Here is a 72,089-nt window from a genome sequence, read left to right as displayed (position 1 = left end):
CGCGGGCTACTACGATATTCAAATGGCCTTTTATAATATATGTATTCACTTTCGCGAACTTTTAACTACTGGTCTCGATAATGTAACAACATAGATAACAGTTCCATGTAAATCTGACAACTTTGCACGAGATTTTCACAACTTTGTATGCACTTGGTTAATCACTTTGCGCTTGGGTAGTGGTACAATGTGCTAACATAAATAGCTTTTTCAGACATTTACATATTTTTGTTTTAAATTTAAATGCGGGGTTCTATATGAAATGACTTAGGGGGAATATACACGCAAGTCCACCAAATTTTCAATCGTTTTTCCCATTTTTAGAGTGTGTTTGTTCATTTTACGGCCGGCTCATATGACAGTCTGTTAACATGGGAGGTTTCAAATGGATTTTATTCATTTTTCATACTTCATAACTGCAGGGTTAGATACAACAACAACTTAGATCAAATAAACACGTTAATCTACCAACTTTGCAATCAGTTTGGACAAATTTGCACGCTGTTTCAACAGCTTGGACCAAAGAGGTGCAAACTGCAAATACTCAAAAAACTCACCTGCTGGTTTTCACAGGTAGTCTGCCATGCAAGTACTAACCACGACCGATTGAACTTTACTTTTGTGAACGGTAGATCACCTGACCACTCATCTATCAGAGTATTTTGAAATTTATTGTAATTGACGGCCATTCAATGTTTGGAAATGTTTTAAAATTCTACATCCTTCGCGGGCTACTACGATATTCAAATGGCCTTTTATAATATATGTATTCACTTTCGCGAACTTTTAACTACTGGTCTCGATAGTGTAACAACATAGATAACAGTTCCATGTAAATCTGACAACTTTGCACGAGTTTTTCACAACTTTGTATGCACTTGGTTAATCACTATGCGCTTGGGTAGTGGTACAATGTGCTAACATAAATAGCTTTTTCAGACATTTACATATTTTTGTTTTAAATTTAAATGCGGGGTTCTATATGAAATGACTTAGGGGGAATATACACACAAATCCACCAAATTTTCAATCGCTTTTCACATTTTTAGAGTGTGTTTGTTCATTTTACGGCCGGCTCATATGACAGTCTGTTAACATGCGAGGTTTCAAATGGATTTTATTCATTTTTCATACTTCATAACTGCAGGGTTAGATATAACAACAACTTAGATCAAATAAACACGTTAATCTACCAACTTTGCAATCAGTTTGGACAACTTTGCACGCTGTTTCAACAGCTTGGACCAAAGAGGTGCAAACTGAAAATACTCAAAAAACTCACCTGCTGGTTTTCTCAGGTAGTCTGCCATGCAAGTACTAACCACGGCCGATTGAACTTTACTTTTGTGAACGGTAGATCACCTGACCACTCATCTATCACAGTATTTTGAAATTTATTGTAATTGACGGCCATTCAATGTTTGGAAATGTTTTCAAATTCTACATCCTTCGCGGGCTACTACGATACTCAAATGGCCTTTTATAATATATGTATTCACTTTCGCGTACTTTTAACTACTGGTCTCGATAATGTAACAACATAGATAACAGTTCCATGTAAATCTGACAACTTTGCACGAGATTTTCACAACTTTGTATGCACTTGGTTAATCACTATGCGCTTGGGTAGTGGTACAATGTGCTAACATAAATAGCTTTTTCAGACATTTACATATTTTTGTTTTAAATTTAAATGCGGCGTTCTATATGAAATGACTTAGGGGGAATATACACGCAAATCCACCAAATTTTCAATCGTTTTTCACATTTTTAGAGTGTGTTTGTTCATTTTACGGCCGGCTCATATGACAGTATGTTAACATGCGAGGTTTCAAATGGATTTTATTCATTTTTCATACTTCATAACTGCAGGGTTAGATATAACAACAACTTAGATCAAATAAACACGTTAATCTACCAACTTTGCAATCAGTTTGGACAACTTTGCACGCTGTTTCAACAGCTTGGACCAAAGAGGTGCAAACTGAAAATACTCAAAAAACTCACCTGCTGGTTTTCTCAGGTAGTCTGCCATGCAAGTACTAACCACGGCCGATTGAACTTTACTTTTGTGAACGGTAGATCACCTGACCACTCATCTATCAGAGTATTTTGAAATTTATTGTAATTGACGGCCATTCAATGTTTGGAAATGTTTTCAAATTCTACATCCTTCGCGGGCTACTACGATACTCAAATGGCCTTTTATAATATATGTATTCACTTTCGCGTACTTTTAACTACTGGTCTCGATAATGTAACAACATAGATAACAGTTCCATGTAAATCTGACAACTTTGCACGAGATTTTCACAACTTTGTATGCACTTGGTTAATCACTATGCGCTTGGGTAGTGGTACAATGTGCTAACATAAATAGCTTTTTCAGACATTTACATATTTTTGTTTTAAATTTAAATGCGGCGTTCTATATGAAATGACTTAGGGGGAATATACACGCAAATCCACCAAATTTTCAATCGCTTTTCACATTTTTAGAGTGTGTTTGTTCATTTTACGGCCGGCTCATATGACAGTATGTTAACATGCGAGGTTTCAAATGGATTTTATTCATTTTTCATACTTCATAACTGCAGGGTTAGATATAACAACAACTTAGATCAAATAAACACGTTAATCTACCAACTTTGCAATCAGTTTGGACAACTTTGCACGCTGTTTCAACAGCTTGGACCAAAGAGGTGCAAACTGCAAATACTCAAAAAACTCACCTGCTGGTTTTCTCAGGTAGTCTGCCATGCAAGTACTAACCACGACCGATTGAACTTTACTTTTGTGAACGGTAGATCACCTGACCACTCATCTATCAGAGTATTTTGAAATTTATTGTAATAGGCGGCCATTCAATGTTTGGAAATGTTTTGAAATTCTACATCCTTCGAGGGCCACTGCGATATTCAAACGGCCTTTTATAATATATTTATTCACTTTCACGAACTTTTAACTACTGGTCTCGATAATGTAACAACATAGGTAACATTTCCATGTAAATCTGACAACTTTGCATGAAATTTTCACAATTTTGTATGCACTTTGTTAATCACTTTGCGCTTTGGTAGTGGTACAATGTACTAACATAAATAGCTTTTTTAGTCTTTTACATATTTTTGTTCTAAATTCAACTACGGGGATCTATATGTAATGACACAGGGGGAATATACACGCAAATCAACCAAATTTTCAATCGCTTTTCACATTTTAGAGTGCGTTTGTTCATTTTACGGCCGGCTCATATGACAGTCTGTTAACATGGGAGGTTTCAAATGGATTTTACTCATTGTTCATACTTCATAACTGCAGGATTAGATACAACAACAACTTAGATAAAATAAACACACTAATCTACCAACTTTGCAATCAGTTTGGACATCTTTGCACGCTGTTTCAACAGCTTGGACCAAAGAGGTGCAAACTGCATGAACCCAAAAAACTCACCCGCTGTTTTTTCAGGTAGTCTCCCATGCAAGTACTAACCACGACTGATTGAACTTTACTTTTGTGAACGGTAGATCACCTGACCACTCATCTATCAGAGTATTTTGAAATTTATTGCAATTGACGGCCATTCAATGTTTGGAAATGTTTTAAAATTCTACATCCTTCGCGGGCTACTACGATATTCAAATGGCCTTTTATAATATATGTATTCACTTTCGCGAACTTTTAACTACTGGTCTCGATAATGTAACAACATAGATAACAGTTCCATGTAAATCTGACAACTTTGCACGAGATTTTCACAACTGTGTATGCACTTGGTTAATCACTTTGCGCTTGGGTAGTGGTACAATGTGCTAACATAAATAGCTTTTTCAGACATTTACATATTTTTGTTTTAAATTTAAATGCGGGGTTCTATATGAAATGACTTAGGGGGAATATACACGCAAGTCCACCAAATTTTCAATCGTTTTTCCCATTTTTAGAGTGTGTTTGTTCATTTTACGGCCGGCTCATATGACAGTCTGTTAACATGGGAGGTTTCAAATGGATTTTATTCATTTTTCATACTTCATAACTGCAGGGTTAGATACAACAACAACTTAGATCAAATAAACACGTTAATCTACCAACTTTGCAATCAGTTTGGACAACTTTGCACGCTGTTTCAACAGCTTGGACCAAAGAGGTGCAAACTGCAAATACTCAAAAAACTCACCTGCTGGTTTTCACAGGTAGTCTGCCATGCAAGTACTGACCACGACCGATTGAACTTTACTTTTGTGAACGGTAGATCACCTGACCACTCATCTATCAGAGTATTTTGAAATTTATTGTAATTGACGGCCATTCAATGTTTGGAAATGTTTTAAAATTCTACATCCTTCGCGGGCTACTACGATATTCAAATGGCCTTTTATAATATATGTATTCACTTTCGCGAACTTTTAACTACTGGTCTCGATAATGTAACAACATAGATAACAGTTCCATGTAAATCTGACAACTTTGCACGAGTTTTTCACAACTTTGTATGCACTTGGTTAATCACTATGCGCTTGGGTAGTGGTACAATGTGCTAACATAAATAGCTTTTTCAGACATTTACATATTTTTGTTTTAAATTTAAATGCGGGGTTCTATATGAAATGACTTAGGGGGAATATACAAACAAATCCACCAAATTTTCAATCGCTTTTCACATTTTTAGAGTGTGTTTGTTCATTTTACGGCCGGCTCATATGACAGTCTGTTAACATGCGAGGTTTCAAATGGATTTTATTCATTTTTCATACTTCATAACTGCAGGGTTAGATATAACAACAACTTAGATCAAATAAACACGTTAATCTACCAACTTTGCAATCAGTTTGGACAACTTTGCACGCTGTTTCAACAGCTTGGACCAAAGAGGTGCAAACTGAAAATACTCAAAAAACTCACCTGCTGGTTTTCTCAGGTAGTCTGCCATGCAAGTACTAACCACGGCCGATTGAACTTTACTTTTGTGAACGGTAGATCACCTGACCACTCATCTATCAGAGTATTTTGAAATTTATTGTAATTGGCGGCCATTCAATGTTTGGAAATGTTTTAAAATTCTACATCCTTCGAGGGCCACTGCGATATTCAAACGGCCTTTTATAATATATTTATTCACTTTCACGAACTTTTAACTACTGGTCTCGATAATGTAACAACATAGGTAACATTTCCATGTAAATCTGACAACTTTGCATGAAATTTTCACAATTTTGTATGCACTTTGTTAATCACTTTGCGCTTTGGTAGTGGTACAATGTACTAACATAAATAGCTTTTTTAGTCTTTTACATATTTTTGTTCTAAATTCAACTACGGGGATCTATATGTAATGACACAGGGGGAATATACACGCAAATCAACCAAATTTTCAATCGCTTTTCACATTTTAGAGTGCGTTTGTTCATTTTACGGCCGGCTCATATGACAGTCTGTTAACATGGGAGGTTTCAAATGGATTTTACTCATTGTTCATACTTCATAACTGCAGGATTAGATACAACAACAACTTAGATAAAATAAACACACTAATCTACCAACTTTGCAATCAGTTTGGACATCTTTGCACGCTGTTTCAACAGCTTGGACCAAAGAGGTGCAAACTGCATGAACCCAAAAAACTCACCCGCTGTTTTTTCAGGTAGTCTCCCATGCAAGTACTAACCACGACTGATTGAACTTTACTTTTGTGAACGGTAGATCACCTGACCACTCATCTATCAGAGTATTTTGAAATTTATTGCAATTGACGGCCATTCAATGTATGGAAATGTTTTAAAATTCTACATCCTTCGCGGGCTACTACGATATTCAAATGGCCTTTTATAATATATGTATTCACTTTCGCGAACTTTTAACTACTGGTCTCGATAATGTAACAACATAGATAACAGTTCCATGTAAATCTGACAACTTTGCACGAGATTTTCACAACTGTGTATGCACTTGGTTAATCACTTTGCGCTTGGGTAGTGGTACAATGTGCTAACATAAATAGCTTTTTCAGACATTTACATATTTTTGTTTTAAATTTAAATGCGGGGTTCTATATGAAATGACTTAGGGGGAATATACACGCAAGTCCACCAAATTTTCAATCGTTTTTCCCATTTTTAGAGTGTGTTTGTTCATTTTACGGCCGGCTCATATGACAGTCTGTTAACATGGGAGGTTTCAAATGGATTTTATTCATTTTTCATACTTCATAACTGCAGGGTTAGATACAACAACAACTTAGATCAAATAAACACGTTAATCTACCAACTTTGCAATCAGTTTGGACAACTTTGCACGCTGTTTCAACAGCTTGGACCAAAGAGGTGCAAACTGCAAATACTCAAAAAACTCACCTGCTGGTTTTCACAGGTAGTCTGCCATGCAAGTACTAACCACGACCGATTGAACTTTACTTTTGTGAACGGTAGATCACCTGACCACTCATCTATCAGAGTATTTTGAAATTTATTGTAATTGACGGCCATTCAATGTTTGGAAATGTTTTAAAATTCTACATCCTTCGCGGGCTACTACGATATTCAAATGGCCTTTTATAATATATGTATTCACTTTCGCGAACTTTTAACTACTGGTCTCGATAATGTAACAACATAGATAACAGTTCCATGTAAATCTGACAACTTTGCACGAGTTTTTCACAACTTTGTATGCACTTGGTTAATCACTATGCGCTTGGGTAGTGGTACAATGTGCTAACATAAATAGCTTTTTCAGACATTTACATATTTTTGTTTTAAATTTAAATGCGGGGTTCTATATGAAATGACTTAGGGGGAGTATACACGCAAATCCACCAAATTTTCAATCGCTTTTCACATTTTTAGAGTGTGTTTGTTCATTTTACGGCCGGCTCATATGACAGTCTGTTAACATGCGAGGTTTCAAATGGATTTTATTCATTTTTCATACTTCATAACTGCAGGGTTAGATATAACAACAACTTAGATCAAATAAACACGTTAATCTACCAACTTTGCAATCAGTTTGAACAACTTTGCACGCTGTTTCAACAGCTTGGACCAAAGAGGTGCAAACTGCAAATACTCAAAAAACTCACCTGCTGGTTTTCTCAGGTAGTCTGCCTTGCAAGTACTAACCACGGCCGATTGAACTTTACTTTTGTGAATGGTAGATCACCTGACCACTCATCTATCAGAGTATTTTGAAATTTATTGTAATTGGCGACCATTCAATGTTTGGAAATGTTTTAAAATTCTACATCTTTCGAGGGCCACTGCGATATTCAAACGGCCTTTTATAATATATTTATTCACTTTCACGAACTTTTAACTACTGGTCTCGATAATGTAACAACATAGGTAACATTTCCATGTTAATCTGACAACTTTGCATGAGATTTTCACAACTTTGTATGCACTTTGTTAATCACTTTGCGCTTGGGTAGTGGTACAATGTACTAACATAAATAGCTTTTTTAGTCTTTTACATATTTTTGTTCTAAATTCAACTACGGGGATCTATATGTAATGACACAGGGGGAATATACACGCAAATCCACCAAATTTTCAATCGCTTTTCACATTTTAGAGTGTGTTTGTTCATTTTACGGCCGGCTCATATGACAGTCTGTTAACATGGGAGGTTTCAAATGGATTTTATTCATTTTTCATACTTCATAACTGCAGGGTTAGATACAACAACAACTTAGATAAAATAAACACACTAATCTACCAACTTTGCAATCAGTTTGGACAACTTTGCACGCTGTTTCAACAGCTTGGACCAAAGAGGTGCTAACTGCATGAACCCAAAAAACTCACCCGCTGTTTTTTCAGGTAGTCTCCCATGCAAGTACTAACCACGACTGATTGAACTTTACTTTTGTGAACGGTAGATCATCTGACCACTCATCTATCAGAGTATTTTAAAATTTATTGTAATTGGCGGCCATTCAATGTTTGGAAATGTTTTAAAATTCTACATCCTTCGCGGGCGACTACGAAATTCAAACGGCCTTTTATAATATATTTATTCACTTTCGCGAACTTTTAACTACTGGTCCCGGTAATGTAACAACATAGGTAACATTTCCATGAAAATCTGACAACTTTGCACGAGATTGTCAAAACTTTATACGCAATTTGTTAATCACTTTGCGCTTGGGTAGTGGTACAATGTACTAACATAAATAGCTTTTTCAGACATTTACATATTTTTGTTTTAAATTTAAATGCGGGGTTCTATATTAAATGACTTAGGGGGAATATACACGCAAATCCACCAACTTTTCAATCGCTTTTCACATTTTTAGAGTGTGTTTGTTCATTTTACGGCCGGCTCATATGACAGACTGTTAACATGCGAGGTTTCAAATGGATTTTATTCATTTTTCGTGCTTCATAACTGCAGGGTTAGATAAAACAACAACTTAGATCAAATAAACACGTTAATCTACCAACTTTGCAATCAGTTTGGACAACGTTGCACGCTGTTTCAACAGCTTGGACCAAAGAGGTGCAAACTGCATGAACCCAAAAAACTCACCCGCTGTTTTATCAGGTAGTCTCCCATGCAAGTACTAACCACGACCGATTGAACTTTACTTTTGGAAAAAGGTAGATCACCTGACCACTCATCTATCAGAGCATTTTGAAATTTATTGTAATTGACGGCCATTCAATGTTTGGAATTGTTTTAAAATTCTACATCCTTCGCGGGCTACTACGATATTCAAACGGCCTTTTATAATATATTTATTCACTTTCGCGAACTTTTAACTACTGGTCTCGATAATGTAACAACATAGGTAACAGTTCCATGTAAATCTGACAACTTTGCACGAGATTTTCACAACTTTGTATGCACTTGGTTAATCACTATGCGCTTGGGTAGTGGTACAATGTGCTAACATAATTAGCTTTTTCAGACATTTACATATTTTTGTTTTAAATATAAATGCGGGGTTCTATATGAATTGACATAGGGGGAATACACACGCAAATCCACCAAATTTTCAATCGCTTTTCACATTTTAGAGTGGGTTTGTTCATTTTACGGCCGGCTCATATGACAGTCTGTTAACATTGGGAGGTTTCAAATGGATTTTATTCATTTTTCATACTTCATAACTGCAGGGTTAGATACAACAACAACTTAGATCAAATAAACACGCTAATCTACCAACTTTGCAATCAGTTTGGACAACTTTGCACGCTGTTTTAACAGCTTAGACCTAATAGCTGCAGACTGCAAAAGCCCAAAAAACTCACCAGCTGGTTTTCTCAGGTAGTCTTCCATGCAAGTACAAACCACGACCGATTGAACTTTACTTTCGTGAACGGTAGATCAACTGACCACTCATCTATCAGAGTATTTTGAAATTTATTGTAATTGTCGACCATTCAATGTTTGGAAATGTTTTAAAATTCTACATCTTTCGCGGGCTACTACGATATTCAAACGGCCTATTATAATATATTTATTCACTTTCGTGAACTTTTAACTACTGGTCCCGGTAATGTAACAGCATAGGTAACATTTCCATGAAAATCGGACAACTTTGCACGAGATTGTCAAAACTTTGTATGCACTTGGTTAATCACTATGCGCTTGGGTAGTGGTACAATGTGCTAACATAAATAGCTTTTTCAGACATTTACATATTTTTGTTTTAAATTTAAATGCGGGGTTCTATATGAATTGACATAGGGGGAATACACACGCAAATCCTCCAAATTTTCAATCGCTTTTCACATTTTAGAGTGTGTTTGTTCATTTTACGGCCGGCTCATATGACAGTCTGTTAACATGGGAGGTTTCAAATGGATTTTATTCATTGTTCTTACTTCATAACTGCAGTGTTAGATATAACAACAACTTAGATCAAATAAATACGCTATTCTACCAACTTTGCAATCAGTTTGTACAACTTTGCACGCTGTTTTAACAGCTTAGACCAAATAGCTGCAGACTGCAAAAGCCCAAAAAACTCACCAGCTGGTTTTCTCAGGTAGTCTTCCATGCAAGTACAAACCACGACCGATTGAACTTTACATTCGTGAACGGTAGATCAACTGACCACTCATCTATCAGAGTATTTTGAAATTTATTGTAATTGTCGGCCATTCAATGTTTGGAAATGTTTTAAAATTCTACATCTTTCGCGGGCTACTACGATATTCAAACGGCCTATTATAATATATTTATTCACTTTCGTGAACTTTTAACTACTGGTCCTGGTAATGTAACAGCATAGGTAACATTTCCATGAAAATCGGACAACTTTGCACGAGATTGTCAAAACTTTGTATGCACATGGTTAATCACTATGCGCTTGGGTAGTGGTACAATGTGCTAACATAAATAGCTTTTTCAGACATTTACATATTTTTGTTTTAAATTTAAATGCGGGGTTCTATATGAATTGACATAGGGGGAATACACACGCAAATCCACCAAATTTTCAATCGCTTTTCACATTTTAGAGTGTGTTTGTTCATTTTACGGCCGGCTCATATGAGAGTCTGTTAACATGGGAGGTTTCAAATGGATTTTATTCATTGTTCATACTTCATAACTGCAGGGTTAGATATAACAACAACTTAGATCAAATAAATACGCTATTCTACCAACTTTGCAATCAGTTTGTACAACTTTGCACGCTGTTTTAACAGCTTAGACCAAATAGCTGCAGACTGCAAAAGCCCAAAAAACTCACCAGCTGGTTTTCTCAGGTAGTCTTCCATGCAAGTACAAACCACGACCGATTGAACTTTACTTTCGTGAACGGTAGATCAACTGACCACTCATCTATCAGAGTATTTTGAAATTTATTGTAATTGTCGGCCATTCAATGTTTGGAAATGTTTTAAAATTCTACATCTTTCGCGGGCTACTACGATATTCAAACGGCCTATTATAATATATTTATTCACTTTCGTGTACTTTTAACTACTGGTCCCGGTAATGTAACAGCATAGGTAACATTTCCATGAAAATCGGACAACTTTGCACGAGATTGTCAAAACTTTGTACGCAATTTGTTAATTACTTTGCGCTTGGGTAGTGGTACAATGTACTAACATAAATAGCTTTTTCAGACATTTACATATTTTTGTTTTAAATGTAAATGCGGGGTTTTATATGAAATGACTTAGGGGGAATATACACGCAAATCCACCAAATTTTCAATCGCTTTTCACATTTTTATGGTGTGTTTGTTCATTTTCGGCCGGCTCATATGACAGTCTGTTAACATGGGAGGCATCAAATGAATTTTATTCATTTTTCATACTTTATAACTTCCTGGTTAGATATAACAACAACTTAGATCAAATAAACACGCTAATCTACCATCTTTGCAATCAGTTTGGATAACTTTGCACGCTGTTTCAACAGCTTGGACCAAAGAGGTGTAGACTGCAAAAGCCCAAAAAACTCACCAGCTGGGTTTCTCAGGTAGCCTTCCATGCAAGTACTAACCACGACCGATTGAACTTTACCTTTGTGAACGGTAGATTACCTGATCACTCATCTATCAGAATTTTTTGAAAATTGTTGTAATTGGCGGCCATTCAATATTTGGAAATGTTTCGAAATTCTACATCCTTCGAAGGGCCACTACGATATTCAAAAGGTCTTTTACAATATACTTATTCACTTTCGCGAACTTTTAACTACTGGTCTCAATAATGTAACAACATAGGTAACATTTCCATGTAAATCTGACAACTTTGCACGAGATTTTCACAACTTTGTATGCACTTTGTTAATCACTTTGCGCTTGGGTAGTGGTACAATGTACTAACATAAACAGCTTTTTTAGACTTTTACATATTTTGTTCTAAATTTAAAAGAGGGTTTCTACATGAAATGCCTTAGGGGGAATATATACACGCAAATCCACCAAATTTTCAATTGCTTTTCACATTTTTATGGTGTGTTTGTTCATTTTCGGCCGGCTCATATGACAGTCTGTTAACATGGGAGGCATCAAATGGATTTTATTCATTTTTCATACTTTATAACTTCCTGGTTAGATATAACAACAACTTAGATCAAATAAACACGCTAATCTACCATCTTTGCAATCAGTTTGGATAACTTTGCACGCTGTTTCAACAGCTTGGACCAAAGAGGTGTAGACTGCAAAAACCCAAAAATCTCACGCGCTGGTTTTCTCAGGTAGTCTCCCATGCAAGTACTAACCACAGCCGATTGAACTTTACCTTTGTGAACGGTAGATTACCTGATCACTCATCTATCAGAGTATTTTGAAAATTGTTGTAATTGGCGGCCATTCAATGTTTGGAAATGTTTCAAAATTCTACATCCTTCGAAGGGCCGCTACGATATTCAAAAGGTCTTTTACAAAATACTTATTCACTTTCGCGAACATTTAACTACTGGTCTCAATAATGTAACAACATAGGTAACATTTCCATGTAAATCTGACAACTTTGCACGAGATTTTCACAACTTTGTATGCACTTTGTTAATCACTTTGCGCTTGTATAGTGGTACAATGTACTAACATAAATAGCTTTTTTAGACTTTTACATGTTTTTGTTCTAAATTTAACTGCAGGTTCTATATGAAATGACCTAGGGGGAATATATACACGCAAATCCACCAAATTTTCAATCGCTTTTCACATTTTTAGAGTGTGTTTGTTCATTTTACGGCCGGCTCATATGACAGTATGTTAACATGGGAGGCTTCAAATGGATTTTATTCATTGTTCATACTTTATAAATGCAGGGTTAGATATAACAACAACTAATATCAAATAAGCACGCTAATCTACCAACTTTTCAATCGGTTTGGGCAACTTTGCACGTTGTTTCAACAACTCGGACCAAAGAGGTGCAAACTGCAAAAACCCAAAAATCTCATCAGCTGGTTTTCTCAGGTAGTCTCCCATGCAAGTACTAACCACGACCGATTGAACTTTACTTTTGTGAACGGTAGATCACCTGACCACTCATCTATCAGAGTATTTAGAAATTTATTGTAATTGACGGCCATTCAATGTTTGAAAATGTTTTAAAATTCTACATCCTTCGCGGGCTACTACGATATTCAAACGGCCTTTTATAATATATTTATTCACTTTCGTGAACTTTTAACTACTGGTCTCGATAATGTAACAACATAGGTAACTTTTCCATGTAAATCTGACAACTTTGCACGAGATTTTCACAACTTTGTACGCAATTTGTTAATCACTTTGCGCTTGGGTAGTGGTACAATGTACTCACATAAATAGCTTTTTCAGACATTTACATATTTTTGTTTTAAATTTAAATGCGGGGTTCTATATGAAATGAGTTAGGGGGAATATACACGCAAATCCACCAAATTTTCAATCGCTTTTCACATTTTTAGTGTGTGTTTGTTCATTTTACGGCCGGCTCATATGACAGTCTGTTAACATGCGAGGTTTCAAATGGATTTTATTCATTTTTCATACTTCATAACTGCAGGGTTAGATATAACAACAACGTAGATCAAATAAACACGTTAATCTACCAACTTTGCAATCGGTTTGGACAACTTTGGACGCTGTTTCAACAAGTTTGACCAAAGAGGTGCAAACTGCAAAAACCCAAAAAACTCACCAGCTGGTTTTCTCAGGTAGTCTTCCATGCAAGTACTAACCACGACCGATTGAACTTTACTTTTGTGAACGGTAGATCACCTGACCACTCATCTATCAGAGTATTTTGAAATTTATTGTAATTGTCGGCCATTCAATGTTTGGAAATGTTTTAAAATTCTACATCCTTCGCGGGCTACTACGATATCATATGAAAATTGGTGCTTACGAGTCTTAGTAGGGGATTTGGATTATAACACGATCTAAATCCAACGTTAAGCCTATAAACGTTCCATTGTTTTTTAGTGCCAAACCCCTTTGTTAAGTACAACAACAAATATTTCGTTGGTGTTTGTGAGCTCTTGTGTGATTGGTCAATGCATGGACAGCTCTTCCACTTCCGTGTTTTACTCCCTATCAATTTGGGCCCTGTTTAACCATAGACAGTATGGTAGTATAGTAACACCAATGTCAAACGCCGTATGCCCAACGTAAGCAGGGCTGGAATATTGTGATGAGCAAGTAAACAATGACGTCATATTTACTTCCATGCGATGTCACTAATTAATTGAATAAAATTAAAAGTTAGTTTCATACGGCAGTAATGTTTCCGTACATGTTATATTCAGTCTGTACCCCATTTTCGACAAAATATTTGAATATTTTTGTTTTCATGGTGCATGAATCTTATTATGTTATTGTTTACCGACTATGCTCGTTTTTTATTTTTCTCTGCAACGCATTTTTTTTCAAACAGACTTTGAATCCGTATGTTCTCTCGTCTGTCACCATCTTTACAATAGCTCACACTCTTTCAACCGGAATTCATGTCTAAGGTTGTACCCCGTTTTCGACAAAATACTCGAATATTTTAATTTTCATGATGCATGAATCTTCTTATTATGTTATTTTCCACCGACTGTGCTCGTTTTTTGTTGTTCTGTCTTGCACTTATTTTGAAATTAACTTTCAATCCGTCCGTTTTCATGTCTGTCGTCATTTTGACTACTTATTCACACTCTTTCAAACGGAATGCATGTGTAAGTTTGTACCCCGTATTCGACAAAATACACGAATATTATTGTTTTCATGATGCACGAATCGTCAAATTTTGTTATTTTCACTGACTAAACTTGTTTTTTGTTGTCTGAAAATAGCATGTGTGTGCGTTTGCGTGAGTGAAAGATGCAGGCGAAATTTCTCGTAATTTCTATATATTTCGAACGCGCGTGGTCGGCGCCTTTGATTGCGTTTATTTTGTTCTTTCATTCGCGAAATCTATCACTGGCACCGTTTATTTTGTCATGTCTCACAACTGAATGTCCAAGCTGACTTTGTTTTGGCTGTATATAGTTTTGTGGACAAGGGAGGTCATCTTGGTTGCCTAATTAACTAATTAAAATACCTGTCAGGCATCTCTACCTTAACGAGAAATCGAAATAAATATTTAGTTTATGTTAACGGTTAGTTTAAATCAGCTTAACATTTTCCAGCCTACCCTGCTACAATAGAATCGCTGGAGTCGCTTGTCCTTCATACTATATTGTCTATGGTTTAACTCCGGGGTTACGTCTAAACGCCACCCTCTTGACTGGAGATCTGTGTTAGAAAATATACCTTTGTTGTTGCGGTGTACACAAGAAGATGAACTACTTATGTTTTTAACATCACTTCACCTATTAACAATTCACCCCTAGACGTGATAATTTCATTTCAATAGTAAAAATCCGTTCTCAAAAATCCAAATAATCACAACCTCACCGAAATTCATTTTCTATTCTTACCCACAAGCCACACCCAGACCATTCATCAAAACGAGTGGTCTGGGGTGTACTAGTACTCTGACCCATGCCGAGGACTTCCTGTTTGTAATGCTATATGATAAATCAGATTAACTATCACGTGAAACCAAAGACAATTGTCTTTGGTGAAACCAAATGAAAATCATTCTAAAATAACGTACTTATACCCAATTGATTCTGGGAAAAAATGACATTTGCAATAATAATCGACGAGCAGGTCCGGGTAGTAACGTTCGGTTGACGAAATAGACGATACAACAGTATTGACTGGACCTACATGAATGCTACTCTATTTCACATAACCAAATGTTGTTGTTTTTTGCTGTTGTACATTATCTTCGGTAATAACTCCGAAAGTGAAGTCTTATATCTTCAGCAGAACGTAGCCGTTAAAACTTGCAAAACGAGTCTGTTTCGATCCATCATCGCTTAAGCAGCATACAATTTATTTATTTTTTGACTCATTTAAAAAATACGAACGGTGTCAATATTTAAAACTGCATTTTGTCTGTCTCTAGCGTGCCTCAGAATGATATAGATCTTGGCCGATTGTATTTTTACAAAGTACCTGAATGTACGGCACTAATTTCACCCAACCTCCTGCTCGCTTCTGCTTTTCGATTATCATTTTTAATCGCTTTTGCAACCGCCTGTTGAATAATTTTCGCTTATTTTTTCGACCGCGCGAACCCAGAAATATCGCCCGTCTGCATGCTCGCATTTTAAATTCATGGCTGTGGCATCAATATGTTCCTGGTGTATCTGCTCTCTGCCCTGGATTCAAACGGAACACAGTCCCGCTGTACGTTCGCGAACAAAACAAAGTATGATGGTTTGGAAGTGTCGTTCGAAATTAAATAATGGTTAATACTCATTGAATCTTCAAACTTTAGCACTAAAGCAACCATTTCGACAACTCGTGTGCCAGTGTTCAGTGTTTGAACAAGCGGTCAGTGTTTTTAATAAGCGAGTGAGAAAAAAAAGGTATAAAAACATGGTCGTGTTTCCGGTCGGAAATTAAGTGATATGTTATAAAATGTTATAAAAGCGAAATATTGGGCGAAATGAGTATTGATGCCCATTTATAATTGACATGCGTCACCAAATGGAAACATGGTTAGAGTTGGTAGTACCATGGAAGGTACTAATCCATGGTAGTACCAGTACTAGTATACGCGGGGAGGGAGTCCAAAGAGGGAACAGACAGCATCCCTTTTACGGGAAAGCGTGAAATCTCGACGGATTTGTTTCGTTCTCACATGTAATACTAGGTTTTGCGGGCTTCTGAATTCAAAAATGATGACTAAATCAGCGAAAAAGCAAGCGTTTAGAAACATACCTATGCAGAAGTTGGTTTGCCAGTACTTAATCCATTTTAACACCTAGGCTACTCTATTGACATTGGTTGTTTATTTCATGGATTTGGCACTTGAGGTAGCTGATAAGCCGTGTCGAAAACGTGCACAAAACGACCATTCTGTGCACGTTTTCGACACGGATTAAAAACTAGTTGTAAGCACAAATTTTCATATGATTCAAACTGCCTTTTATAATATATTTATTCACTTTCGCGAACTTTTAACTACTGGTCTCGATAATGTAACAACATAGGTAACATTTCCATGTAAATCTGACAACTTTGCATTAGATTTTCATAACTTTGTATGCACTTTGTTAATCACTTTGCACTTGGATAATGGTACAATGTACTAACATAAATAGCTTTTTTAGACTTTTACATATTTTTGATCTAAATTCAACTACGGGGTTCTATATGAAATGACATAGGGGGAATATACACGCAAATCCACCAAATTTTCAATCGCTTTTCACATTTTAGAGTGTGTTTGTTCATTTTACGGCCGGCTCATATAACAGTTTGTTAACATGGGAGGTTTCAAATGGATTTTATTCATTTTTCATACTTCATAACTGCAGGGTTAGATACAACAACAACTTAGATCAAATAAACACGTTAATCTACCAACTTTGCAATCAGTTTGGACAACTTTGCACGCTGTTTCAACAGCTTGGACCAAAGAGGTGCAAACTGCAAAAACTCAAAAAACTCACCTGCTGGTTTTCTCAGGTAGTCTGCCATGCAAGTACTAACCACGACCGATTGAACTTTACTTTTGTGAACGGTAGATCACCTGACCACTCATCTATCAGAGTATTTTGAAATTTATTGTAATTGGCGGCCATTCAATGTTTGGAAATGTTTTAAAATTCTACATCCTTCGAGGGCCACTACGATATTCAAACGGCCTTTTATATTATATTTATTCACTTTCACGAACTTTTAACTACTGGTCTCGATAATGTAACAACATAGGTAACATTTCCATGTAAATCTGACAACTTTGCATGAGATTTTCACAACTTTGTATGCACTTTGTTAATCACTATGCGCTTGGGTAGTGGTACAATGTGCTAACATAAATAGCTTTTTCAGACATTTACATATTTTTGTTTTAAATTTAAATGCGGGGTTCTATATGAAATGACTTTGGGGGAATACACACGCAAATCCACCAAATTTTCAATCGCTCTTCACATTTTAGAGTGTGTTTGTTCATTTTACGGCCGGCTCATATGACAGTCTGTTAACATGGGAGGTTTCAAATGGATTTTATTCATTTTTCATACTTCATAACTGCAGGGTTAGATACAACAACAACTTAGATCAAATAAACACGCTATTCTACCAACTTTGCAATCAGTTTGTACAACTTTGCACGCTGTTTTAACAGCTTAGACCAAATAGCTGCAGACCGAAAAAGCCCAAAAAACTCACCAGCTGGTTTTCTCAGGTAGTCTTCCATGCAAGTACTAACCACGACCGATTGAACTTTACTTTTGTGAACGGTAGATCACCTGACCACTCATCAATCAGAGTATTTTGAAATTTATTGCAATTGACGGTCATTCAATGTTTGGAAATGTTTTAAAATTCTACATCCTTCGCTGGATACTGCGATATTCAAACGGCCTTTTATAATATATTTATTCACTTTTGCGAACTTTTAACTACTGGTCTCGATAATGTAACAACATAGGTAACATTTCCATGTAAATCTGACAACTTTGCTCGAGATTTTCCCAACTTTGTATGCACTTTGTAAATCACTATGCGCTTGGGTAGTGGTACAATATACTAACATAAATAGTTTTTTTTAGACTTTTACATGTTTTTGTTTTAAATTTAAATGCGGGGTTCTATATGAAATGACTTTGGGGGAATATACACGCAAATCCACCAAATTTTCAGTAGCTTTTCACATTTTTAGGGTGTGTTTGTTCATTTTACGGCCGGCTCATATGACAGTCTGTTAACATGGGAGGCTTCAAATGGATTTTGTTCATTTTTCATACTTTATAAATGCAGGGTTAGATATAACAACAACTAATATCAAATAAGCACGCTAATCTACCAATTTTGCAATCGGTTTGGGCAACTTTGCACGCTGTTTCAGCAACTTGGACCAAAGAGGTGCAAACTGCAAAAACCCAAAAATCTCACCAGCTGGTTTTCTCAGGTAGTCTGCCATGCAAGTACTAACCACGACCGATTGAACTTTACTTTTGTGAACGGTAGATCACCTGACCACTCATCTATCAGAGTATTTTGAAATTTATTGTTATTGGCGGCCATTCAATGTTTGGAAATGTTCCAAAGTTCTACATTCTTAGAGGGCCACCACGATATTCAAACGGCCTTTTATAATATATTTATTCACTTTCGCGAACTTTTAACTACTGGTCTCGATAATGTAACAACATAGGTAACATTTCCATGTAAATCTGACAACTTTGCAGGAGATTTTCACAACTTTTTATGCACTTTGTTAATCACTTTGCGCTTGGGTAGTTGTGCAATGTACCAACATAAATAGCTTTTTTAGACTTTTACATATTTTTCATACACATATGTTCTGCTTGTTCGTGTTGTAAGTGATAATGCTAAATTTAATTAAGGCGTAAAATTGGCATTCATTATGCAAAACGAAACCATTGAAAATATATTACGTATATGGACACAAGGACGCCTAACACGACACGGGACAATTGATATCATTATGCGATGATTCACTTAGCACTCATGAGCCGCCTTGATAAAATCTTCGTTCAGATGTAGAACTGTTATCGCCAATTATGATGAATGTGGTATTCGAATGTACGACATTTTTCTTGGGCAAAAAGCATTCCGGGCATCATAGATTACTCGTCTCATGTTGGAAAGTGCAACTTGGAAATGCGTTCCTTTTTACTTTCTATGTAAAACACATCTTTAAAAACCACACTTTTCATGAATATTCTAAAACAAAAATACAGCCCTAACTTGACTAATCTCCCACCTTTTTAGGAATACGCAATATATTCGCAAGCGTGGCGTGAATCTGGAGGACGTTCTTTTAAAACGAATACTGCACGAAAAATTAGCGAACGGGTAATTTGGTGTAATAAACACATACAATATAAGGGTGATGTTTTACTTTTAAAGTCTTGGGTACAATACCGAATCATGCGCATTAACGACATCATTTATAAAGAAGGCGGCATCAGTGTCAACACGATTTTTCATTGCAAGGATTGAAAGATAAATCATTGCAGAGTTGTTTAGGCTCCTTAACGCCATACTAAAGCCTTGGTGGGATCTGCTAAAACAATCTCAACTAATAGCATCGACCTTTCATATCATTTATCTGGACGTCTTTTCTGTGTATTTTGTGTTGACAGTCGGATATCGAGCTACGGGATCATCACATGCAAAACTCTTAATTGACTGGAAACCCACGACCTCGAATAAAAACAAGTCAAATTATTTGCATCAAGAATACTACAACGTGCCTATAATGTAGGTATATGGTTTCCCAGAAAAATAGCATTTTCTGCAAAAGATCCATGCCAATAAACAGTAAAACTGAACAGTTTAATGTTTTCTTCTAGTGTAAACAACATTATTTGACGATATTACGACAGCCGTTATTATCCCGCAATTCTTAGCGCCAGTAGAATGAAATATCGTTTGTCACGTGACACATAGGTAAAAGCAAAATTAATCACAGGAATTCGCGTCAATCGCAATGTATTATGGGTTAGAAAAAGGCTGATTCTAGTGTTTTTTTCCGAGGCGAACAGCTACCTCAACTCTATGTTTTTAAACACATTTCAGATACATCGGCTTCATAGCCCACTGCGGGCTAGCCAGATACCAACGAACAAAATCGGCACTCAGGGATGGCTATGATTCCACGGATATAGATTACCCAGTTGCACGGCATATTTGCCAATGCACAATTTTGTGGAGGAATTTTTAACTCAAACCATAGACCTTAGAAAACAGGGACATGCTACTGAAGGTATACCTTTCATGTAACCTTAGTTATAATCCTCTACCCAATCAACACCTTAGTGAAACTGACAATAAAGCTATGTCAACACCACTGTTAAATCCTCTCCTGTTCCATAAGACAAACATGGCTGCCAGGGAGTAACTACACAAAATGAGCAAACTTTGTGGTTAGAATATAATCAGAAAAATTACATTTGATTGAAACTGAATAGCCAAGTCCATTCTATTGATACGAGTGAAACTAAAAATTGCAAAGTTAACAGTTTTTATTCCACTATGAAAACAGAAAAGGGAAATAACAATGGTCAGTTTTCTCTACAAGAAAACAACATTGGCTAAACGTAAACAATGACCTGTCAAAATTTGTGTCATTATAACAAGTGAATAGTTCATCATATTTGTAACAGATATAGCATAGTACACCCGTTATACACTGACAAATGTAAACATTGGCACAGCATAACTTATCAAACATATAACAAGCGTATGGAAGTTATTTGCACTCGAGATGCGGTGTATTATGCTCTACTTTAACTCGCTTCTCTCTCTCTCTCGAATGATACACCGCATCACTCGTGACAATTACTTCTATACGCAACGAAAGCCACAGGGAGGGTGTGGGGTTCCGTCCTGAATAATCAATAAATGCAACAGAACTCCTAACAATTAGTTAAACTGGTCAAAACTTTGGTATTACAGAACACTGGGGTGTCTACATAACATAAGTTAGCCGACTTTATGTACAAACTTCTACACAATATTTTACTAAATGCTGACAATTTACAGAATTTTTCTAATCTTAATTATGACATATGCTGAGTAAGAAACGACAGTGTTAATATTTTTATTGACTGCTAATTAGCTTCTCTGTGGCGCAAAATTGAAGCATGTCTATCGCATACTATGCTATAACATGTCAGTATTAACATAACAACTATAATCTGTGGCCTCTAAATGCGAATAGTCCATGAACTTGCTAACCATTATCGCAGTTTCTTCAATCTATAAGTCCTGATTATTATACAAAGATTCACAAAAACAAGCCACTTTCTTAGTTGAATTTGTCTGCAGAATGTAACTAAGTTTTAGACACAGTATTTGCATTTCGCAAGTGAATAAGGTATACAAGAACATACATAGACATGCCCACTATATAGATTGTTAAGTCAGAGCAAATATATTAGCAGATTGACATATGAGCAAACCGTGAAATCCGTTAAAATAAAAAAAAAATACCCTGGAAACTCATAACTGCATTTTGCTTGTATCGTGTAGTAAGCAACGGCCATGTTCGGCTTTTGGGGAAGACAAAATATTGTGTCATGACAGCGGCCATAAGCGTCTTCTGAAATTAATAAAGACATTGCATAATAATAATAATAATTTGTGTTATTAATTACATACAGCGATGTACTTTATGTTTTAATAATAAAGTGTGCATATATATAAAACAAAACATAGTAATTTTTATATAACTGAAGACGAGACAGTGGATTGCTACTGCAAATAGAAAGCCGAGATCGCTTCGATTCACTGGTTGAAAAGCAATCCAAATAAATGTTAAATAAAATAATACTAATGCACATTATGCTCTTGATCGTCTGGTGACACACAACACAATTTGCATTGCATGTGCCCGTACACATTACATCCATCCGCAGTGCAATATTATCATATCATGATGTATTACTCATATGAAAAATCCGGTACATCGTCAAAGATATATATATGTACATGCCGTATGAAGTCAATAAATAAAAATGAAAATTTGTATGGCGAACAATTCAGGAAGGCATTTTCGTCTTTTGACGAAATTATGAATAATTATTTTGTACGTTGCAGTAGGATCACATGCGAGAATGATTTGGAGGTGCAGTACACTTTAAACTACGAAAGAAGGACACAGAGGCAAAATACTGTGTGGTAAATGCAGACTTAGAGGGCACTGTACGTAGAACATTAAAAAAGGTGTCTTGAAGTAAGTCAGCCATGCTGCAGAAAGGGCATTTGACAGAAGCAGAGATAAATATAACCCGAATAGAAATTCAGTGGAAAAATATGTACCTTGAGATACACAATTGTAAATCGCACAATGATTTCTTTACGCGCCCTGCATTGCAGTTACCTAATTTATTTGAGGAATAAAAAACAACACAAAACCAAAGTGGACTGGAGAGTTGAGGCATTGCTTAGATCACAATATTATATATGTGTTAATTCCATCTCTCCTCTTTCTAGCTTTTTCAGTAGACAAAAGTCGCGGAAAGAATGGTCACGTCGTGGGTTGCAAACGAATAAATATTGAACGAACATCTGATCAAGTGTATACATCACATTGGTATCATTTATTCTACAATGATGTTGGGAGATTTTCAGCATGGTAAAGTACATGCGCAGAATTGTAGGCAGATGCAATATGAGGTTGATGTTTCAGAGTAGACGACTGACATATGACGGTTGCCAAACATGCGAACGAAGTTAAACTCAACTACTTGTATTAAGACTGAAGATACTTTTTGATGTATTATAATGGTATTAACACGGAATAAAAAAGACTGACTTACTGAATGGCCGACCGATCGACCGACTGATCGACTGACTGACAGCTACTGTATTTAATTCCACTATGGCAATATCACCAAGGACTGAATAATCGATCAATAATATATGCATTCTTGTATTACTATTGTCTAACTATTTAATCACACTACTTCACTCATTCATTGTATTCATTTATTAATGTTTTACCAACACACAATTAAGATCTTAACATAGTATGCGTGTTCTAACTGACAATACCTTGGAACAGTGGGAAAGAAAACACCCACTGCAATCCATTTCATGGTATTTTCTAGAGAACAGAAACTTCTTTAAACTAATTCAAACTTCACAAATCTGGGGAATTGAAAAAAAAACGTTATACTCGAAACTAGATTAAATTGTCTAGTGCAGTTGTTTTGTATTGAAACATTGTCTACAAATAAATCCCACAAGTTCAGTGTCTAGCGGTAACTTGTCAATTCCTGTTGCTCACCTTACAGTTTCACAACATAATTTTAAATTTGCTGCAGTAAAACACTGGAATTCACTTCCAGACTCCCCCAAAAACATCAACAACAGAAACAAATTTAAATATGAAATGAAACATTGTTTGCTTTGTTAAATTCCTCGATTACCTCCCATTTCTCTGCATTTTTTTCTTTTCCTCTGCAAATAAATTCATTGTACCAGTAGTTCGTTTATAATATTATTACACATAATATTTTAGTCATTTTTATATCTAAATTATATAGATTACTTTTAATGTAAATAGTAATTTTCCTTTCCTTTACTGGTAAATTGTAAATTTCGACTTGACAGTATGGGCCATGGACTGGACTAGTCCAGAAGGACTATTTCCATGGTCCACACCGGAATTACTTCTATTGTATTTTGTTCATAAGTTCTGTTCTGTTATAATGGTGAAATAAATAAAATAAAAAAGTGGCATAACATTCAAGATTTTCTATAATGCCAAAGGTAACAACTTAGATCTGAGCATGCGTTTACATTTAATAGCATAATTATTGCAAATATACTAACTGGCAAGTCCTTGCACGACTTCATTCAGCTCGATAGATTTCTTAGTTCGTGGGGAGCGAGCAACCGTATTCAAGAATTGATCTCACAAGAGTTTTACAATGTAATATTTTACAAGGAAGAATAGTGGTGGTCGTGGTGGTGTAAATACCGTATGTATTTTATATAAGCGGCTTAGCGGTCAATAAACTCCACATACCTCACAGAAAAGACTAGTAACATTATTCCGTAAATTGTCACCATTCGGAATGATTTTTGCCCCACGATAATGTCGTACATTCGAATACCATATTCATCATAATTGCCGATAACAGTTTTACGTCTGAACAAAGATTTTATCAAGGCGGCTCAAGAGTGCTAAGTGAAACATCGCATACATTTAGGAGATATGGGATTTGTGCTGCCGCAATTAATTTAATTATAGCAATGCTGACGTATAGTGTTAGACGTCTTTGTGCCCATATACGTAACACATTTTTAATGGCTTATTTTTTTAGTGAATACCATTTCTATGCCATCGTAAATATTAATTGAAAAAAAAGATATCGATATCCGTTATTGAAATATATCGTTAGAAATGATTAATGTGGTATCATCGGCTACCTGGGATATTCGCAGTTTATTCGACCAATTACCAGTTTATTCAGATTTGATGATGAAATTTCAACTAGTAATAAGAATAATAATGCGATATTGGAAAACATTGTCGAATGCCGCGCTGCAAATAGAAAGGTTGACATAAATAGCCATGATTGATAACACGAGCACCACAGTCTGTGTATAATAAGTAGGTCTAGTTAAGTAAATGTATTGCCGATATTGAATTTGTTCATTACTTTGAATGAGAATGGCATTATCAATTACAACAAGCCTAACGTTTTGACCAATAAACCGATCATTATCTTGTTTAAGACTGCCTGTAAACGTAATAAAAGCACAAAAGCGATGATTTAAAGTCTTGATTTAGAAGAGTAATGAGTTTCCAGTTTTCAAGAATATTTCTCCCATTCTTTTTATGAATTTAGCGAAGCAATGCTAGTATCCGAGGAAGATACCCCCTGTTCTCGATATAGTGTAAACATAACGCGTACATCATTAGGTCCGACGATTGGACAGAGAGCCTTATACAATTCAGCTGGGTGTCCATCACAGACTATCAATTTATAATTTGTTTTGAGTTGTTCGATTTTGTGATTTACCTGCTCATATTCACTAATCGTTTTCCCGTGGCTTTTAGTGTTAATTCTAGACGAGGTAGTAGTTCGCTTTTACGTTGTGCATGTAAGTCAGAGAAAGCTCTGGACAAATTTCGTATGTGGATTTTGGATACTTCCCAAATTATATCTGCGAGTATTTTGTTATGGTTCTATCAATAAATGTTGGTAATTCCATCTTCGTAATTTTGAATCTACAAAAAGGTAACATCTATTTAACAAGTAAACTATTTATAGAAAAATGAACTGAAGCCTGTTTCCATTCATTGTGCGCCATACATCGACCTATGACGAACAGAATGACTTGAAAACCCGAATAGAGTTATTTAGATGGCTGCCAAACGTATCTCACTTTCTGTCGTTTTGAGTTGAAGTTCCCAACAATCGCTGAGTATGTTTTAATATTAATATACGAGTTGATGTAAACAATGTGATATATTTAATTATTCTATTCCAGCAATTTGATTTTAAACATGCTATTTATTCGTATCATCTGATGATTTATACCTACTGCTGAATAGAATAAACCAAAATGCTATGACAATGTTTACGACCACAGTTCATGAGTGGCTCGTTTGAACTGGAAATGGAATGGTCCCATTTAATGTGTAGTGTTATCTGTCATCAGGTTGTCTCGCTGCCACTGAAAACAAAATGTAAATAGAATGAGTGTAAATACAAGTAGAGGGAAAATGATGTCTCGAATGCATTGGCATCCCAACCAATTAGATCATGTTTAGATCGCATTGGTTTGTTAATTTGACATTTTTTATATTGGTAGATGAGTAAAAGAAAGTTAGAGATAAGAAAATGTTATAGACGCATTCTTATAAAACTTCAAGTAGGGAATGCCATGGACTTTTATGGGAAAGCAGTTGCGAGATTTTTTTTATTTAGAGCACAATCATTTTCGAAAATTCATACATGGACAAACTTCAATATTGGTAGAGACGTTGATCCGAAAATAATTTCTTAAATTTACTTTAAAAGTAATTGATTGTTTCACAGTTATTTTTTTCAGAAGAGGAAACTAGTACCAATCCATTATATGTCTTGGATTACATATTACTGACAAATAAAATATTTATTCATCAAAATGTTATAGTTTCTCATTACATTTTCAGACAGTGCCAACCAGTAAGGGGCTTGCTGAGATCTGAATCTTTTCGCCATTGAAATACAAACTTTTGAATGTATAATAATAACAATAATAATAATAATAATAATAATAATAATAAACATCAATAACTTTAATTCAAGGGATTGATTAAGTGGCTTGCTACTCAGAATAATCTATTACTTTAACTAATTTGCAATATCTGTATAACAAAGTAAAACGGAGAGCAATGTACTGTCGCATAGTTGTGATGGTGTTTCACCTAGATGTTCGTTGATATTTGTTTTCGATTTTAACAGTTGATCATATGTCTATAATAAGTTATATTTACATCGAATCAATATTATAATCATCAATTCTTGTTATTCTCACACTTTATATTCACGCAGGAAACAGCTACTTACCAGGACCAACTTCATCAAGTTTCTGTTCCACGTAAAGCATGAGAGAAAAGAAATTTAGATTACTCGGAGTACCGATATTCGACTGAATGCATCATAGCCTACCCAAACTATGACTTCTGGACTTGTGAGGAATATGTACAAAATAGTAGTGCAATTATAAGATAAAATCTCAAGAATGAATTACCTCTAATTCTGATTCTAACTCGTTTTCACCTAAGACGAAAAGAATACAAATAGTTATTAAAATATTTTTTTTACAAAACACCCGAATTTAGTTCAATTCAATAATAATTCAATAGATAACATGGAATTCGACTAACCTTGATTCAAAATGGTAACTTTCGTATCCTGAAAAACACCAAATTTCAATTTAATAATTACAGTTAAATAATGTAATATAACATTGTTTTTATAGTATGCACTATCGAATATACATCCAAAATCTACTATAAAATTAATTATGTTCAAAGTGTATCGGAGCTTATGGCATATTTGCGCAATCAATTATAGTACTTAAATTATTTTTTCTCGACCACCTTTACATTGGCATGTTTTTTGAAAAAAAAGCCATATAGTCAGGAATTTTGAAAGTTATTGGAATTGGTATGCATATATATATATATATATATATATATATATATATATATATATATATATATATATATATTATCTTGAATTACAACAGAAACTTGGTATGAAAAAGATGCTACGTCATAGTAACCGGTTATTTTCAATAGTAAAGACAGGAAAAGTACGTGAAATATATGTTGTTCAAATGTGTAATTGGAAAGAATGAAACATACATAATGTGGTGTAAAATACAAACCGATATAGTGTATATCGTCTCAGATATCATTTTCTAGATTTAGGATCTTGTTACAAGACTAATTATCACAACGACCTTTTCGTTATTTAAAGATTTATCCCTGAATCAGTCAACCCGAATCTAAGGAAAGCATTTGTAACCGTGACCAGGGGTTGCATCTTTGATGAATGAATATCGAACCGTGACTTCGGCCTATCTATTAAAACAGTGCTAATATATAGGAACCTTATTTTGTATATTAAACAGAAAGTACCGATTAAGAGTTTTTTTCCAGCATTCACTATACTACTTACTAGAACTTGAATATGTCTATTATATTTTACACTTAGATCAATCGTAATCATAAACAAGAAGAAACATTCTCTATATTAATATGTGGAATGCAAATTCGAAAACGCGAGTATTAGAAATGATTTTGCTGTAAATTTACAAGTATGTTCGTAGAACGGGAAAGCTATCACTGCACCAGGGTTTGTTATCTGAATATAACTAAACAATCAATTACTGTTAATGATACTATGGCAGTAGAGAAATGCTATCTTTGTAAACAAGTCATACATGGCACAGTCCCGCTAGTAATCCAATTTAAGATACACAGTTGGAATATAAACATGTTATTATGATTTTTTAACATTAAAATGATTGACATTTTGCATCTGATTGTCAAACGAGTACTTGTCCGTATTGCTCTGGAACAGCATTAATTAACACAACACCGGCTATTTTGAATACATATATATATCTATAACATAATGCATAATGAATATATAAAATTTTAACATAAAACATGTCAAAACATGTCGGAGATACGGCTCTAGAAGCGCATTTATAAAAACAAAATGACCGCTAGTCAGGCATTTTGAATCTGATATGAAAAATTAAATGACATGCATAAGGAACTCATTATGTCTAATGTATTTACCAAAATCCATCCGTAAATAACAAATTCCATCTATGAATGCCAGAAATACTTGATATTTCATGAATTTTTAGCACAAAAAATGGCCGCCATTCGGCCATTTTTAATAAGAACGTGAAACAAATTGGCGTGCATATGTATAATATTATACATGATGTGTGTGTGTGTGTGAAGTTTGAATGTAATTGGTCCAGGCATGTCTAAGATATAGGTCCGTAGGGAGGTCAATCCATAAGTCCCCGTTTTCGGACTACATCCGAACGGGGACTAATAATGGATAAGAATGAATACGAATATTTTTCCCAACAATGACAGTAACATATTTCCTCATATAGTTATAACAACGACCCCCTTCTTATGGACGGGTATGATCAAACCGGTCACCCAGTCATTTGAAAAAATGGCAGCTGGTAATAATTTGATGAATAATTTTCATAGAAATCAACTCAATAGAAATGCCACCATATACTTTTCGCGAATTATGCATACAAAATTTCAGTTTTTAGCTGGTCAATGTTGGTAGAGTATTCAATAACACTAAATAACTTTTGAAAATAAGCAAACCGTTCTAGACTGGTGATATGGAATGACTGGTCTGGTTGATCAATTTTAGGAAGGGAGCAGATGTTTTCTAATTCTGTTGATTTGATGCTTCTATATTAGCTTATATGTTGTTATTTTTTTCTATTTTCGAAGTGTTATTCCTCAGTTTTCAGTAGTTCCACAATTTTATTGACCTCAAAACTACCATTGTCACATGAATGGCGAAATAAAAGCGTCACGTAACCTATAATTCCAAATCAACATTAAATTACACGTATTTTCATTACGTAATTCACGGGGGCAAGTCTCAGTTTGACTATGCCATTGATACTTGTTTTAATACTGAATATTACAGGTTGGTAATCTGATTCCTTTCTACAATCTATATGTAAATCTACAATTGATTTCATTACTCTGAAATTACAAAGTAGATATAGATAATCAACAAAACTGCTGTTATTTGCTTTCCAACACGTAAAATATAAAAATATGAAAATCGTTCACTATTGATAGCTTAACCAGATGTTTTACATAACTCTATGAGAGAGTGCTCATACTGGGTTGTTTCAAAATCGCTTGATTGTATGGGTGGTAGAAATAGTCAGTAATAATTTCACCATCAAATGGTACATGTGAATTATTTTCAAAATATAAATGGTTTTCGCAGTTCTTGCATTAAATTTACATCGAACCTCTTCAGTTGCATTCTTAAATTTGCAACTCGGCATTCGCGTGAAAAGTTACGATTGTATACCGACATTAAAATTCAAAAAATATGTGTATCATTTTGTAAATTATATTCTAGTCTTTAGAGAAATAGATTTATCCACCCTCCAGTGAACATAAATATCGGAAACAAAGATAACCCTCACTTACCGGGATTTCACCGGAATCTACCTCCTCCTCAAGGTTCTGTACCACGTAAAATATAATGTAAATAAAAATAAGATTACTAAGATTGTACTGAACAAGTTCGACCGCGAAAGATTCAGGTTGAGCATGTGGAATACGTGCAGAATAAACTAAATATATACATTGTATAAAGAAGTATTATACGTACCTGTAATTCCCATTCCAACTCGTCTATGTCTAAAATGATACAAGTTACAAACAATTATTGAGCTCAAAATAACTGTCATTAAAATTTATAAATCAAATAGAATAAATTAAATTTAACTTACTGTCCTCCAAATTATCGCCGTTCGTGTCCTGTTGAAAAATAAAAATGTTTTTATAAAAATTATACTAAAATTTATTCACAAATATAACAAATTTAATAAGGGTAATAATGAGTAACAATGGTATTCGTTATTAACTGACTCAATAATAACATTTCAGTTTATTTTGGGACCTGAGTTTTGCATAACTATGTTTGTAGCAGACTTGAACACATTGACGAATGGAGTTGGCTATTGTAAGCGTTGAAACAAGATATTCTGCAATTTAAAAGCCAATATAATTGGCCACCTGATTCTATGCAGGAGCGTTTCCATGTAAACCCACTTGTTGAATTTATATCATGAAGTGCTAATACAAACTCATCGTCTCATTCTTGTCAATTGCACTGACTAATTTCAATATGTCGGCAATTCCAACTGATAACTCAATACTAAAAGAGCTAGAATTTATTTTGTAGCACATGCACTAATATAGAAATAACATTTGTTTAAATGTGTGTAATAAAAAAACGAAAGACAAACAACATAAATGTAAATACAATTTGATATAGTGCACATCGCCACAGAAATCATATTCTTTGGTGACTACGTATCTAGACTACCTATTCGCTGATTTTTTTACAGAAATGACTACAGGTATGCAACTCAGGTGATTTCTTATCAAAATTAGCCATTCTGTGAGAATTCTCTAAGATATAATAAATAAATAAATGAATGAATGAATGAATGAATGAATGAATGAATGAATGAATGAATGAATGAATGAATGAATGAATGAATGAATGAATGAATGAATGAATGAATGAATGAATGAATGAATGAATGAATGAATAAATAAATAAATAAATAAATAAATAAATAAATAAATAAATAAATAAATAAATAAATAAATAAATAAATACAAATATAGTGCAACAATACAACAGCTAGAGTATTATAGGACATACACGGTAATACAACGTGTGTTAGGAGTTCAAAGGGTCCTTGCGTTCAAAAGGGTCACATGTCCCAATGAACAGAAGCTTAGGTGGTACTGTCTGATAGCATATTTAATTCATGTTACTGCCTGCTCACCACAAATGCAGGCGTTTTACACATAAACTTCACTTTCTCAGGTTGTCTAAACGGAAGATAAATGAAATTTGAAGACATTTGAAAAGAAATATGAATACTTATACAAAATCTGTTAATGTTAAATATGTAAATTAGACAATTTCCATATTAATTCTTTAGTAAATTGGGATTATCTCATGAAAACTCAACGGATTTGAACCAAATTTGATACGGGTGCTCATTGATGTTATTTGCAGGCAATATTACTATTGGGTAATTTACATATGTAAATTAGCAATTTGCATTTTTTCACTAAGTTTGGATTCATTCATCAACACTCACCAGATTTGAACTAAATTTGGTAGGGATATACATTGACATCATTTCTATGGCCCCTACTTTTAGAGATAATTTCCATATGTAAATTGCCTCATTTGCACATTACTAATTATGGATTATCTCAACAACTCAACAGATTTGAACGAAATATGATAGGCACATACATTGATGCAGTCTGTATCCATATTACTAGTGGTAATTATCTGAATATGCAAATTAGAATACTAATGATTGTTTAATTTCATGAAAAATGGTGAATGATAAATGTTTCCCCCATTTTCTAGAGATAAACTATGCATGAAAAACATATCTGAATATTTTATTTTAAGTATATCAATTAGCTAATTAGAACAATCTTGAGTTTTGACATATTTCGTACAACTGTAATTTTTTGAGCTTCAGTACAAGATTTTTATTTCTGGTCTCAATACCCTTTCTAAGACTTGTTAAACTTGCGATATTACGAGGTTTTAGAACGCCAAAAAAAATGATGCTTTTTAACTTCGTTGAAAAATAAGAATTTCAATGTAAACTTATTTATGACTAATATTAGTAGACATTTATTGAAATCTTCTATTACCAAACTGTAAGATATTACCAGTATACTTTTGAACTTCCATTTTATTTATAATTAATATTAGTAGACAATTATTGAAATCTTATATTACATAACTGTAAGATATTACCAGTATACGTTTGAATGTAAAGAGGAGACTTTTGAACTTCCATTTATTTATAATTAATATTAGTAGACATTTATTGAAATCTTCTAATACATAATATTACGATATTACGAGTATACTTTTGAACGTAAATAGGATACCTTTGAACTTCCATTTATTTATAATTAATATTAGTAGACATTTATTGAAATCTTCTATTACACAATTGTAAGATATTACGAGTATACTTTTGAATGTAAATAGGATACTTTTGAACATCCATTTATTTATAATTAATATTAGTAGACAATTATTGAAATCTTATATTACATAACTGTAAGATATTACCAGTGTACTTTTGAATGTAAATAGGATACTTTTGAACTTCCATTTATATATAATTAATATTAGTAGACATTTATTGAAATCTTCTATTACATAACTGTAAAATATTACGAGTATACTTTTGAATGTAAATAGGATACTTTTGAACTTCCATTTATTTATAATTACTATTAGTAGACATTTATTGAAATCTTCTAATACATAACATTACGATATTACGAGTATACTTTTGAACGTAAATAGGATAATTCTGAACTTCCATTTATTTCTAATTAATATTAGTAGACATTTATTGAAATCTTCAATTACACAACTGTAAGATATTACCAGTATACTTTTGAATGTAAATAGGATACTTTTGAACTTCCATTTATATATAATTAATATTAGTAGACATTTATTGAAATCTTCTATTACATAACTGTAAGATATTACCAGTATACTTGTGAATGTAAAGAGGATACTTTTGAACTTCCATTTATTTATAATTAATATTAGTAGACATTTATTGAAATCTTCCATTACCTAACTAAGATATTACGAGTATACTTTTGAATGTAAATAGGATACTTTTGAATTTCCATTTATTTATAATTAATATTAGTAGACATTTATTGAAATCTTCTAATACATAACATTACGATATTACGAGTATACTTTTGAACGTAAATAGGATACTTTTGAACTTCCATTTATTTATAATTAATATTAGTAGACAATTATTGAAATCTTATGTTACATAACTGTAAGATATTACCAGTATACTTTGAATGTAAATAGGATACTTTTGAACTTCCATTTATTTATAATTAATATTAGTAGACATTTATTGAAATCTTCTATTACACAACTGTAAGATACTACCAGCATACTTTTGAATGTAAATAGGATACTTTTGAACTTCCATTTATTTATAATTAATATTAGTAGACATTTATTGAACTCTTCTATTACCTAACTAAGATAGTACGAGTATACTTTTGAATGTAAATAGGATACTTTTGAACTTCCATATATTTCTAATTAATATTAGTAGACATTTATTGAAATCTTCTATTACACAATTGTAAGATATTACGAGTATACTTTTGAATGTAAATAGGATACTTTTGAACTTCCATTTATATATAATTAATATTAGTAGACATTTATTGAAATCTTCTATTACAAAACTGTAAGATATTACGAGTATACTTTTGAATGTAAATAGGATACTTTTGAACTTCCATTTATTTATAAATATTAGTAGATATTTATTGAAATTTTCTATTACCTAATTAATATATTACGAGTATACTTTTGAATGTAAATAGGATACTTTTGAACTTCCATATATTTATAATTACTATTAGTAGACATTTATTGAAATCTTCTAATACATAACATTACGATATTACGAGTATACTTTTGAACGTCAATAGGATAATTCTGAACTTCCATTTATTTCTAATTAATATTAGTAGACATTTATTGAAATCTTCAATTACACAACTGTAAGATATTACCAGTATACTTTTGAATGTAAATAGGATACTTTTGAACTTCCATTTATATATAATTAATATTAGTAGACATTTATTGAAATCTTCTATTACATAACTGTAAGATATTACCAGTATACTTGTGAATGTAAAGAGGATATTTTTGAACTTCCATTTATTTATAATTAATATTAGTAGACATTTATTGAAATCTTCTATTACCTAACTAAGATATTACGAGTATACTTTTGAATGTAAATAGGATACTTTTGAATTTCCATTTATTTATAATTAATATTAGTAGACATTTATTGAAATCTTCTAATACATAACATTACGATATTACGAGTATACTTTTGAACGTAAATAGGATACTTTTGAACTTCCATTTATTTATAATTAATATTAGTAGACAATTATTGAAATCTTATGTTACATAACTGTAAGATATTACCAGTATACTTTTGAATGTAAATAGGATACTTTTGAACTTCCATTTATTTATAATTAATATTAGTAGACATTTATTGAAATCTTCTATTACACAACTGTAAGATATTACCAGCATACTTTTGAATGTAAATAGGATACTTTTGAACTTCCATTTATTTATAATTAATATTAGTAGACATTTATTGAACTCTTCTATTACCTAACTAAGATAGTACGAGTATACTTTTGAATGTAAATAGGATACTTTTGAACTTCCATATATTTCTAATTAATATTAGTAGACATTTATTGAAATCTTCTATTACACAATTGTAAGATATTACGAGTATACTTTTGAATGTAAATAGGATACTTTTGAACTTCCATTTATATATAATTAATATTAGTAGACATTTATTGAAATCTTCTATTACAAAACTGTAAGATATTACGAGTATACTTTTGAATGTAAATAGGATACTTTTGAACTTCCATTTATTTATAAATATTAGTAGATATTTATTGAAATTTTCTATTACCTAATTAATATATTACGAGTATACTTTTGAATGTAAATAGGATACTTTTGAACTTCCATATATTTATAATTACTATTAGTAGTCATTTATTGAAATCTTCTAATACATAACATTACGATATTACGAGTAAACTTTTGAACGTAAATAGGATACTTCTGAACTTCCATTTATTTCTAATTAATATTAGAAGACATTTATTGAAATCGTCAATTACACAACTGTAATATATTACCAGTATACTTTTGAATGTAAATAGGATACTTTTGAACTTCCATGTATGTATAATTAATATTAGTAGACATTTATTGAAATCTTCTATTACATAACTGTAAGATATTACCAGTATACTTTTGAATGTAAAAAGGATACTTTTGAACTTCCATTTATTTTCAATTAATATTAGTAGACATTTATTGAAATCTTCTATTACCTAACTAAGATATTACGAGTATACTTTTGAATGTAAATAGGATACTTTTGAACTTCCATTTATTTATAATTAATATTAGTAGACATTTATTGAAATCTTCTATTACATAACTGTAAGATATTACCAGTATACTTTTGAATGTAAAGAGGATACTTTTGAACTTCCATTTATTTATAATTAATATTAGTAGACATTTATTGAAATCTTCTAAAACATAACATTACGATATTACCAGTATACTTTTGAACGTAAATAGGATACTTTTGAACTTCCATTTATATATAATTAATATTAGTAGACATTTATTGAAATCTTCTATTACACAACTGTAAGATATTACCAGTATACTTTTGAATGTAAATAGGATACTTTTGAACTTCCATTTATATATAATTAAAATTAGTAGACATTTATTGAAATCTTCTATTACATAACTGTAAGATATTACCAGTATACTTTTGAATGTAAAGAGGATACTTTTGAACTTACATTTATTTATAATTAATATTAGTAGACATTTATTGAAATCTTCTAATACATACCATTACGATATTACAAGTATACTTTTGAACGTAAATAGGATACTTTTGAACTTCCATTTAATTATAATTAATATTACGTTGTAGTTGACAATTATTGAAATCTTATGTTAAATAACTGTAAGATATTACCAGTATACTTTTGAATGTAAATAGGATACTTTTGAACTTCCATTTATTTATAATTAGTATTAGTAGACATTTATTGAAATCTTCTATTACACAACTGTAAGATATTACCAGCATACTTTTGAATGTAAATAGGATACTTTTGAACTTCCATTTATTTATAATTAATATTAGTAGACATTTATTGAAATATTCTATTACCTAACTAAGATATTACGAGTATACTTTTGAATGTAAATAGGATACTTTTGACACTTCCATTTATTTATAATTAATATTAGTAGACATTTATTGACGGCACTTTTGAACATCATGTTTTATAAATTATTGAACTATTCGTGAAGTAGACTGGGAAACAAAACAAACACCTAAAATGTATCATTTGAGAAAATCATTTATTCAAGTTAATATTAAACACACATTTGCAAAACAAAACAATAATATCAGGTTGCATGTATGCAAGGTTCAGTAGGGTCAGGATCTTACAAATTTCCACTAATCCGGTGTTCATTACAACTCCTTAGTTAATTGGTGTACTGCATTTATCCTGTGAATAAAAAGAAATGTACAATAAACCTTAATTTAAACCGTACAGAAATATACTGCAACATTTTATTTTGTGCCAGCTTTCTTGAGAAGTAAATATATAATATAAAACATGCAATATATATGCTCCTAATGCAGATATCAGAATAGCTTGTTGACATACGGTTACTGCATATCTACTACTTAAATATTAAGATTAGTTATCAAGGTACAATTGGAACAAGAATTTATTCATACAAAAAAGTTATAAGTTAAAGTGAATTAATTATGCACAGATTGACACCAACAACTAGTTAGATCTTATATAAGTGCCTTAAATTATCTGTTATTTCATCCGGTTATTAGAAATATATTTTTCAGTGTTCTGGGTTGTATGTGACGATTTTGTTTTGAGATATTAGCACCAGAAGAATTCATTATAATGCAAATTTTCCTGATTAAATATGCACAGATTTGTAAAAAAAACTTTCGTTTGTCCCATACTATCCGATTGCCGAGTTTTGTCTGAATATGATCACTGGTTCTAGATTTATATTTATATTTATTTATTTCACCAGTATACAAACAAAATATTTACATGTTCATGTACGGGACAAAATTGTATAATACTGGCGGGGACCAAGGAAATAGTCCATTTGCATACTTTTAAAATGAATATGCTCTATATACATAGATAAATATCACTCACTGAGAAGCATTTTCTTCAGCTCTTGTTTGAAAATGCTTCTACTGCCCATGCTTTTTAGGGTTGGGGGGGGGGGCAGAGTTCAGATGTTCAGACGCACGAACGGAGACCGAATCATAAGTCCAGTTTTCGGACTTCCTCCGAACAGGGACTAAAAACATAGCAGTCCGAAAAAACGATAAAATGCATAAATGGGGTAAAATATGAATTTACAACAAAGTGGTAAGATAAAATTATACAATATTGTTAGCAGCTGTAGTAATACATTTGTAAGTGAGAAAACTAAACCCCTTTTCAGATAGAAGTTGTTAACAAGCAGCCTTTCGGTTGAGATAGCTCCGCTGTTAGCAATGCACATTTTAATTAAAAAACAGAAGATATCATTAGAAAATGAACAATTTGCATAGTATCAATGCAATGGGACTTGTTTTCAACAAGAATTCAAAAATATCATTTTTCACCATATATGATTGTGGTTTTTAACAAGAAGTCGAAAATATCACTTTTACTAAAAATGATAAAAATATTCATCAAAATTAGAGAATTGAAGTGCCATCATGAAATGAACAAATTTGAGAGTGGTCCACATGTAGTACCTATATATGTAATATCAAAGCAATTAGTTTTGTGGTTTTTAACAAGAAGCCGAAAATATCACTTTTTACCAAAAATGACAAAAGTATTCACCAAAATTAGAGAATTAAAGATATCAATACAAAATGAACAAATCTGAGAGAGGTCCACATTTAGTACCTATATATGTAATATCAAAGCAATTGGACTTGTGGTTTTTAACAAGAAGTCGAAAATATCACTTTTTACCAAAAATGGCAAAAATATTCACCAAAATTAGAAAATTGAAGATATCAATACAAAATGAACAAATCTGAGAGAGATCTACCCAAGGTACATATACACCAAGTATCAAAGCATTCAGGCTTGTAGTTTTCAAGAAGAAGTCGAAAAAGTAAAACATTGACAAGGACGACGGACGGACGAAGACGGACAATCACTCATATGATAAGCTCCGCTCGACAAAGTCGACAGCGATGCTAAAAACCATCCCTCCTTTTCATACAGACTGCTCAAAATTTAAATCCCTTCTGACCGCACATGTATGTGTTGCATCCGGTTAGTTAAACATGTACAGTTTCCAAATAGATAAAATGCTATTTACAGGTATTGGTGATTTGTGTGTGTTAAATTCAATAAATCACTTTGTTCAAATGTCTTAATATGTAAATAAAACAAGAAATCCATCAGTAACAGCAGTTACAGCTTTGGGTACCTTACACTGCTATTACAGTAACTATAAGGCAGTGTATGCTATTTTTAAATCTGGTTGATTACACTGAACAAATCTGTATGTAGTTGCTAGAAATTGTTGAACTCTTTGTTCTTGCAATTTAAGTTAAACACTGAAAAGCTTTAGTGTGAATGGAGAGAATTTGTAAATTGAGAGCAACAGTTTTAAAAATAAGCGTGACAGTCAATACAGTTTGGAAAAAGTCAGCATAGAAATGCCAGACACAATTTGGTCTATAAGCATAAATATATGCAAACGTATGCAAATTAGCACACACACAATATGTTGTCAGAACCGGAACCATAAGTACACTAACCATACCAAGTTTGGAGAAGATCAACATAGAAACACCAGATACGACTTTGTCCACAAAAAATAATATATGCAAATAATATCCAGATATGCAAATTAGCACACACACTATATATTGTCACAACCGGATCAATAATTACATTAATCATACCCAGTTTGAAGAAGATTGGCATAGAAATGGCAGAGATATGACTGTTCGTACACTTGTAACCATTATGCTGGACCAAACATTGTGAAAAGGGATTGTCAATGGAGTTCCAACCAATCATGCAGATAAATCAGTAACGGAAACACAGACGTGCAGATAAAGCGGTCAGGTCGATCATGAAATGTACATGATTGTTTAGACAAAACTCAATCAGATCAAAGGCCGCGCCTTTGGAGTTTAGATACATGTTTCGCGGGCAGTTGGGAGATACCACTTTTATGACAGGCATGGAGATGCGCAACATGTGGGAATTGTTTAACTAATAAATACAACATTTTCTGTTTTGTATACTATGCTTTTGTAAATATGTGTTACATAATAGTGTACAGTAGTGTACGCCTGTGTTTCCTTTGCTGTATTGTTTCTAAATTTCTCTAAGAAATGTTTTTTAAGTTCACTCAAAAACACTACTTCAAAATAGTATAAATTATAAAAATATGATCATACAAAATCTTGGATAAAAGAATAAAGTGTGTACAGTTTGTGTTTTTTCCCAAATTAAATTTATCATATAAAATTTACAAACAGGTTCTCATTCTTTTTAAAACAGAATAAAATAATAAATTCATAGTAAACATATTTTTTCTTTAGATCTTGACCAAATGCAGACAGAAAATGTTACATCAACAACACAAAACATATGGTAATGCTCAGTATATACTTTTATGGAGTACAAATTAAATAATTTTGAATAAGGTCACAGTGACCTTTAAATTATGATAAGACATGTTTGTAAATCAAAGTTTGTAACTCAAACATACTTGCCCTCCTTTGGGTAGGGGTATTTCAGTGTATCAATTTATCTCGACAAGTTAATGTGTATCATTGTACATTCGATCAATTGGAGGCACACATGGAATGACTTGATGGGCTTGCGTTGCCAGTCTGCTTCTAATTTTCGTGTTCGGAGCTGTACGACGCACAGGCATATTTTAAAAAATCAGATTTCTCAAAACACATTACCAAAATTACAAAAACACTGGAGACAGCACCATGCAGATTGTCTATCAGGACACGGATGATTTTTACCTCCATGATCAGAATAAGTGGCGACCGACTAAACTGCGACGAGCTGTTTGTCGGCCTGAGTCACTCACTTCACTGAACGTACCCAATATTTTCGAATAGTACGGGCATATTTTAGAAGCAACATGAACAATTTATATGCTAGCTATGATTGCTGATTACATTGTATCTCCTAATTCATAGCACCCGGACTTCAGCTCACACCATCACATCACTGCACTAGTAAACTGTCGCGACAACTGTCCACGAAGCGATTACAATTATGAAACACCCACCTCCCATTATTTAGTATTTGTACATGTTTGTTAACAAATTGAATGCAATAACTACCCACCTTTTAGTCGCAGTGATGTAAAATAGCAATCTATGTGGAAGATTCGCGGGACGGCTCAACAGCAACAGAACGGCCATTGATTTCCGGTAGACAAATTTAAAGTTTTCCCATGATTCCATTTTCATACTCCTCAGGCTAGTAGTCAATTATCGACGGTTTTTTTCGCACGTTTGAAGAAGTAGAACGGGGTTTCCGACGAAAAAGAGTTATTAATAATAAATAGAGTCTCGCAAAAATAAGGAAACGCCAACAGTATCTGTTGATAATATTAAGTTACTAAAATATGAATGTAAGAGTCATAAATTAGTAAGTAATTAAGATATAAAAAATATACAGGGGAGACTTTTGAACGTAAGGGTCCTTTGAACTCCTAACAAACGTGTGCCACGCCCACGCCCAACATATACAAAAAATATCAGACAGAGCACATTCTGTCTTAGCGCACTGTACAAACGATATCAATATTAAATGATTAGAAATGCAATTGACTGTAAATATTTGACCACTATTCAGTATTTGACAACTAGACATAGAAGCAACACAATGCTAAAGTTGACCCGACACCAGTCTGTGCAATATAGTCAAAGAAGACATAAGCTATAATTATACACATCATGCTGACAAGGCCGCGAGGCCATCTTGGCTCTAGATTTTATAAACCAACAATTATTTGATTATTCCTAAGTAAACAATGGATGTATATACATGATACAATGGAAAATATAGACAACTACAGTGAACTTACATCTGCTTGGATTTCTTCATTTTGTATAGTGATTACCAGTATGAATACTAAAGCGAAGACAAACAATGTTCGCATGTTTGGTGTAAATGCTGAAATGTAAAAAAGGAGTCCGATTAGTATGCTGCAGTTTAGGTTACCATCTCATTATTAAACAATAATGTTATACACAAAAAAATACAATTCATCACCTTACTTGCTTCAATATGCGATGTGCTAACACTAATACCACTCCTGTGTGATCGGTAGACAGAAATGCTAATACTGGTAAATTGTGCTATTTCAATGATTATGCACATGGGCGTGTTGTACGTCATTCGTTGAAAAAAACAGAATGTATGCGGGTAATTTGCATATTTAATTTTCCCTGCTTTTGGGTGTGTACGTATCTTTTGGAGGAAAGCGAATGCAATACTACTTGTACCAAATCGTGTTGCGTATTTACCTACAATTGAAAAAAATAAAAGAATGAAATATATATATAAATATATATATATATTGGCAGCCTCATACATGTGACTACATAAGATTTAATTTTTTGGAATAAAGGTGTTCTAGATGTATCAGTAATATGATCTTTTAGCATATGGTCGTTAGCAAGCTCCCAATCACAAACTGTAGGGTCACCCGCTAATTCATCACAATTGAGATTGATTGGAGGTTCAATTTATACACAGTTTTTGAGCCGAGTATTGTGTTTTGAAATCTATGCAAATTTGGGTTGACACGGATTAGTGAATAATTAGGTTTGTCGTTATTTTTCGTTCTGACCCACTTTCAGAGTCAGTTGCTGTTAATCCAATAATGCATTCTCTATAGAATTATGTGTAGCTCGAACTATAAATACATTGTTATTAGTTATCTAATTTTGTGTTATATGATTGGCAGAAAGACAGTGGGGAAAATAATGATACATACAATACTATGACCTTTCTTTTTCTAGTCCAAACGCAGTACTTATAATGGAAATGTGAATTCAAAATATGGAATGATTACGCGCGCAAGCGTCCTCTAAAAACAAAGATGGGTGCCATCAGGGTTACCGGATCTGCCTGCTACATACTATACATTGTCTGTTCACAATGATGTTAGTGTATAATTTTATGGTAGTTTGTACTATTACTTTAAAAAAAGTGCAAAACATGATTGTACACATGATTTTTATTTCTTGGTGATTCACCCATGCAGGTTTGTAATATTTCTCTAGGAAGTTGGCACGGGGAAGAGTATTTCATGTAATAGTTTACCACATCATTGCATCAATATGTTCAATTGAATATATTATGTTTACGTATCATGGATTCCAAACTATATAACACTCTATTGTTTTGTGAATAATATATATTGTCGTCTGAGTGGTGTGATTGACTGACTCATTGACCCATTATTTATTTTAAATATACATATATTGCCTTGACAACTCATACCAGTAAAAGTCTAATTCAGTTTGCACCTACGACAAAATTTATATGTCTGTTTCAGTGTAAAATCGAATATATATTAAAAATGTTCAAAAGAGAGTCGAAATTTTAAAACGAGTAATGATGATTTTTTCTACATACAATATTTTGTTTGAATTAGTGTGCAAGGCTATGCCACCACGATATGATAATACTTCTACAGCAGCATATGGAAGCTAACTGGAATATTTTGATGAATTTCGTTTTAGAATATGAGGTTATTACAAGGATACGAAGGCAGTACAGTTGAAGTATCGAACGATACGCTGTGTAGGTCGATGCGGCGGCGTACTGTCTTAGTGCATATTTAGATGTATCCTCGTAATAACCTTATTACTATACATCTTTTCCTTCTGAGAATACGTCATGAAAATGCCGAAATAAAAAAAAAGTTTAGAACAGAATCAGCGAACTTCTTTGTGTGGTCAAACCCTTGTGGCAGCCATCTTTGATTTTAGAGGACGCTTACACCTAAATCATTCCATATTTTGACATCGCATGTCTTTATAATACCTCAAAATTACGGCACGCTGTAACTTATGGATACCACAGTCTTGTAAAGACACCTGCCAGGAATAGGTTTCCTGCGATGCATTAGAACCCCCGACAATGCGGTTTGACTCTGCTGGTGAGGTCTCACATAACCCACTTCCTGGGAAGAAACATAGTCAAGACTATATAACATTGTTCGAATGTCACAATCAAATTGAATCACTATTCCAATTGTTCTATATACAATAATACAAACCAACAACAGATCAATAATGAAAAATAATTTGATAATGTTTTTCACAAGAGATAAATTTTTAACATAGCGTTAAATGTATAACAAATAAACATATAACCATACATAAAAGTGTTGAAGGGAAAATAGATCAAAATGGTGGCAGGCAGCAACAAGTTTGCGTTTGTTGACCTGTAGTTCGTTCAACCTTCATGTTGATAATAACAATTTTTTCAAGAAGTAATGGCAATGTACTCTTCAAATATGTTATTTTAATGGATGTTTTACAAGCCCGTACGAAATTCGGAAGATAAAAATTAGCATTTGATATGTTTAGTGTCTTGTAGACTGGATTGTATTGATTGAACTATTATTGTTTATACCATACATTTATACTAAAATTAGGCAGAGGGTTCTCCGAATAGTTCATATCCACCATAGACCCCGGTCAGTCAAAAAGACTATTTTGAATTCTAAGCATTAATCAGTGATTTTGTCAATGACGGAGGGATAAAATCTAGGTCAGGGGAAGCCCCATGACTCCAAGACCCCAAGACGCAGCCTCACCTTGACCATCACTCTGGTACCTTTCTCTCCGAACCGAGGACTAGACCAACGCTACGGAAAGAGTGGGCTGGTTGGGGGCGGAATCTATGGTGGGTATGAACTATGTGAATTACCCACCATGGACACCGGTCAGTCAAAATGACTATTTTGAACTGTGGGCAGAGTCAGACGCCAATAGGTGGCGGGGTTTCCGAGCAAACAGAAAATGATGAAAGATGTTTTTCCCAGTCCGAGATGATACACTCTACAACTACCACTAATCACCTAGCTAAGACCCTGACCCGGAGCAAAAAGCCAACAATGCTGCTACGATGACAGGGTTCAGTAATAACTTAGGTTAAATATACAAGCAACTCCGCCAACATTTCCTTCCTTTTTTCAACTTTTCACGCTGTTTTCTAATACTTTACCGTCAGGTGATGTGAACGTATATAGGCTGCTTTCATCAGGCTTTGACTAAATTTGTCGACTTTACAACTGCGCGTTTGTATATGCCAACAACTTAGGTCATATATAAAAATACATCCACCAATATTGTAATAACTTTGCACAACATTGAAATCGCTTTGAACAACTTTGCACGGTGCGTAAACAGCTTAAAACCCACTACGTCAGCATCAACAACTTGTTATTGAAAATTAGAAGGATTTTAAAAACTTTCCATTAATTAAAAAAATACGATTTTCCAATATAAACGATTGACATTACAATAACAAAACATGCAGGAACGTTCCCTTGTATCTTGTCCTTGTGTGTGATGAAACAAAAACAAATTACTGCAACAGATCGTTTTTTCAGGGAGTCTCTCACGCAAGTACTAACCACGCCCGATTGTGTTTTACTTTGAACATGTGTCGGTCATCTAACAACATAGCTTCATGGATTTTTTGAATTTAGCCGAATTGGCGGTTATTTCATGTTTATGGATGTTTTAAAATCGATATTGCTTGCAGATGTATCTTCTAGAATCGACCTATGTCCTATACATACTCGAAGTAACACTACGGTAATTTAACAGCAATTTTACGAAATATTTATTCACATTTTCGAACATTTAACTATAATAATAATATCAGAAGCTGTGTGATCAGCAAAAATAAATGGTCCTTAGTAAAATATAAATAAAACATTATATAGCGGCTTGCCTCAGATGTCTTCAATGACTTTTCATGCGCGATATATATGGGTCTCATATAAACAAATACAGCGACTTTGACTGTTGCGCAGATTAACGAGTACAACGTGAGATGTTACCAAGCTTTAAGTAGGTATTTTTAGGTGATTGGAAGGTATCGAAGGAGTCAACGGCGCTAATTAGTGCAAGTCGTGCCCAGGTCAAACCTCATACCTGATTTTCATTACAAGAGCTCATTGGATTGTGGGGAAATCAAACAAAATTGTTTATCAACAAATGTCGCACATGCGCAGCGCGACGACCACCGACCACCGCCCTTTAAAATAAACAACGGTTGAGTTTGGATTTATTATCTAACTGACATGACAGTGTACATATTCACAGAATCATGTGGTTTGCCACACAAATAGAAAATTGGTGTTTCACATCAGGGTTTAAAATAAGTGTACAATTTATACTTGACAATAAAATAACAATCCCGGTTAATATTAAATATGTTACCATATTGATAGAGAATCAAGTACGTGTTGCTTTCCCTAGATTAATTGTTAATTAAGCAATGCTTTGTCAACAGCAAGCATATTATACGCGTATATACCGAACGGTAAACACATATATGTATTAAGAGTATAAATATACTGTTAAGTAAGCATTTGCAAAGTTATTTACTTTCGAGACCAATACACGACGTAATTCGTCAATGGCTTACCGCTATTGATGAATAACATATAACATACGCCTAGATATTTAACATGGTTGTAAGCAATTGTAATAGGAGTTGGGGGTTGCTCACTAGTCAGCAATAAAGTTGGACTATCCGTAATGAATTAATGTGTATACATTTAGGTGTACCTGGTATCTCTACAGTGTAAGAGTTATCCCACCATGCTCGCCAGAGTTCCCAAAGTTCTACGTACCTTTTCGTAGCACACATATGGGATTTGAACCGTTGCCCTTATAATCAATATAGACAAGACTGGTACACAAGACTATGAGCGACTCAACCTCAATTCCTAAATTTGGTCCAACTTAGGAGTTGTGAAATTTATACGGAAATATATGAGACATTTCTATGATAATTAATGTTGTGTTGTGGTGTGGAATCTGCTAAACTGGTGATTCACTGGTGATTCGCGTTTTTAATTTATGGAAGTCGGCATGGGGGATTGTATGTCATGTAATAGTTGACCACAATATTACATCCGTATAGTTCGATCAAATACATTATGTTTACCTATCCAAAATCAATAATATCCTGCTGTATAGTGAATAATATATAGTGTAGTCTGAATGATGTGATTGACAGACTTATTTAACCGTTTGTTGATTTAAATATAGTTATGATAACTCATACCAGTGAAATTTTAATTCAGCTCGCACTCACGACGGGATTTAAATGTCTGAAATCGAATATACATAATAAAATGTTGGTCAAAAGAGAGTCGAAATTTTAAAACAAGGTTTTTCTCAATTTGTTTTGCATACAATAATGCTTTGAAATAATGTACCAGACTGTGCCATGTGAGTATCTGATTCGATATTCAGAAATGTTCCCAAGTAACCACTCAGGTTCAATTTTATCATGAAGTGCTACTGCAATAAGCTACATGACGCGAGATATTGGGAAGTGAGATTCGTCTAACTTGACTGGGAGTTGACCGTTAGCAATACGCTTCATTCGGGATAGTCGAATTTACATCGGCTAATTTCAATGAGTATGTAATTTGAATTCAACTACGAGTTAATGGCGAATAATATTTCCGTAAAACAGGCAAAACTATAGATGTAGAAGTTCAAATGTGTGATGAGGACGTATGTAACATATATTACATATAGAAATCAAATGCTGACCTATCACCACAGTAATCATATTCTGTGTTTAGGAATATGTCTATATACTATTCTATCTTGGCGAATTATCCTTGAATCAACCACCACAAATTGCACATGTGACAAGGAGCATTGATGTGTTCGTCTTCGAAAAATTACACCACCATCCCCACCCAATTGAGTCATTAGTATACTCATCTAAGAAATGGGAAATTTTTTTTTGAATATTCAACAGCAGTTACTGATCAAGGGGTTATCCCAAAGTGATTTCAAAGTTTGCACATTTACATGGAAATGTGACCTATGTTGTCATACTATCGAGATCCTTCGTTAAAAGTTCGCAAAAGTGAATAAATATGTCGTAAATAGCCGTTCTATTGTCCTAGGTATGTAGAGGTCATAGGTCAACTGACGACAAGACACAAGTGGAAACGATAGCAATTTTGAAACATTTCTAAACATTAAATGGCCCCTAATTGGGATAAAATTCATATGAACACATAGCTGAGTGGACAGGTGATCGGTCTCTAACAGAAGTTAAGATAAATCGATCATGGATTGTACTTGCATGGGAGACAATCTGAGCAAAACATGTGCAAAAACAGCCTAAAGTAAAAAGATATGAGAAGCAAATGAAAAGTGGGTGGGTTTGCATATATATTTGATCTAAGTTAATGTCATATCAACGCCGCAGTTAAATTTAGAGAAATGTATGTAAAAGTTTTTTTAAAAAGCCCCTCTTATCAGGAGATTATACCGCTATCAAAGAGTAAAATGATAAACAAACTGCTTACAAAGTTGTGAAAAGTTATTTCAAAGTTTGCAAATTTACATTGAAATGTGACCTATGTTGTCATACTAACTAGATCCATCGTTAAAAGTTTGCAAAAGTGAATAAATATGTCGTAAATAGGCGTCCTATTGTCGTAGGTATGTAGAGGTCATAGGTCAACTGACGACAGACACAAGTGGAAACGATATCAATTTTGAAACATTTCTAAACATTAAATGGCCCCTATTTGGAATAAAATTAAAATGAACACATAGCTGAGTGGTCAGGTGACCGGCCTCTAACAGAAGTTAAAATAAATCGATTATGGATAGTACTTGCATGGGAGACAATCTGAGCAAACCAGGTGGAAAAATATTTATTTTTTTGGTTTCGGCACACACAAGACAAAGCCGTAAAGCAATTTGTTGACTATTCTTTATTGCTGTGATATCAAACATTTATAGGAGGAAGTCATGTTGATTATTTAGGTTTTGGAAGTTTATGAAACGGTTTAAAATTTGTATGAATTTCCAATGAACAACTAGTTTTTGCTGTCGCCGCATGATGGCCTGAGCTGTTAAAACATCGTGCAAAGTTGTGCTAAGTGATTGCAAAGTTGGTAGATTTGTGTATATATTTGAAGTAAATTGCTGTCATATCGAACCGTGACGTTATACAGTAGAAAAATGAATAAAATCCAAGTGAAAACCCCTATATTAGCGGACAGTCATATGAGCTGACCGTAACATGTGCAAAAACAGCCTAAAATAAAAGGATATGAAAAGCAAATGAAAAGTGGGTGGGTTTGCATATATATTTGATCTAAGTCATTGTCATATCAACGCCGCAGTTAAATTTAGACAAATGTATGTAAAAGTTTTTGAAAAAGCCCCTCTTATCAGGAGATTATACCACTATCAAGGAGTAAAATGACAAACAAACTGCTTACAAAGTTGTGAAAAGTGATTGCAAAGTTTGCAAATTTACATGGAAATGTGACCTATGTTGTCATAATATCGGGATAAATCGTTAAAAGTTTGCAAAAGTGAAGAAATATGTCGTAAATAGGCGTCCTATTGTCGTAGGTATGTAGAGGTCATAGGTCAACTGACGACAGACACAAGTGGAAACGATATCAATTTTGAAACATTTCTAAACATTAAATGACCCCTATTTGGAATAAAATTAAAATGAACACATAGCTGAGTGGTCAGGTGACCGGCCTCTAACAGAAGTTAAAATAAATCGATTATGGATAGTACTTGCATGGGAGACAATCTGAGCAAACCAGGTGGAAAAATATTTATTTTTTTGGTTTCGGCACACACAAGACAAAGCCGTAAATCAATTTTTTGACTATTCTTTATTGCTGTGATATCAAACATTTATAGGAGGAAGTTATGTTGATTATTTAGGTTTTGGAAGTTTATAAAACGGTTTAAAATTTGTATAAATTTTCAATGAACAACTAGTTTTTGCAGTCGCCGCATGATGGCCTGAGCTGTTAAAACATCGTGCAAAGTTGTGCTAAGTGATTGCAAAGTTGGTAGATTTGTGTATATATTTGAAGTAAATTGCTGTCATATCGAACCGTGACGTTATACAGTAGAAGAATGAATAAAATCCAAGTGAAAACCCCTATATTAGCGGACAGTCATATGAGCTGACCGTAACATGTGCAAAAACAGCCTAAAATAAAAAGATATGAAAAGCAAATGAAAAGTGGGTGGGTTTGCATATATATTTGATCTAAGTCATTGTCATATCAACGCCGCAGTTAAATTTAGAGAAATGTATGTAAAAGTTTTTGAAAAAGCCCCTCTTATCAGGAGATTATACCACTATCAAGGAGTAAAATGACAAACAAACTGCTTACAAAGTTGTGAAAAGTGATTGCAAAGTTTGCAAATTTACATGGAAATGTGACCTATGTTGTCATAATATCGGGATAAATCGTTAAAAGTTTGCAAAAGTGAATAAATATGTCGTAAATAGGCGTCCTATTGTCGTAGGTATGTAGAGGTCATAGGTCAACTGACGACAGACACAAGTGGAAACGATATCAATTTTGAAACATTTCTAAACATTAAATGGCCCCTATTTGGAATAAAATTAAAATGAACACATAGCTGAGTGGTCAGGTGACCGGCCTCTAACAGAAGTTAAAATAAATCGATTATGGATAGTACTTGCATGGGAGACAATCTGAGCAAACCAGGTGGAAAAATATTTATTTTTTTGGTTTCGGCACACACAAGACAAAGCCGTAAATCAATTTTTTGACTATTCTTTATTGCTGTGATATCAAACATTTATAGGAAGAAGTTATGTTGAATATTTAGGTTTTGGAAGTTTATAAAACGGTTTAAAATTTGTATAAATTTTCAATGAACAACTAGTTTTTGCAGTCGCCGCATGATGGCCTGAGCTGTTAAAACATCGTGCAAAGTTGTGCTAAGTGATTGCAAAGTTGGTAGATTTGTGTATATATTTGAAGTAAATTGCTGTCATATCGAACCGTGACGTTGTACAGTAGAAGAATGAATAAAATCCAAGTGAAAACCCCTATATTAGCGGACAGTCATATGAGCTGACCGTAAGATGTGCAAAAACAGCCTAAAATAAAAAGATATGAAAAGCAAATGAAAAGTGGGTGGGTTTGCATATATATTTGATCTAAGTCATTGTCATATCAACGCCGCAGTTAAATTTAGAGAAATGTATGTAAAAGTTTTTGAAAAAGCCCCTCTTATCAGGAGATTATACCACTATCAAGGTGTAAAATGACAAACAAACTGCTTACAAAGTTGTGAAAAGTGATTGCAAAGTTTGCAAATTTACATGGAAATGTGACCTATGTTGTCATAATATCGGGATAAATCGTTAAAAGTTTGCAAAAGTGAATAAATATGTCGTAAATAGGCGTCCTATTGTCGTAGGTATGTAGAGGTCATAGGTCAACTGACGACAGACACAAGTGGAAACGATATCAATTTTGAAACATTTCTAAACATTAAATGGCCCCTATTTGGAATAAAATTAAAATGAACACATAGCTGAGTGGTCAGGTGACCGGCCTCTAACAGAAGTTAAAATAAATCGATTATGGATAGTACTTGCATGGGAGACAATCTGAGCAAACCAGGTGGAAAAATATTTTTTTTTTTGGTTTCGGCACACACAAGACAAAGCCGTAAATCAATTTTTTGACTATTCTTTATTGCTGTGATATCAAACATTTATAGGAGGAAGTTATGTTGAATATTTAGGTTTTGGAAGTTTATAAAACGGTTTAAAATTTGTATAAATTTTCAATGAACAACTAGTTTTTGCAGTCGCCGCATGATGGCCTGAGCTGTTAAAACATCGTGCAAAGTTGTGCTAAGTGATTGCAAAGTTGGTAGATTTGTGTATATATTTGAAGTAAATTGCTGTCATATCGAACCGTGACGTTGTACAGTAGAAGAATGAATAAAATCCAAGTGAAAACCCCTATATTAGCGGACAGTCATATGAGCTGACCGTAACATGTGCAAAAACAGCCTAAAATAAAAAGATATGAAAAGCAAATGAAAAGTGGGTGGGTTTGCATATATATTTGATCTAAGTCATTGTCATATCAACGCCGCAGTTAAATTTAGAGAAATGTATGTAAAAGTTTTTGAAAAAGCCCCTCTTATCAGGAGATTATACCACTATCAAGGAGTAAAATGACAAACAAACTGCTTACAAAGTTGTGAAAAGTGATTGCAAAGTTTGCAAATTTACATGGAAATGTGACCTATGTTGTCATAATATCGGGATAAATCGTTAAAAGTTTGCAAAAGTGAATAAATATGTCGTAAATAGGCGTCCTATTGTCGTAGGTATGTAGAGGTCATAGGTCAACTGACGACAGACACAAGTGGAAACGATATCAATTTTGAAACATTTCTAAACATTAAATGGCCCCTATTTGGAATAAAATTAAAATGAACACATAGCTGAGTGGTCAGGTGACCGGCCTCTAACAGAAGTTAAAATAAATCGATTATGGATAGTACTTGCATGGGAGACAATCTGAGCAAACCAGGTGGAAAAATATTTATTTTTTTGGTTTCGGCACACACAAGACAAAGCCGTAAATCAATTTTTTGACTATTCTTTATTGCTGTGATATCAAACATTTATAGGAGGAAGTTATGTTGATTATTTAGGTTTTGGAAGTTTATAAAACGGTTTAAAATTTGTATAAATTTTCAATGAACAACTAGTTTTTGCAGTCGCCGCATGATGGCCTGAGCTGTTAAAACATCGTGCAAAGTTGTGCTAAGTGATTGCAAAGTTGGTAGATTTGTGTATATATTTGAAGTAAATTGCTGTCATATCGAACCGTGACGTTATACAGTAGAAGAATGAATAAAATCCAAGTGAAAACCCCTATATTAGCGGACAGTCATATGAGCTGACCGTAACATGTGCAAAAACAGCCTAAAATAAAAAGATATGAAAAGCAAATGAAAAGTGGGTGGGTTTGCATATATATTTGATCTAAGTCATTGTCATATCAACGCCGCAGTTAAATTTAGAGAAATGTATGTAAAAGTTTTTGAAAAAGCCCCTCTTATCAGGAGATTATACCACTATCAAGGAGTAAAATGACAAACAAACTGCTTACAAAGTTGTGAAAAGTGATTGCAAAGTTTGCAAATTTACATGGAAATGTGACCTATGTTGTCATAATATCGGGATGAATCGTTAAAAGTTTGCAAAAGTGAATAAATATGTCGTAAATAGGCGTCCTATTGTCGTAGGTATGTAGAGGTCATAGGTCAACTGACGACAGACACAAGTGGAAACGATATCAATTTTGAAACATTTCTAAACATTAAATGGCCCCTATTTGGAATAAAATTAAAATGAACACATAGCTGAGTGGTCAGGTGACCGGCCTCTAACAGAAGTTAAAATAAATCGATTATGGATAGTACTTGCATGGGAGACAATCTGAGCAAACCAGGTGGAAAAATATTTATTTTTTTGGTTTCGGCACACACAAGACAAAGCCGTAAAGCAATTTTTTGACTATTCTTTATTGCTGTGATATCAAACATTTATAGGAGGAAGTTATGTTGATTATTTAGGTTTTGGAAAATTATAAAACGGTTTAAAATTTGTATAAATTTTCAATGAACAACTAGTTTTTGCAGTCGCCGCATGATGGCCTGAGCTGTTAAAACATCGTGCAAAGTTGTGCTAAGTGATTGCAAAGTTGGTAGATTTGTGTATATATTTGAAGTAAATTGCTGTCATATCGAACCGTGACGTTATACAGTAGAAGAATGAATAAAATCCAAGTGAAAACCCCTATATTAGCGGACAGTCATATGAGCTGACCGTAACATGTGCAAAAACAGCCTAAAATAAAAAGATATGAAAAGCAAATGAAAAGTGGGTGGGTTTGCATATATATTTGATCTAAGTCATTGTCATATCAACGCCGCAGTTAAATTTAGAGAAATGTATGTAAAAGTTTTCGAAAAAGCCCCTCTTATCAGGAGATTATACCACTATCAAGGAGTAAAATGACAAACAAACTGCTTACAAAGTTGTGAAAAGTGATTGCAAAGTTTGCAAATTTACATGGAAATGTGACCTATGTTGTCATAATATCGGGATAAATCGTTAAAAGTTTGCAAAAGTGAATGAATATGTCGTAAATAGGCGTCCTATTGTCGTAGGGATGTAGAGGTCATAGGTCAACTGACGACAGACACAAGTGGAAACGATATCAATTTTGAAACATTTCGGTCGATATTTCCGAAAATATTGTAAGTAGAAAAAAATCATCATCACCTCGTTTTAAAATTTCAAGGCTCTTTTGATCATTTTTATATATAATCGATTTCACACTGAAACATACATATAAATTCCGTCGTGGGTGCAAGCTGAATTAGAATTTTACTGGTATGAGTTGTCAAGACAATATATATATATATATATATATATATATATATATATATATATATATATATATATATATATATATTATTATTATATTTATAATAAACAACGGGTCAATGAGTCTGTTAATCACACCACTCAGACAACAATATATATTATTCACTAAACAGTAGAATGTTATATATTTTGGAATCAGTGATAAGTAAAGATAATGTATTAAATCGAACATATGGATGCAATGATGTGGTCAACAATTACATGAAATACTCTTCATCATGCCAACTTCCCAGAGAAATAATTCAAACCTGCATGGGTGAATCACCAGTTTAACAGATAAAAAATAATGAGTACATGTTTTTTGCTTGGCAGAAGATTTTTCGAGAACGATTTGGAAGTAATAGTACAAACTACCAAAAAAGTATACTCTAACATCAGTGTGAGCAGACAATGTATAGTATGTAGCATGCAGGTTGCCATCCACATTGAAGAAGTAAAACTCAGATGATTGTTTTCACGCTGCATATTTTGAGGTGTCCTTGAAACAACTTATTATATATCTTTTCTTTCCAAGGATACATCATGGGAATGTCGAAATCCAAAAAGTTTAGAACAGAATCTGCGAGCTTCTTTGTGTGGAGTCCAGTCAAACCATGGTGGCAGCCATGTTTGTTTTTAAGGAGACGCTTACGCGCGTAATTATTCCATATTTTAAATTCGCATTTTCTTATAATACCACAAAATTACGGCACGCTGTAACTTATGGCGTTACGGTGAGAGATGTGTAATAATACCATTTAATAGTGACATGTCGAAATGGTCAGACACACTAAACTGCGTCCTGACATTAATAATTTCCGCATTTTCATCACACAATGGAACACTGTTGTTCTTTGTTTAGTATTCATACTGATAATCACAATACAAGCCAAGAAGACCAACCTGCCGCAAGTCCCCTTGCGTTGACAAGAGTTTCCATTTTATCATCATGTAATGTCTGCTGTTACCTTGAATGGCTTTGGTTAGAAATATTTATTATTGACATCGTTTGTACAGTGTGCTAGGGGAGCATTTGCTCTGTCTGACTATTTTGTGCATTTTTAAGTTGCGCTGGGCGGCATAGAATTCGTTATATTGCATGTGTGCTATATACATAAGCTACATTTATAATTTATCTTGAAAGCTAGTTATGGTGACAAGGGATCTAACTGTCATACTTGTATTCATTTTTGGAGATATATATGTTCTGATCAAGTATAGTGGCTGTTAAAGAATACGAACACCCAAAATCAGTACCTGCAGAAGAAATAGTCGCCCCGTACTTTAGATGTGTGCACGGCCGACTCAATGGGGGATCGTATCTTAAGATCTTAGTTGTGTGATGGTAACGCATTAATAAATAAATTAACTTGGTAAGATTTGAATAAGCCATGCTCGTTAGGTAGTGTGATTAGAGAGTTAGACTTTAGTTTGTTCGTGATTCAAAAATGCCTCTATTATTGATCCATTATTCATTCTTAAAAAAAATACTTATTCAATTGTAGTCTTTAACAATTACACAACTTGTCTATTCAAATAGTTTTCTTCTCTGTGTTTTAGCGGACCAAGTCCGTAGAAGTGTGTCTTGTACCATTGCATATATATTTTTATGCAAACACACAATAAGTTTAAGCATGATTTCTATTCAGCTAGTCTCGTGAACATGCATATTACTAATAGGAAAACCTTATATTCTATACCAACATTCGCCACTATGATTCATAAGTACTGCGTTTGGACTAGAAAAAGAAATGACCTGGTATTGTATATAGCATTGATTTCCCCACAGTCTTTCTGTCACTGATAAAACACAAAGTTAGATAACTGAAAACAATGTATTTATAGTTCGAGCTACACATAATTCTATAGAGAATGCATTATTTGAATAATAAATTTATTTTCCCATTGTTACATTTCAACCACATAACCATCTGTTCATAACTTATTCTATGCATATTTACTATATTCAATCTTTAAGCCATTTATTCTGTCACACGTTCGTGTATAAATCATTTCAAAGCTCAAAGGGTGAAACAAACCACATTAGCCCACGCATTTTCGATAGTGTCATTGTCTATGAGAGTCGTTAATCAGCAATTGCCTCCAAAAGTGGGTCGAAAAGACAAATAAGTATTACAACAACAAACCTAATTAATCTCTAATCTGTCTTGACCCAAATTTGCATAGATTTCAAAACACAATACTCGGCTTATAAACTGTGTATGCATTGAACCTCCAAACCAATCGCAATTGTGACAAATTACCGAGTGACCCTACAGTTTGTGATTGAGAACATGTATTAAACACCATATGTATGAGAACATGTTACTGGTACATGTGGAACACTTTTATTTCAAAAGCTGAAATCTTATGTTGTCAAACTTTATTCTTGTCAGTCACGTGACTAAATCACGCATATATATATTCATATATATGCGTGATATATTCATATTCAGTGAAAGACGCCAATAGTGGTCGAATAGCGAAATGAAGTTTGTCCCTGTTCATACTTACTTCTGGTCAATACCTTGGAAAGACATGTAAGCAGAACATTACATCAAATTTATATTTTAACACATGAAAGAAGTAGGTAGGTACTTTATATATTTATTAGTTAAGCGTGCATACTTTGTGAGGCTGCCGATATATATATATTCAATTCTTTTATTTGTATTTATGTACGTGGCATGTTTTGGGTACAAGCAGTATCATTATTACTTCCTGAACACTGTTGCGGAAAATACATAGATCTTACTTACGTTATACAGCTAAAATGATTTCTGAATGAATTGTATTAGCATGTGTAGCATGTATTAGATATGTACACACTCAAAAGCGGTGAAAAGTAAATATGCAAATTTAATATTGTAAACAAAAAGCGAACACGCATACATTATTTTGACAACGAATGACGTAAAACATGCCCATATGCATAATCATCGAAATAGCACAGATTACCAGTATTAGCATTTCTGTCTACCTATCACACAGGAGTGGTATCAGTGTTGGCACATCACATATTGAAGCAAGTAAGGTGATGAATTGTTTTGTTGTGTATAACATTATTGTTTAGTAATGACGAGAATACCTAAACTGCAGCATACTAATCGTACTGTTTTTTTTATAATTTTAGCATTTACACCAAACATGCGAACATTGTTGATCTTCGCTTTAGTATTCATACTGGTAATCACTATACAAAATGAAGAAATCCAAGCAGCTGTAAGTTCACTGTAGTTGACCATATTTTCCATTGTATCATGTATATACATCCACTGTTTAGTTTAGAATAATAGAATAATTGTTTGCTTATAAAACCTGGAGCCAAGATGGCCTCTCGGGCTTGTCAGCATGTTTGATTATAGCCTAATTATTCTTTTAATATTTTGATTAAATATTACACAGAATGGTGTCGGGTCTAACTTTAGCATTGTGTTTTTCCTATGTCTAGTTATCAAATACTGAATAATGATTAAACTTTTACACTCAATAATTGCCTAACTATTCATTTAATATTGACATCGTTTGTACAGTGTGCTAAGGCAGATTGTGCTGTCTGACATTTTTTTTATATGCTGGGTGTGGGCGTGGCACACGTTGTATTATTGTGTGTGTCCTATAATAACATAGTATTGAGGTACTTCATCTTAGAGAATTCTCACATATATCTTCAACAGAATGGCTAGTTTTGATAAGAAATTACCTAAGTTGCATACCGGTAGTCATTTCAGTATATATATATATACATATGCTGATTAAATCTTGCCGATTCTAGAATAACTCTTTATAATGAAAACAAAAATCATCATAATATATAGTCTAGTTACGTAGTCCCAAAAAAGTATGATTTCTGTGGCGATATGCACTATATCAAATTTTATTTACACCTACGTTATGTATGTTTCGTTTTGTTTTCTTCCACACATTTAAACAAATGTTACGTCTATATTGGTGCATGTGCTACAAAATAATTTCGAGCTCGCCTAGTATTAAGTTATCAGTTGTAATTACCTACATATTGAAAATTACTCAGTGACATAGACACGAATAAGACGTTTTCCAATCTCGCTGACGGTCGACTCCCAGCCGTGTTTGACGAATGGTATAACACGATCAGCAAACCAGATGTTATACAGTCTATACTGTGGTTGACACAACCGACTGTATTCAGCTTTATAAGCGAATCACATTTGCACACAATTGGTTGCCATACTGAGATGCGTTTGTAGTAGCACTACATGATATAAATTCACCACGTGTGTTTACATGGAAACGCTCTTGTAGAGAATCAGATGGCCAATTCTATTGGCTTTTAAATTGCAGAATATCTTTTTTCAACGTTTACAATAGCCGTCTCCATTCATCAATGTGTTCAAGTCTTCTCCAAACATAGTAATGCAAAACTCAGGTCCCGATAATAAACTAAAATGCTATCATTGAGTCAGCTAATAATGAATACCATTGTTACTCATTTTTACCCTCATTAAATTTGTTAAATCCGCGAATAAATTTTAGTATAATTATTATAAGAACATTTTTTTTTCAACAGGACGCGAACGGCGATAATTTGGATCAAGGTTAGTTAAATTTAATTTATTCTATTTAATTAATAAATTTTAATGACAGTTATTTTGAGCTTAATAAATTTTGTAACTTGTATCATTTTCGATATAGACGAGTTGGAATGGGAATTACAGGTACGTCAAGTATAATATTTCTCTATACCATATTATATATTTAGTTTATTCTGCACGTATTTCACATGCTCAAAAATAATCTTATTATTATGTCATTTAAAAGTCATTAAATCTTTGTGAGCCTTCCATACCACGCTATGTCAAGAGCATATGTTTTTTTTTCCAACAGAATAATAATATTATAAGCATGGTAAACGTACTTATAATGTAGATTGTTAAGCTGAAACAAAGCCGATAGTTACCAATAAAACAAGTCCACACTTTAGCACGAGTCCACGTAAATAGCGTTCGTTTCTATGTATATAATTGTTCTCAACTGACTACAAGGCGAGAATAATGCCATGATTTCATTTGTTTTCTATCTGGTGGAGGATAAGATCAGTGGGTGTGGCGGATTGCCCCTCATAACTTGGACACCAGCAATCATAGCAGCGAATGCTGAAACCCCCCCTGTGGAGTATGTGTAGTGCATACGGCTGTGTATCTGTTGCAGATAGTTGTCTTTTTAAACATACTAATAAGTGTTACTATTTTGCCTACCTAGTGGTAGGCAAAGGTTGATACATAATGAGGGGATTAAATAATACGAATCATGTTGCAATAGGCTCTAACTGAATCATCACATGATTGAAGTAGTCTAAAAAGCATTGGTATGCACAAAGTCATGACGTTGTTGCGTTTTGGTCCACTGTGTATGAAAAAGCAGGTCCTATACGTAGAATCTTATTTCAGACCATTTCATTTGTTCATGGGCTGGGAATTCATGTTGAAGTGGTGGCACAATGTTTGATTTTCGAAGCAATGACAATAAACCGATGGTTAAGCATATCAAAACGGTGGTATCTAAACTCATTATCCAGATGTAAGAGGTGCTTAAAAGTAAATAAATGTTCTAGAGAAAAAAGCAATGTAATTTTAATTAACTATTTTGCAGAACGAAACGGAAACGGACAGGAATTTCAACTCTCAAGTTGTCAAATTGTATGCTTGTTGTCAGCCACGTGACTAAATCACCCATTGTAAAGGGCAGGACATAAATAATAATTGAGGAGCGCCATTGGCGGTTAATAGGCAAAATGAAATTCGGAAACGCTTACAACAAATGAATATCAACACGTTTACCGATACTTACCAACATAGACGGCTGCACGAAATTTTGCATGAGGGGCGAGATCAGCTCAAGAACCTTGCGCCGAAGGCGTGACCTTACTAGAGGGTCCGAGAGCATACTCTCCTTAAGAATTTTGAAATATAGACCCTCTGAAACGCTATTTCCTGCATTTTGAGGGGCAAATTTTGCTGGCACGGTAGGTTTCAGCATGAATTTTGAGAGGCGCCCCCAACTGTTTTTCGAGGGGGCAACCCCTGTGCCGCCACCACTGGCCAATAACAAAAAGTAAAACCTTTCAGACCGTGTGCCCCATCTGAACATTGTATGTTTCATTCTAAAAGGACATATGATGTAACCGGATGACAGTTGAGGTGCACTGTACGGGATGTGTAACAAGAATATCACAACCCAAATTAGCATTTTAGCACAAAAATAGCAGGTATATACCGAGTATAACTATTGAAGCGTACATGATTTTGTGAGGCCGTCTACTTCATTTAATACATCTATTTAATTTAATTTAACTTAATAAAGCCATGATTGGATACAAGAAGTATCAACACTTTTCATTTCTTGACCTCATTTCCTAGATACTTCCAGCACGAATACCTAGCTTTAAAATATCGTTTATGTTATTCAGATAATTTTCTTTCGCATTAAAATGTATACTAATTGTGTATGTAAATGTATATCTATCACAAGAAGGATCGTCGTCGCATTCTAATGACTCACTATTTAATGAATTAGAAAATGATTACGCACATTATTTACAAACGAATAAGATTACCGTTGTTTAATATGCGGTAAATTTAACTGCGAAAGACCATTTATATTTTTAAATAATTCACATGTACCATTTGATGGTGACATTATTACTGACTATTTTTACCACCCAGACAATCAAGCAATTCGGGCACTGCTTCCTAGAGTTATGTAAAACATCTGGTTTAGCTATCAGGAATAGACGATTTTACATGTTGGAAAGCAAATATCAGCAGTTTTGTTGATTATTTATAGCTACATTGTAATTTCCCAGTAATGAAATCAATTGTAGATTTACATATATATATTATAAAGGAATCTGATTACGAACTGGTAGTATTCAGTGTTAAAACACGTACCGGTGGCATAGTCTTACTGAAGACTTTCTGTAGACATTACGTAATGACAAGAGGTGTAATTTAAGGTTGATTTGGAATTATCGGTTTGGTGACGCCTTTATTTCCTTTCTTGAATAGTGAACGCGCCGTTCACATGACAATTGTAGCTTTGACGTCACTAAAATCGATACTCCTATATACTGCAGCATATAAATGCAACACGTAAATTCCGTAAAACCATAAAAAATTAGACTGTATATGTGAAAGTAAAAGAACAAGAACATTAAATGAATTTAAACGAACCAGAACTCAAGAGTCGATTGCTGTTCTAATGCAAAGCAAGTTATCACCAACTACTCAAAACTAAGGAATAATAGTTCGAAAATAGAGAAATATATAAGCTAATATAGAAGGATTAAGTCAACCGAATTCGCAGACATCTGCTCCCTTCTTAATATTGATCAGCCAGGTCAGTTTTAATATCACCAGTCAGGAATAATTTGGTTATTTTCAAAAAAGTATTAAATGTTGTTTAAGAAGAAGACTTACTCAATACTGTATGCACATTGATCAGCTAAAAATTAAATTACGTATACATGAGTCTCTAAAACGATACGTCATTGAGTTGTTGAACAAATGCCCGCGTGATTTCTATGAACATTAATTAACAAATTACTATTAGCTGGCTTTTTCCCGAATGACTGGGTGAACGGTTTGATAATAATACACCTACAAAAGAAGAGGGATCGATGTTATAACTATTGAGGGGTTAAGTTACTGTCATTCTTAGGTACAAGATTTTCAACCTTTATTTACAATGGATTAAACACGTGGGTTCTGTAAAAAAATTCTTTAAATTAAAATCAAGCTGGGTTTCGCAAATCATATTTTTCATTCCGGGCGAGATTTTATTTTTTGTAGCACTACTATTTTGTAAGCATTCATCACAAGCGGGAATGTATTTGTTTAAGTAGGCTATATTTCATTCAGTCGAATAATGGCGCTCAGACTAATCTCAATTTTTTTTTCTCATACTTTTCGTGGAACAGAAACTTGATGAAGTTGGTTCTGGTAAGTAGCTGTTCGCAGCATGAATGTACGTGTGATAATAACGAGAATTGGTGAATATATTTGATTTGATGTGAAGGTACTTTTATTATAGACATGTGGGTAATATTTAACTGTTACGTTAAAACCCAAAAAAATACAAAAACAAATATGAACGAACATCTAGGTGACATACCGTAACAACTATGCCACAGTACATTGCCTTATTTTACTTTCATGTACAGATATCGCAAACTCTGTGTAATTAATTATTATGAGTAGCATGTCCTCTTTAGCCGAGGTTAATATAATTTCACAATCAATCCTTTAACACGAAGTTCCTGATGTTTATTAGAATTAATTCGCCTGTTTTTAATTGAAAGAAACCCTTATTTTGTATTTCAATGATTCGATTCATATCTCAGCAAGCCTCTTACTGATTGGTATCCTGTCTGAAAATGTACTGAGAATCTATAACATTTATAAATATTTAATTAGTCCGAAATATGCAATCCCAGACATATAGTCGATTGGTACTAGTTTCCCTATCTGAAAATTTGCTGTAAAAAAGTCAATTACTTTTGAAGTAAATTAAGAAATAATTTTCGTATCAACGTCTCTACCAATATTGAAGTTTGTCTTGTTTGTTTGTTATGACAACCATGTATGAATTTTCGGATGTTTTTGCGTTGTAAATGAAAAATTCACGAAACTGCTTTCCCACAAGTGTCAAGGGCATTCCCTCTTAGATGTTTCATAATAATCTGTCTATAACATTTTCTTAGCTCTAACTTTCTTTTACTTATCTTCTAATAAAAAAAATGTCAAAATAACAAACTATGCGATCTAAAACATGACCTACTGGGCGGGGGTCATAATGCATTCGAGACATCATTTTTGCTGCACTTGTATTCACACTCATTCTGTTTACATTTGTTTATTTTTTTTTTTGTTTTATTAGTGGCAGCGAGACAACTTGATGGAAGATAATACTACACATTAAATTGGACCATTCCATTTCCAGTTCAAACGAGCCACTCATGAACTCTAGTCGTAAACATTGTCATAGCGTTTTGGTTTATTCTATTCAGCAATATGTACAAATCATGAGATGATATGAATAAATAGAATATATTAAATCTAATTGCTGAAATAGACTAATATATCACCATGTTCACCTCACCTCATATATTAATATTGAAAATACACTTAAATAAACACACAACTTTATACTTGATAAAACAAAAGACAAAAAGGAGGTACGTTTGACACCCATCTAAATAACTCTATTTGGGATTTCAAGTCATTCTGTTCGTCACAGGTCATAGATGTATGGCGCACAATAAGTTTGTCAATAGCTTTTTCTGAATTACATGCACAACGTAAACGCGAACTACTACCTCGTCTTGAATTAACACTAAAAGCCACCGAAAAACGATTAGATGAGAATCCTGATCCTAGCATTATTAGTGAATATGAGCTGGCAAATCACAAAATCGAACAACTCTAACAAATGATAGATCGCTAGTCAGTAATGGACTCCAAGCTGTATTTTATAAGCTTCTCTGTCCAATCGTCGGACCTAAGATGTACGCGTCATGTTACAATATTCTCAGTTACTAGCATTGCTCCGCTTTATTCATAAACAGAATGAGACAGACATTCTTGAAAACTGGAGACTCATAAGTCTTCTAAATGAAGACTATAAACTATAGTTTTTGTGCTTTTATCAAGTTTACAGCCAATCTTAAACAAGATAATGATCGAACTGCATATCTATAGAAAAAAAAAACCGGTTCATTGGTCAAAATGTTAGGCTTGTTCATGATGTAATTGATAATGCTAAACTTATAAATATCCCAGGTGCCATTCTTATTCAAAGTAATGAACACATTCAATATCGGCAATACATTTATTTAACTAGACCTACTTATTATATGTGGTGCTAGTGTGATCAATCATGGCTATGTATGTCACACTTTCTATTCGCAACACGGCATTCGACAAGGTTGTCCAATATCGGCATTATTATTCTTATTAGTAGTTGAAATTTCATTATCAGATCTGAATAAATTGGTGATCGGTCGAATGAATTGGGAATATCCCAGGCAGCCGATGATACCACACAAATCATTTCTTGTTCTTAAAGTTGTACATGATTTTGGCAAGGTATCAGGCCTAGTATTAAATAATAAAAAAACAAAGGTCTATGGATAGGATATTTTAAAAACAGATCCACAAAATATCGCCATATTTCATAGCCAAAAAATCCAATAAAATCTCTGGATACCCCTTTTTCAAACAATATTTACGAAGGCATAGAAATAGTATTCACTAAAAAAATCAAGCCACTGAAAATGTATTAGGGCACAAAGACGCCTAACACTATACGTCAACATTGCTATAATTAAATCAATAGCGGCAGCAAAAATCCAATATCTCCTAAATTTATGCTATGTTCCACTAACACTCTTGAACCGCCTTGATAAATCTTCATTAATTTTCATGGGGTCAAATATACACAAAATCAGGCGTAGAACTGTTATCTGCAATTATGATGAATGTGGTATTCGAATGTAAGACATTTTCGTAGGGCAAATATTATTCCGGGCATCATAGAATACTCCTCTCATGTTGGAAAGTGCCACTTGGAAATGCGTTCCCTTTTACTGTCTATGTAAAACACATCATTATAAAACCATATTTCACATGAATTTTCAAGAACCAAAACACTGCCCTAACTTGACTAATCTCATACCCTCCCTATTCACAAATACGTAATACATACGCAAGCGTGACGTGAAGCTGTAAGACGATCTCTTAAAACGAATAATGCACGAGAAATTAGCAAACGGGTAATTTGGTGTAATAAACACATACAATATAAGGGTGATGTATTACTCTTAAAGCCTTGGGTACAATCCCGAATCATGCACATTGACGACATCATTTATAAAGAAGGCGGCATTAGTGTCAACACGATTTTGCAATGCAAGGATTGAAATATAAATTAAACATCATTGCAGAGTTTTCTAGGCTCATTAACGTCATACCAAAGCGTTGGCGGATCTGCTAAAACAAATTCCACCATTATCATCGACCTCAGATACTCTTCTGTATGCTACACTTATTGATCTAGGTCGTAATAAAAGTAAGGTTCTGCAAAAGATGCAAACTAAAGACTATTATTGGACTTTAAATCATAAACAAAACATTGAATAATTAATAAATGGAACAGAACTTCTAACAATAAGTTAAACGACCACATAACACAAGTTAGCCGACTTTATGTACACACTTCTACACAATATTTTAACAAATGGTGACAATTTACGGATTAATTTTACTAATATTAATTGTGAGGTATGTGGAATTTATTGACTTATAAACAGCTTCTCTATGGCGCACAATTTAAGTATGCATATCGCGTACTATGCTATAACATGTCAATATTATCATGGCAACTATAATCTGTGACCTCCAAATGCGAATAATTTCTGGACTTGCTATTATACAAAGATTCAAGAACCACTTGAAAAATGTCTTAGTAGTTGAATTTTTTTAGAGAATGTAACTAAGTTTTAAGCACATTAAATACCGCATACAGGAACACACATATCCATACACGTTATATAGAGTGCTAAGTTAAAGCTAAGCATATTAGCAGATCGTAAAATGCTAAAATAATAAAATTATGCAGAACACCATGGTAACTTATAACTACATTTTGCTTATATTGACCTATGTAGGCCATGTAGTAAACAAGGACCATGTTCGGTTTTTGGCAAGACGAAATATTGTGTCATCCTAGCTGTCATAAGTGTCTTCATAATTATTATTATAGTTATTATTACTAATTACATACTCATATTATTGAATTAAAGGTGGCATATATATATAAAGAACACATGGTAATTTTTGATATAATTCACCACGAGACAGTGTACTGCCATTGCAAAAAAAAAATTACATCCATCCGCAGTGCAATATTATTATGTCGTGGTGTATTACTCATATGAAAAAGTATGTTACATTGTCAAAGATAAATATATGTACATGAAGTCAATTATTACAAATGAAATGTTGGATGCAGAAAAAAATTAGGTAGGCATTTCGACTCATTCTCTTGATCAACATTTTATTTGGAAATATATTCGATTTAAAACTCGAATGGATATATACTTTCAGTCGTGGGAGCAAGGGAATATATTAAAAACGAGTGATCACACTGTTTTTATTAATCACCATACAGTATTTATGTTTTCATTGACAGCAGTCTTATTTATTTGTTACATAAGTGATCGGTAAATATAATATATTCAACCAATCCATTGGTCTATTTCCAGCAAGTCGAAACTCCCCAAAAACCATGGAAATCCTTCATTCACAGAAAGCTTTGGCCAAAAGCCAGTCATATGAAATAAAGATAATATAAATTAGACATCATGATTCACAAAATGTTTATTTTGACAACCACACTCAGTGGAATACGACCGTCTCAATTGTAAATTTTAAGAACGATGTTATCAACGAAACAGACGGCACCATTCAATGTCCTTGAGAATTATGTGATTGAGTGGTAATGCCCTGAAATTTAAATTTAGTATTGACTTTGACACTAATATGATGCTCAAAAGAATGCGATGGTGCAGTAATCTGTAACATTGACATGTTTTGTACCAAACAAGTCGAATCAACGATTTAACAGATGAAATTATGAATAATAATTTTGTACATTGCAGTAGAATAATTTTCGAGAATGATGTGGAGGTACTATGACAGAACTTCACAGCTTGCCCGTGGCTTTCGTTGCGTATGGAAGTTATTTTCATGAGTAATGCGGTGTATCCTGCGGCGGTACTTTCACGAGTGAAAATAACTTCCATACGCAACGAAAGCCACGGGCAGGGTGTGGGGTTCTGTTATTATTACATATGTTCCATATTTGATTATTTCATATTAAAGAAAGGACGTGCAACAAACCGGGATGGATTTTAGGCCGGGGAACCCCATTGCTCATTAACATTTTCCAAGATAGTGATACGGCATAGCAACGCGTGTCAGTGAAGAACGCGTGTCACTGTCTGTATGAAAATAAAATAATCAGGCGTCTAATCTGATTCACTGTCCGAATAAATAACTCGTGGACGTTTAGTTGGGGCCACGACAGAACCAGAACTTGAAGAGGACGACTGTGATACACAGTTTATGTTAAAGTTAAATGTTCCTCCACAGATCTGTGCATTGGCAAACATGCCGTGCAGCTGCGGTAATACACTGATAGGATGACTTTCGTCGACAGCGGCCGTCGCTGAGCTGCACGCCACAACTGCGTTTGTGATGTTGCTTGCTGGTCGTGGATTGAAAGAGTCTTGGTTCCCGGATAAAATGTTGCTCATTTGGCGTTGGTGATCTTTATTTGGAACTGAGTATCGGTTTAGACTGCTGACATTTTTGTGTCCACTTAGCTGTGCTGCCGTGTTTGGTGGACACCGGCGTCAAGGAAACGTTGAACACAGGTTTTACGTGCGCTGTGGTTACTTAGTTTGCCAGTTAAGTCTGCTGCTTTCGACATTGACTTCATGATCGTAGTCAGCTTATTTATGCCCATAGGTTGATTTCGGAACCATATTACCTTAGCAATGGTACATAGGACATACTCAATTACAAGGTAGAATGGAGCTGAACTGCAGTTCGTTCTGTCTGGTCGATGAGCTGCGTATGCTTTGTAGGCACGAACCGGGCAAATGTCCGGTGTTTTTGGTGTAGCATACGCCTTCGGTGCAAAGCTCCTAGTATTACCAGGCTCCCCGTGACGAGTTTTGGTGAGTCTCTCATTGTATACTAGAAACTCGCTATTTTCGTCACTCTGTAGGACTACGTCACCCCATTGCATCTGACGGTGTTCGTTGTTTCCACGCAAACCGAAAAGCTTCGTGTTGTTATACCACACGGTGTTGATGATGGCTGTTGCGGAGTCCACACCAAGTTGCCCAGCTTTCAGTAACGCCTCCTCTTGGGCAAATTACCAAATCCAGAAGTCTTTGGATGTTTCCTTTTAGCGGCCAATGTGCGGCGACTTGAAGCAAATGCATCGCCACGAGTGATGCTAACCCCGTAATCATTGTCACACAAATACCGGTCGATCGATTTTTGATACAATGATATGGAGTCCGGGTCATATTCGTCACAGTTTTTCTTACGAATACCAAGATAAAATTGCGACAGCAAAGCATCTAGCTGGGATGGTGGTATATCCTTAAGGTCACGCTTTTCTTGTCTCATAGACTTCTTCAATCGTTAAACACAGCTACTTCACGCTTCGTTTTCATCGCCGTATTCTTGTTTTTCTGCTCGCTGACAAACGCCGCAACGTCGCCAGCAGAAACCTCCCGGTACCTCGATGTTGATGGTTTCGGCTCCATAGCAATCGCCGATTTTAATGCTGGTTGAAACTCGGTTTCCAGGTGGTCAACATACATTAAGTTCTCCCAATCGTAGTATTCCATGTGATATGCCAAAAATGTTGCTGGACGATTTGAACCGGATAAAAATAGCAGACGAAAATCTGTTTACAAAATAAAAGTAGTTCGGTCGCCAATGGAAATACCATGTTCATTTGCTTATCGACCGTGAAAATACCGAAAACATTATTGAATAGGTGATATGCAAATTAGTTTTAGTCAAAATAATTGACTGCCTAAAATTACCATTACTGTTGTTGAAATTTCATTTCACTCCGCAAGTATATTCATGTACCCTAAGGGAAAAATATCGTACTTCCAAATATTGTTTATTTCTGATATGTTTCGAAAAACGGTACTCCTGAAGGTCCTACTTTGTTTGCTCTCAGACCTCATTTGCATATGGGGTGTGGAAATACCGATTTTGATTTCAGGGACGAATCAAAATAAACTACAGTACATAGGTAATAAAGTACATTATAAACTACGAAAGAAGGACATAGAGGCAAAAGACTGTGTGGTCAATGCAGACTTAGAGGGCACTGTTTGTAGAACATTAAAAAGGGTGTGTTGGAGTAGGTCAGCCATGCTGCAGAAAGGGCATTTCACAGAAGCAGAGCTAAATGTAACTCGAATAGAAATTTAGTGGAAAAATATATGCATCGAGATACACAATTGTAAATCACCCACCGAATTCTCTACGCGCCTTGCATTGCAGTCACTTGAACTGTTAATAAATGCCTGTTTTATGTTTTTACAGTGGAGTATTTAATTCATCTGGGGAGTGAAAAACAACACAAAACTAAGGTGGAATGAAGAGTATGGGCATTGCTTAGATCACATATGTGTGTTAAAACTATCTCTCCTCTTTCGTGGATTGCAAACGAACAAATATTGAACGAACACCTCATCAAGTGTATACATTACACTGGTATCATTTATTTAACACTGATCTTAGGCGATTTTGAGCATGGTACATGCGCAAAATTGTAGGCAGATGTATTATGGGTATGATGATTCAGAGTAGGCGACTGACATATGAGGTTGCCAAACATATCGACGAAGTTAAACTCAGCTACTTGTAGTTAGACTGAAGATACCTTTTTATGTATTATCATGGTATTCATACGTATTAAAAAAACTGACTGACTGACTGAATGACCGACCGACCGACCGACTGATCGACTGACTGACAGCTACTGTATTTAATTCTACAGTGACAATATCATTAAGGACTGAATAATCGATCAATAATAGATGCATTCCTGTATCACTATTGTCTAAATATTTAATCACACTACTTCACTCATTCATTGTATTCATTTATTCATTTATTAATGCTTCACCTTCACACAATTAAGATCTTAACAAATTATGCGTATTCTAACTGACAATACATTGGAACAATGGGGAAGAAAACACCCACTGGCATGCATTGCATGGTATTTTCTAGAGAACAGAAACATTTTTAAACTAATCCAAATTTTACAAATCTGGGTAATTGAAAAATATTGATTAATGTGCCTAGTGCAGTTGTTTGGTGTTCCCAAAGTGTCTAAAATAAATCCAGAAATATAACTTTCCTTCAAAAGTGTACAAACCGTTGCATGAATTATTGACTTGTATAACAACATTCAAGATTTTCCGTAATGCCAAAGGTAACAACATAAATCAGAGCATACGTTTACTTTAATATCATAATGATTGCAAATATACTAACTGGTGCGTCTCTGCACTACCTCATTTAATTCGATAAATTTCTTGGTTCCTGGGGACCGAGCTACCGTATTCAAGAATTGATATCACAAGAGTTGCACAATGTAATACTTTACTTGTTAAATACATTTGGTTTCAGAAGATTCCACGTATAAAAACACTAAAGAATTTTTAATTTTTATTCCAATATGATGATCCTATGAAAGATTATTCAGTGATCTCCAAATCAACAAAGCATGCTACTTTTCTAAGTCTGGGTTTTTTATTGTGTATACTCCAATTATTAAAGATAGAACAGATACAGATGGAACTTCACCCTTTCTTGCATTAAGTGTTATTTTATTATTAATTATGGTCCTAGAATTGATCTTTGGGAAACACCTGACTTTATAGAAAGCCACTTTTATCTTGCATCTTCTACAACAACTCGTTTACTTAGATTGCTTATGTAACCAGAGGACCATGGAAACTGTATAAACGAAGCTTGTGAATGAGGAGACAAAATCAAATGCTTTCAAAAATCAAAATAAATAATATGTGTCTTGTTATATGTTTATCAAAATTCGCACATCCCTCCTAAAACTTCAAATAACTGTGAAACTGTTGACCGACGATGAGTAACCTGCGTTGTGAATGGTGAATAAGTGGTTTACTTCATTCTAACTGATCAGCTCAAATAGCCGATTACGGAAATTGGCATTTACTCCGCTCCTGTAATGAATGTTTTCTCTATATTATGCCACAAATAGGGAATATCAGTAGATTAAATTTGAAGTTCTTCGGATTCAAAAAATAATGGTCGTACTTGACTGTGTCCTTATTGATTGTTTTTAAAATAATTTAAAAAAATAAATATTTCGGAATCTCTACGTCTGGTGTATCTTATTTTGTGTTTTACATGACAATGGATTTGGCAGACCCATGATGTGATTGACAGACACATTTACCTTTTTTTTTTATTTTAAATATGGTATATGCAGCATATGGTTCGCTAGAGCCAACTAGAATATTGTTCCCAAATTTTGTAGCTGACTTAAATCTGTTTTATCCACATATTCATAATTTTTAATTGAAGTGCTTCTGTAACAACAATTTGTATGGCAACCAATCGATGGTTATGAGGTTCGTCTAACTAGACTATGAGTGCTAAAGCACAATTGGAAACTTTCCTATTCGTGATAGTCGACTATACATACAGTTTTAATGTGTATGCAATTTCTATTTACTGTGTATAAATTCAATCTCCAAATCAATCGCAATTGTGACGAATTATCAAGTGACCCTACAGTTTATTATTGAGAATTTCTAATAAACACCATATGCTAAGAGATCATGTTACTGACACATGTAGAACACTTATTTCAAAAGTTGTAATCTTATGTTGTCAAATTGTATGCGTGTCAGTTACTTGACTGAATCACGCATTTTAAGGGCGGAACAAAAATATTCATATTCAGTTAAAGCACCAATAGTGGTCGAATAGCGAAATGAAGTTTTTATCCTGTTCATACTTACCTCTGGACAATACCTTGAAAGAAATATAAAACATCCAACATTCAGTTCACCGGGATAACCGGGACATGTAACCAGAATATTACTATCAAATTTATATTTTAACACAAAAAACAAGTAGGTAGGTACTTTATATATTTATTATTGAAGCGTGCATAATTTGTGAGGCTGCCGATATATATATATTTCATTCTTTTATTTTTTTTCAAATCGTAACTATATACGCGGCACGATTTGGTACAAGCCGTATGAATATCACTTCTTGGACACTGTTGCCAAAAATACATAGATCTTTCTTTTGTTATTCAGCTAAAATGATTTCTAAATGAATTGTATTAGCATGTGTACCA

At 33.9% G+C, this 72,089-nt stretch overlaps 1 protein-coding gene and 2 long non-coding RNA genes across 4 annotated transcripts; 1 reads left to right on the top strand and 2 right to left on the bottom strand.

Moving 5' to 3' along the window:
* Positions 1-25,990: 25,990 nt before the first annotated feature.
* On the bottom strand, positions 25,991-41,965 carry LOC144353157 (uncharacterized). Of its 2 annotated transcripts, none has more exons than XM_085508061.1 (9): positions 41,822-41,965; positions 41,629-41,717; positions 30,521-30,548; positions 30,400-30,428; positions 30,216-30,251; positions 27,372-27,399; positions 27,236-27,264; positions 27,052-27,073; positions 25,991-26,173 (listed from the first exon to the last, which is right to left on the bottom strand). In XM_085508061.1, exons 1-9 carry the CDS (start codon positions 41,940-41,942, stop codon positions 26,145-26,147), a joined length of 411 nt encoding a protein of 136 aa, XP_085364187.1. In that variant the 5' UTR covers positions 41,943-41,965; the 3' UTR covers positions 25,991-26,144. The 2 variants fall into 2 exon arrangements, with proteins under 2 accessions (XP_085364187.1, XP_085364188.1); XM_085508062.1 differs by having other exon boundaries at positions 41,817-41,912.
* On the bottom strand, positions 36,843-41,063 carry LOC146734621 (uncharacterized). Its single transcript, XR_014931551.1, has 2 exons — positions 40,884-41,063; positions 36,843-37,013 (listed from the first exon to the last, which is right to left on the bottom strand). It is a non-coding gene; the product is annotated as an uncharacterized LOC146734621 (long non-coding RNA).
* Positions 41,966-57,012: 15,047 nt separating the features above from the next.
* On the top strand, positions 57,013-63,191 carry LOC146734620 (uncharacterized). The gene is made up of 6 exons (XR_014931459.1): positions 57,013-57,121; positions 57,226-57,314; positions 58,642-58,669; positions 58,767-58,789; positions 62,050-62,071; positions 63,009-63,191. It is a non-coding gene; the product is annotated as an uncharacterized LOC146734620 (long non-coding RNA).
* The last annotated feature ends 8,898 nt before the right edge of the window (positions 63,192-72,089 follow it).

The sequence above is a fragment of the Saccoglossus kowalevskii genome, chromosome 14, assembly GCF_978046115.1.
Source record: "Saccoglossus kowalevskii chromosome 14, keSacKowa6.1, whole genome shotgun sequence".
Taxonomy (NCBI): domain Eukaryota; kingdom Metazoa; phylum Hemichordata; class Enteropneusta; family Harrimaniidae; genus Saccoglossus; species Saccoglossus kowalevskii.
Note: the sequence above shows the minus strand (reverse complement) of the source record. Positions and strands in the feature narration are given on the sequence as shown.

Coding starts and splice junctions, on each gene's coding strand:
- LOC144353157 (XM_085508061.1), bottom strand. CDS start 41,942: ATGACGTACAACACGCCCATGTGCATAATCATTGAAATAGCACAATTT. Junction 27,265..27,371: donor AGTTACCATTTTGAATCAAG/GTTAGTCGAATT, acceptor TTTTCGTCTTAG/GTGAAAACGAGTTAGAATCA. Junction 27,074..27,235: donor AGTTAGAATCAGAATTAGAG/GTAATTCATTCT, acceptor TACGTGGAACAG/AAACTTGATGAAGTTGGTCC.